At 44.1% G+C, this 71,104-nt stretch overlaps 2 protein-coding genes across 2 annotated transcripts; both read right to left on the bottom strand.

Annotated features, from left to right (window-relative positions):
• Positions 1–29,995: 29,995 nt before the first annotated feature.
• LOC141938210 (RNA polymerase II elongation factor ELL2-like) lies at positions 29,996–45,073 on the bottom strand. The gene is made up of 10 exons (XM_074856880.1): positions 45,021–45,073; positions 44,674–44,837; positions 41,790–42,049; positions 38,943–39,067; positions 38,713–38,800; positions 37,137–37,695; positions 34,762–34,828; positions 31,199–31,370; positions 30,245–30,289; positions 29,996–30,106 (listed from the first exon to the last, which is right to left on the bottom strand). Exons 1-10 carry the CDS (start codon positions 45,071–45,073, stop codon positions 29,996–29,998), a joined length of 1,644 nt encoding a protein of 547 aa, XP_074712981.1.
• An 8,575-nt stretch (positions 45,074–53,648) lies between these two features.
• Positions 53,649–68,725, bottom strand: LOC141938209 (RNA polymerase II elongation factor ELL2-like). Its single transcript, XM_074856879.1, has 10 exons — positions 68,673–68,725; positions 68,326–68,489; positions 65,442–65,701; positions 62,600–62,724; positions 62,370–62,457; positions 60,794–61,352; positions 58,419–58,485; positions 54,856–55,027; positions 53,898–53,942; positions 53,649–53,759 (listed from the first exon to the last, which is right to left on the bottom strand). Exons 1-10 carry the CDS (start codon positions 68,723–68,725, stop codon positions 53,649–53,651), a joined length of 1,644 nt encoding a protein of 547 aa, XP_074712980.1.
• Positions 68,726–71,104: the final 2,379 nt, after the last annotated feature.

Below are 71,104 nucleotides of genomic sequence, written 5' to 3'. Positions count from 1 at the left end.
TGTGTCATCTTCCATGCTTACTACAGAGGTGTGTTCTCTAAAGGCAGAATTCCCTTCAAAAAGCCGACACCCAAGAATGATGCATTTAAACTTGCCTCCTTTTAATTTGATCTGAATTTCTTGACCTGTCTCTTATAATAGATGTTCTCACAATATTGTGGAAGAACTGCAAACTCCAGAGCTCTGGTTTCTGGAGTACTCTTTCCTGCCCTGTAACGTTCTGACTCAAAACACTTGGAGAATGTGCTATTCTGCTTGTCAGGCAAAATACAAAAAAAAATAGAAAACCAAAAATGGGCTTCTGAAGTGGTCTTAGATGAATAGTTTTAAGGAAGAGTAGTGCTCTTTAAGACTGTCTCTTGAACTCAGAACTTTCCTGAGTTCAGTGTTGCAGCATGCACTTGGCAGTTTTAGTAATGCCACGGTGTGATGTCTTCAAAACAGACTCATGCTAACTCTGAGTGACATCATTTGGCCTCACAGCTGATGTCTGTCTGTCTACTGGAATGTCTTCAGCACTCTGCAAACGTGGCCTTTTAGAGAAAACATTTAAGCAACTTCTAAACCTTGCCCTTCCCTGTGCTGTTTTGTGTTGCAGTGCTAGTGTGGGGGAGTTACTTTGGTTACACCTCGGAGTGCAATGAATTCTTGGGCTGCCGTGCAGCATTGTTGTGTGGAGCTTTCAGAAAGGGGATGGAGTTCCCTGTTTCCCTGGTGAGTTCACAAAACGTGATGTTACGGTGGAGCTCGTGCACTGCCTGTCTGGGAGTCGGCTGCTTTGACTCTGTCACCAGCGGGTTGGGACCTCTCCGGGGTGTGCTGTCAGCTTGGGTCGTGTCCCCAGGCTCAGTTTGGTTCATTACCACGTTGTCTCCAGCATTGCTTTTCCTTTCCCAGTCACACGCTGAAGTGGCAAGCAGGGCCAATAAGACATTCAGGCATCGGGCGGTCTGTATAATCAGATTAATGATTGAAAGGATGTTAGATTTTATAGGCTCATCCTTTCAAAGCAATATAGGTGCTCTTTTGGAGCACAGCACTGTATGATAATAACGCACATGAACTGTTTAGCCTACTGAACTCGCTAATTCAAGGAATGATGATACAGCAGCTGGAGATGAGATCATTGGTACCTATTCTGGTGGGAGCTGAAAATCTGGAAATAGTAGCTCAGTCAGGATGTTTTGAGGCAGTGCTTTCAGTGCCAGCTGCATAGATGATTTGTTTGTCGCCAAGTGGTGTTAATTAGAACAGAGATAAAAAAATCACCTAATGGGAAAGCACATTTTTAAGTGTGAGGGAAAAATGTGTTCTTGGGAGTTCCCCTGTTTTCTGGTAGAGGCAGTCTGGCATGTTAGTAGTCATTTTCATCTCTTACTCTGCAGATCCTTCCCCCAGCAGCGTAACAGCTGGTTAGCAAGGCACCTAAGCCTAGTAAAGGCTTTTCATTGTCGTTTCACATACAGGCTTCTGATGACTTCTGCTCTGGTGAGCTTCTGTACTTTATCTGGGTGAAAATACTTCTCTAGGTAGTGCTCAGAGAGATCCTTTTGCCGTATTGTCAGAGTCAAAATGGTGGATTAAAGCAGACCATAAAATAAAGTAGGAACTTTTCTCCGTAACTGGTTTATAGCATACATATGACACGAATTATTAAAACTAGCAGATTTTCAGAATTATAGATGAACTTAAAAATGGGGTTGTTAAAGTGTTCGTTAAATGGGAAGCTGTATAAACTTCAGAGCATAACCTGAGCTGTTTGGACTTTTTCGCAGAAAGAAGGTTGTGGACACTAGTGCACTGTTGATTTAAGATTTCTAAGTCGGTATGAGGCAGCAGTCAAAGCAGCCATTGTTTAACTCGTCTGCCTCCGTTCATTCCTTGAAATACTTCTTTCCCTTGACTCTTTCAAGCATACTATTTCTTGTAGAACAGATATCAAGTTTTAGACTGTTCTCTTTCTTCTGCTCTTGACTTTAATAACCATCCAAATCTTCCTTTGCTTTTGCACGCTTTCTGGGTTAATCGAATCCTTATTTTGAATCACAGGTCAGATTGGCAAAAGCCCAGTAGCCACTTACTGGCCATCACTGGCAGCAAAACAAGTTTTGTGCTATAAGGGAATAGGAATCAACGATGTTGTTAGCTCCAGCTTTGTTGAACATTTCTGTTGGAGCTCTGCTTGGACAACTGTGAAAAGTAGCCCTGTTGAGCGTGACGTCACTGCTCAATCTGCAGATCTGGAGTTGTGGTGAGCGCGGCAGAGTGACACTGCTTCACAGCTCCTGGTAGCTGCCAAGTCTCTGCTAGGGGATGTTGCTGCCTGCGGGGAACAGGCTCCTGCTGGGAGATGCCAGTTTAGTCTGAGAGCTGTTAGACTAAGCTGGCAGCTGTTAAATTCAAAGCGAGCAAACAGAAATTTCCAGGGACTTCAGGAATAGTGCTTCAGCTTTAGTCCTTTCCTATTTAAAACAAAAAAGTTAACTTATTAGTCTACATTGTTTGACTTCACCTCTAATAAAATTTAATCACCAAAATTAATTCAATTAATTGAGGTGAAGGAAAAATAAATTTATTAAAGCCAACTGGTATCAGGTCCCCTCACAGAACTAGCTCAGCAATGTATGTAAACCCTCTTCCACAAATTCTCTGGCTTGCTAACCAAGCTGGTGGGATACTTCAAGTCCCACATACAAATATGTGCCGTGATAAGTGTTCTATACAAATAAAGCCTTTACTTCACCAAGCTATTGTCACTCTTCAGTTGATCCACCTAAATGTGTACTGATTGACTTTTAAGGGGAATTAATTTTTCTGTCAGTCTGTTACTAGATGGCTGGAGCTCTCTTCAGTGTGCGCTTCACAAGCAGATTGAAAGCAAGCATATCTCTCTCTATGTATACATGTAAGGACAGTCCATTCAGAAGGCAGATGTCAATGCTTTGCTTCCAATGGTCAATGAATTGTCATAAAATACTAAAAGAGGACCCATTCCTCTTTTTGCATCATACACCTGTTGTGCATGTTCCAGCTGACCTTGGCAGGCTTGCAGAGTTGGCGAATAAGTGCACTGGTTGCTGTCCTCATATACACAGCCTCCCTCGAGGAGAGGTGCTGCCACCTGCAATCCTCTGCAGACCTACCACAACCCTCAGCTGGGCACAGGCGTAGCAAACTCCTGCCTATCTGTGGAGCCACTGTGTGGGAGGCATCGGCCTGTCAGCCCTGCACAGCCTCTGAATCAGCAGCTAGGCTTTGATGAGAAACAGGCCTTGGGAGAAAGCTAAGGAACTGCTGAGTTGTGCCAAGGTGGCAGAGGAAAACAATGGACAGCTGCAACACTAAACTGTGGAAAAGTACTGAACTGTGAGAAGTTACCGCCGTGTGAACAGCGCGTGAACAAGAAGGTGATTGGTCTGCACAGCGTGTGTTAGAGTGGTCTTATGCTGATAGGAGAAAAGGTTGATAGCTCTCTAATTGCTGATTTGCTAATTATGAAGTAAGAACTTTGGCGAGAGCGTAAGTATGTACTATTGGAAAAATAAACTGCTTTGCTTGTTATAACTCTCATAGAGTTGTGCAGGTCCGATATCCTCCCGCAACACCACTGTTGCTTATCCTGTGCCTCTGAAATCTCAATCCACTGGTTTGTGATCTGGACCTGAAAGAACACCCTGTATGACTCCGTTCAGCAGGTGGAAACAGCTGCTTTGGGCTTCCAGAGCTGCCGCTGGCATCATCTCCCAGTTGCTTGTTGTAAGAGTCGGTCAGAAGATCAGAATTGTCTCGACATTGTCATAGGGAACATGGACAGTGAGGTACCCGACAAAGGCCTGTTTGGAACACAGTTGCCGACCCCTGGAGTGAATGTGGTGCAAAGGCTCCTGAATGCAGAACTGTGTGGCACAGCGAGTGCTGTGCTGTTCTCCTGAGTAGTGAACCATGTGGTGCAGGCAGTGCAGTGCTGTTCTTCGGTGCCTGAGCCGTGTAGTACAAAGAATGTTGTGCTATTTTTCGGTACCTGGGCCTAGCCGGAGCTTTAGAGATGACCACGTAGCCACTGTCAAAAAGATGTATCGCAACTGTTGCCATAACATCGATGAAGAAATCATGAACTTTAGACGAACTTTGCATCATTATAATATCAAAATACACCTCCTGGTCAAAGGCTACCTGCCTCCAAGACTGACCACACCTCAGACACTCCCACCTGCGCATGCGCAATGGCCTCGCTCGAGAAGGGCAGAGATATGATAATTGAATTCTGAGAAGGGCGGAGACCCCTGAGGCAGGGTGGAGCAAGGTGTGTTACTAAGCATAAAAGATGACTTCTGGACAATGAAAATGGGAAGCTTCCCCACCAAGGACCACGACGATCGATGACACAGCATCAGCTGGACCCGGGACCGTTAGGACGTCGTGAGATCAGCGGTGGTAGCTATAACCTCTCTCCCTCCTCTAACTAAACTTAACTTTACTTTTCTCCTTTCTTTCACCCATCTCTCACTATCGCGTGCCGCTTCACGGGCAACACAATAAAGTTTTACTGTTTGGTTACTGCTATCCCCTTTGGTGTTGGTCACCTTAATTTTGCACTTTTGAGATCGTAGCGAACGAACCATCACAAGTCCACCAAGTGGACCGTGACACTTGTCTGGGCCTCAGTGCTGTTTGAGCTCCTCTGACATCAGAAAGTCCCAGCACAGGCCTTTCTTGATGGGTGGCTGTATAAGACTTAGATTTTCCTTTTGAGCAGAGCTCTAGGCTTTGGTTTCAGGATATGACTTCTGTAAAAGCTTCTGTTTTCATCATTACTAGTCCAGAGGAAGCTTGCTGTTCAGTTCCCTGAGGGGGAAGATCAGGAATTAGTTTCAGCTAAATGATTTCTCAGATTTCTAAAGAAGCATTCTGTCACTTGGAAATAGAAGTATAATTTTAATTTCATTATTCAAATAATGTCTTCTGGTAGGTGCGTTTTGGTCTAAGAGAGGTTCCTGCCTGTAGGAATAATATACTGATAAATGGAGCATAAATTGTGAAATGCTCCTATTTTGTGTGAGATCACTGAGCAAAGCCACCCTGACACAGCTTGACTAGATACACAGCATCTTTTGTTTTCAGACCATTGTTCTGCAAAGGTAAGGGCTTTAATATTTAAAACTGTAGCACATTACAGGGAATGACTGCTGATACTTTAAAATACTTAGTCATAGCCGGATTGTATAAGTACAATATAAAAACCATTCTCATGGAGAGATCTTTGCATTTTAGCTTACTCAGTCAAAGTATCTCAGGTAGTTGGGTTTTCTGTTTGTGCCTCATGTAAAAGGTCAGAAGGCTTTCCTCCTCTTCAGAAGACTAACACAGTGTAAGCCGAGGCAAAGCATGGAGAGTTTCAAGGCACCCACTGTTTTTGAAAGGCTTTTCAAGGCTGTCTTCATGCATAATTTTGCTTGAGTCTCCCTATTCTGCAAAAAGTGAGTTAAAAGAATTCGCATCCCTGTGGTCAGTTCAAACTAGATTATTAGCTTGAGAGGGGAAATACCACTTTAGTTTGAGCTAATTCTGCCCTACTCGTGAAAGCAAGCTCAAAACCCCCCCAGATTTCTGTGATCCAAAATCTAGCACTGCCAGTTTCATTTCCATTTAAGTGTAAAGCACTGAGCAGCTGACAATGGTGGCTGTTGATGGATGAAGCTCCAAGAAATAGAGATGGCGGCTCTCTTCTGTCAGTCTCGAGCGATCTCAGCACAGGTGAATTGTTTTTACTTAACAGCTCTGAAAGCAATGGCGCAGAGTTTTCATGCTTTAGCCAAGTGCAGTTTTGTTGCAGGGCAAGCTGGTCAGACTTTAGAATCTGGTTTATGCAGGTGAGACTTTGCTGTGGTTTGTTTCTCTCCAAAGATCTCTTGGGTGTGCAGCCTAACAGGAGCAAAAGCAACTTAAGCTAGGTCAGGAAAGAACCTCATGCATTAGCAGACTCTCCTTTAGTGACCTCTGAGACCATTTTGCATTCAAACTATCAAAAAAATGAAAAAGATTTTGCTGCTTGTGTTTGATTCTCAAATCAAACTATAGAATTTTGGTTTTACGTCTGTAAAGGGGTTCTCTGAAGTGCTCTGTAATTACATCTTAATATACATTCTTACAAACTGACTAATGTTTTCTTCTGTATTGGTGTTGTTTTCAGAATACACAGATGATAATGCCCTGATTCCTAAGAACTTGTCAGTAATTGTTAGAAGAATCCCCGCTGGAGGAGTTGAAGCTACCAGCAAAACATGTGTTATGTAAGTACCCATGAAGCATTATATTCTTTGTGAGGGCTTTCAGTGTGTTAACTTAGTAATGGATATTAGTTTACAGAGGCATTTGGAGTGTATCTTCCTTGTTAAAGCTGCGTGGGGTAGATTTTAATAGCCCTGCTGGGACATGGGGTTCAAGCTCCCACAGTGGTGACTTTTAAGATGATTCTATTGGTTTTGTTCTTGGGGCTGATTTTTCCGAGAGCCAAGTTGTAGGTCCTGTTTCCTCTGTGGGAAGAGATTCCTTGTTATATGTATTTGTTTTTATTGCTTTTATAGTAAAGACAGATACACATTGTAGCGTAAATACATAATTTGTTCCCATCTCAGAAGAGTTTGATTCTCAGAAGAATCAGAAGAAGCTAGTATCAGTTATAAAATATCAGCAGAATGACTTGCAGAATGCATTACAGCCCAGTTATGTCACTTTTTGGTTACAATAAAAAGTTTTCAGTGAACTCTCCAATGTAGTGAAATTTCCAGTGGTAGCTGGACATTAGCAGAGAAAAGACTAGTGATAGAAAAAAGCTACCAGTAAAAGCTTGCTGATAGTTAACGTTTCTAAAAAATAACATATCAGTGGGTTTAATTTTGAAAAGACAGGTAGGACATTAAATCTTTGGAACTGATGCAATGTGGGGAGGTACTGATACAGTATACTTCATATTTACTAAATTTCATGGTCAATGATTATGTTAGGAGCTATAGTTATTGCACACCTGGGGATAATTGTAAAATTGATCAGGTGAGACATTGAAATTTATAAAGAATAGGCTTTGTTCTCCACACCCTAGAAAATAACTAGAACGTCCTGGACCATAAAGACAATGTATAGAATTGTGTTGAGAATGAGTTATTTGACAACCTGACAAAGCGATCCATCAGTTAACTTGGCAATGAAACCAACTTTTGGGTGTCCTGAAAGTGAACTGTCTTCATTATAATACTAAAAAACACACCCACCGGTCAAAAAGACCCCTGCCCGGGTTAAGACCCTTCCCCCGAGCATGCGTAGTAGTAGATGCATTAGGTAAGCTGTATTATAATTGTATGTTAATCACTAACCAATCAGTACCTAATAGGCGTGTTATGGAAAAGTACTAACTTCTGACTTTTGTGTATAAAAGGAGCATGAAAACCTACTGTTGGTGTGCTTGATTTGTGGAAAAGTCCACTGAGCACCCATGCCTGAATAAATACCATAAATACAGGCCTGAAGAAATACTTCTCGTTGTGCATTAAGGGCATAACAACCGGTAACGATTGAGTTCAGTAGTGAAAGCCCTCGAGTGTTTGGCCATGGGATTTGCCCCAAAAGCGTTCTGTTTGAAAGTACTCTAAATTAAAGCAGCCTTTTAGGGCTTCCTGCTTGCAGAGAGTATTTTGTTCAAAAAGTGCCGTTGTTTATAGGTACTGTTGCTGGGGTATTTAACAGTACAGAGATAGTAAATAGTAATAGTAATAATTCACCTTGGTTTTCAGTGGAGGTGACTATCACATTTTAAATACTGGGTTAGAGGTTGAGCATCCTGTACTTCTGATGGTTAAAACAAGAACAAACCAAAATTAGTATTGGATTTCACTTCCTGGGCATGTCAAGGCGTTCTTGGTGGACTTCAGGTGTTTTCTGCACAAGGTAAAATACGCTTTCCGATTAAGGCACTCAGATGTTTACTTCCCAGAGTCAAAGAGCACAGGTCCGTAATAGTCATGGAATGTGGTCATCTTGCGTTTTCTAAGCGTGGTCCAGGGAACTTACTTAGGGTAGAGCCTGTTTGATAAGACAGACACAAATACTGAAATTGGTCTGACTGCCTCTGGCAAAATGCAGTAGTGCAAACACTCACCACTTATTCACTACGACTTATGTCGATCTATCACATGTCAGAACCTTCTAGAATAACCATAAGGCTGCTTGTGCTTCATTTTCTTTCCTTTACTATTGATACCTGATAGTTTTCTATCATATGGGGTCTTACATGCCTGTAGGAAGTTGGATACTGTGGAAAACGTCACTTTGAAAAACAAGAGGAAAGACACCATTTTGCATATGTTTATTCTGTCAGGGAGTTTCAGATAGACCTTTTTGTTGTTTTTAATATATTGACAGCTGAAGCATGGCTTGGTCGGGGAAAAAAAAAGGTTTTCTTATGGTTTATCTTCCACACGCTGGATCAGGATCATGGCAGAGTGGCTCTTTTGGGTCTAATCCTCTTGTGTGTGCCCTTTTAAGTAGTTCAGCTGTGAGGCTTCCTCACTTAGTTTTTATTTTCCCTCTGCTGTGCCTGCCTGCCAAGGTGGGCTGCTGATCGCCACCAAGGTTTCTTGTGCCATGTAGCGATTGTTTCTTCGTTGTTTCAAAACGATGTCTTCTGGAGTAGCTGCCTTCTGAGATTTCTCTTCTAGCTCTGTAGTAGCAGAAGGAGAAGAAAACATGCCCCTTCTGATTTTTATCATTCTTCCCTTGATGAATTTCCATAGTAGTTTTATTAAAAACCTTGGGAAACATCTAACATAAATAGCATGACATTACAATGGCAGAGCCCTTTGGGCTGCTGGAAAGCACAGGGAGAAGGGGAGAGGTTTCTGCTGTGAAGTTAGTAGCGAAAGGGAGACTTGCGTTTCTGAGTTCATCCCTAGCTGTGCCGTACACTGGCAGATTGGTTGCTGATTCCCTGCAATAGAGGGTGTCTAACTCTCTGAGATCACACAGTCGATATGAAACCAAGGCCTGAAGCTACAACATCTTCAAATTTGAGTCTTCCTCACCACTCACTGCCTCCACGAGGTGTTTTAATCTCCTCTTTGGCTATTTGTCCCCTCTCCCAAGTCAACTAAACAGGAAGGTAGTATATGTGTAAATAAATCAGAAGAGATCTCATACTTCCTTTCTGATACCTTTTTAAACTCAGCCTTCTGTTTGTTAGCGTGCCTTCAACATTAGATTGAAAGTTAATTTCTGTCTTGTGTCCACTTTCCACCTCAGTGAAGGAGCTGGAATTTGGAGGTGCTCTCTGGGAGCAGCCTGAAATCTGTCACAGGGCAGGGCTGCAGCTGAGCTCTTGTGAGTGCACTCCTGCAAGTGGACCCTGACTGAGCTGTGGAAAGAATCTTGCCTTATGCCCACTTGGAACAAGAAGGGATCTGCGCTGTTGGGTTGGGTGGCTTCTTGTTGCCTTCCACATTTATCTTCTCCTAATTAATCCACAGGATCTCTTCCAGAGCTGAACAACTGGTCTTCCCATAGAGCCCTCCTCTGTCAGGAAATAACTTCCCATAGTGATGGAGTCATCTTTATAAGAGATTTTAACAAAACAGGCATCTGGAGCCTAACCGTAAGCTGTTCCAGTTAAAGATGCTCACTAACGATGAGCTAAGTGAGCACAGCTTCCCTGGAGGTGTCTGGCAACAAGGATCTCTTTCTAGTGATGCTGATGCTTTTTAGAAAGTTCTTGAAGTTTGGCAACTCCTTGAAAGGAGATTCAACCTCTTTTTCTCCCTGAAATACTTAGCACTAAGCCCAAGAGTCTGGAATTCCCTTTAACACTGAGATCATCTTTATATCAGTAAAACATCTTTTGGCAAGTGAAGCCAGGAGATGCTTGTGTGCTGTGTTTCCAGTCAGGATTTTAGCAATTTTCACAGCCTGGCTTCTCACTGCAGATACTTCAACTGTTCCCAGTGAAGCAACTGAATAATCAGGCTAGTACTGCAACAATGGAACAAAGACAATCAGAAAAGATGGTCTGCGATGAATGCTTGCAGGATATTCAGAGTATATGCCTGCTGCATACTGTGTCTGGAGACTGATTGCAGAGGGGACAGGAAGGAGAAAATTTCTAGCTGAAAGGTTGATAAATATGATAACATATTATTAGATCAAAATAATTCTAGGCAATGCCTAGCAATTAGATATCTAAAGCACCCTATTTCCCACCACCAGTGGGAGAGAGTGACCAGTATTGTGCACCCTGAGAGTTAGAAGGAGAAGCTGGCTGCCTTACTGGATGGTCCTGTCTGTCTCACAACTACAGATTCCCTTTTAACTGAGACAAGGAGAGACGGTGAATGAGGTCACAGGGAGTGAACATGTTCTCATCTAGTTCTCTTCACCTTCCTTCGTGATGATGCAGTTGGTTGTCAGGACAATTCTGAACTGCCACTTGGAGGAAATCCAAAGAATTAAAGAAGAAAAGTAACTTCTAGACCACCAAATCTACCAGCTGTGATCCTTAGGATATGTGATGTACTACTGATGGTTTGGGCCCCAAACCCCCAATGCTCTCACACTGGTGAATGCCAAAGTACTATAATGTTTGCATTCCCTGTGCAATGCATGCTGTACAAAGCAGTCTCATGGAAATGGGTGGGACCAGCCTGCAAGAACAAATGTCATTTTCAGTCCCATTTCAACAGAGATGCTCTATCATGGAAAGATGAAGGAAAGAAGAAAATAGGCCAGCAAAAGAGAGTACCCTCTTCTGTCCTCAGGACAGATTAAAAAAGCTTCAGTAACTTTCTCAAATTAATAGAACATTTCCTTTGAAATGGTCCCACCAGAGGCAGGAACAAAACAATTGTGGCTCCACTGAGAAAGACAAGATCTGATGATTGCCTGCCAATTCAACTGGCATGTGCAGAAGAGGAAGAGTAAGGTGGAGGAGAAGAAAGATGGGTGAGGAGAGGGGCAAGAAGTAATAAATCAAAGGCAGAAAGTATTTCAATGAGTTGTCATTTTAAACAGCATGATTTTGTGAATCCAACACAGAGATGTCTGCCTTTGTGGGCAGGTAGGAAAACATTTTAAGAATCCTGTCCATGTTCTTTACACTGACTATGGAAAACACGCACCTAACTTAAACAGGTTTGAGATGATGAGCTGAAATATTAAGGGCAGGAGGAGAAGTTTCTTTCTGAGTAACCTCTGAGAACTCTTATCCAAAGTATTTTTTTGTGCGGCCATAAATACACGCGTTCCTGCATTTCTGATACAAAACACGGATGTATTTGAACTGATATTGTTAATCGAGGGTGACTGAGAACAGGAGAAGAAGAATTAGTCAAAGGTTGGATGTTTTAATCATCCACAATCCCTCCTCGTTTCTTTGATTCCTCTCCTACCCATTTGCAGGTCAAATTGTGTTTCCATCACATTCATTGTTATCCCACTTAAGATTTATTTAAGCTGTTGATGCATATGACTTGTGTACTTGTGATACCTTTTGAAAATTGACTATATAAATGAGCCACAGCTTTGAATTGAAAACTGACTTGAAGTCTTGAAGACATCGAGGTAACTCAACTGTGAATCACGATGTATAATTGAACACTTTGCAGTTATTAGATATGTTTGAAAAACTCAAGTAACACTTATTCAGAATAAATCTCTGTGAAGTAATTATTGTCATTTATGAACTGCAAGATCCTACTAAGTTGAAATATTTGTGAAGAATTGTCTAAAGTGAGAAGTGACTTAGAGCTTAAACTTCATTTCTATGCAACAGGTCAAAAGCTCAGAGCCATGTTGTTAGGACAACTAGATAGCGAAAGGCACCAAATCCAGTTAAAATAAGGTACTGTGTGACAGAAGTGGGCCTAGTAACTTTTGAAATGAGATCAAGCCTCTAAATTACCAGGGCTACCAGGTGATCAGGTGCGGGGCACAGTCAGTCAGCACTGACCAGCAAACTCTTGACGTGTCACCAGCTCTTTTTATCCCCTTGCCCCTCTCTTGTCCCACTCTTGTTCCTCCCCAAATTACCTCAACCCCTCCCCTGTCCCGCCTTTGGCTCCTGCCCTAAAGATCCCATCATAAGTCCTGTGCAAACTGCTCTTCCCCTGCATCCCACAGTACGTCCCACCCCTGGGCTACAGTAACCCCTTAGCCCAAAAGGTGATTTGGAGAGCTGCTCCCAGTGACTCATCCAGATGGGTTCACAGCTGGACACTGGTGCTGACGCCTCTGCTGGGGCAGCCCTGGGAGGGGCCCAGACAAGGCAGCTGCTCCTCCTCGCTTTGGGTCCCTCACTCTCACTGTGCCCCCCTGGGCTCCTCTGGGCTCATGCATCAAGGACTGAGATGGGCTGATGGCCCTGGGATGGGCCTGGCAGTAGCCCAGCAGGGCATTATTTGGGCTCGCCCTCCTGCCACTGTCTCTCAGAGCTCTCTGGCAGGCGTGCAGAGATCAACCATGAAACCTAACACTGATCGGCTCAGCTACTGTCACATCCTTTTCTGTCCTTAAGTACAGTCTCACCCCCTTCTTTTCCACCCAGAAAACTCCTGCAAGGGTCACTGGACTGACTGCCTTCATCACAGCTATTGCTCTCCTCAAAACCTTAAAGTTTCCCCTCCTCACTTCAAACATCAAGACAAGATGGCCCGTTACCATTTAACCTTATTCCTCACGGTATTTCCACCAAGTACCAGGATGGCAGCTCCTAACTGATGGCCCGGACAGCAGCTTCCCCTGACTGCTGCTGAACATGGAAAGGAACACCGCTACCTCCTCCCCTGCTGATCTTCACGCTCGGGAGGAGCTTTCCACACACCCCTGGCAGCCCACCTGACTTCCGCAAAATGCTCTCGCTGTGCTGCTCAACACCAGGAAAACTGTCCTGCTCCTGCTGTAGTAAGATCGGTCTTTCTCATTCTGAGTAACACCGGCCGTTTCTTTGTGTTCCCACCCAGCCACAGCCATCTGGCGCCTTTTATCGTGTGAGCATTTTGGAAAAGCACCCATTTTTTGTTTTTCTCTGAATACCTGCTCTGAGGTCATGACACAGAATCACAGAATCACAGAATCATCTAGGTTGGAAAGGACCTTGAAGAACATCCAGTCCAACCATTGACCTAACACTGACAGTTCCCAACTACAGCATATCCCTAAGCGCTAAGTCAACTTTACTCTTAAACACCTCCAGGGATGGGGACTCCACCACCTCCCTGGGCAGCCCATTCCAATGCCTAACAACCCATTCTGTAAAGAAATGTTTCCTAATATCCAGTCTAAACCTCCCCCAGCACAACTTGAGGCCATTACCTCTTGTCCTGTCACTTGTCACTTGGTTAAAGAGGCTCATCCCCAGTTCTCTGCAACCTCCTTTCAGGTAGTTGTAGAGGGCGATGAGATCTCTCCTCAGCCTCCTCTTCTCCAGACTAAACAACCCCAGTTCCCTCAGCTGCTCCTCGTACGACCTGTGCTCCAGGCCCTTCACCAGCTTCGTTGCCCTTCTTTAGACACACTCAAGTGTTTCAATGTCCGTTTTGTAGTGAGGGGCCCAAAACTGAACACAGTCATCGAGGTGCGGCCTCACCAGTGCCGAGTACAGGGGCAAGATCACTTCCCTGTCCCTACTGGCCACACTATTTCTGATGCAAGCCAGGATGCCATTGGCCTTCTTGGCCACCTGGGCACACTACTGGCTCATGTTCATCCAGCTGTCAATCAACACCCCCAGGTCCCTCTCTGACTGGCAGCTCTCCAGCCATTGCTCCCCAAGCCTGTAGCGCTGTTGGGGGTTGTTGTGGCCCAAGTGCAGCACCTGGCATTGGGCCTTATTGAAACTCCTACAGCTGGCCTCAGCCCATCGCTCCAGCCTGTCCAGGTCTCTCTGCAGAGCCTCCCTACCCTCGAGCAGATCAACACTCCCACCCAACTTGGTGTCATCTGCAAACTTACTGAGGGTGCACTCGATCCCCTCGTCTAGATCATCAATAAAGATGTTAAACAGGAGTGGCCCTAAAACCGAGCCCTGGGGGACACCACTCGTGACCGGCCTCCAACTGGATTTAACTCCGTTCACCACAACTCTTTGGGCCCGGCCATCCAGCCAGTTTTTTACCCAGCGAAGCGTGTGCCCATCCAAGCCGCAAGTAGTCAGTTTTGTCAGGAGAATGCTGTGGGAAACGGTGTCAAAGGCCTTACTGAAGTCAAGGCAGACAACATCCACAGCCTTTCCCTCATCCAATACGCAGGTCACCCTTTCGTGGAAGATCAGGTTTGTCAGGCAGGACCTGCCTTTCATAAACCCATGCTGACTAGGCCTGATCCCCTGGTTGTCCATTATATGACTTTTAATGGCACCTGAGATGACCTGCTCCATGACCTTCCCTGGCACCGAGGTCAGACTGACAGGTCTATAGTTTCCTGGATCCTCCTTCCTGCCTTTCTTGTAGATGGGTGTCACATTTGCCACACTCCAGTCCAATGGAACCTCCCCAGTTAGCCATGACTTCAGGTAAATCATGGACAGCGGCTTGACGAGCACATCTGCCAACTCCCTCAGCACCCTTGGGTGTAACCCATCCGGTCCCACAGACTTGTGTGCATCCAAGTGGTGTAGCAGGTCTCTGACCACCTCCTCTTCAACTGTGCTGACGTCAATCTGCTTCCCCTCCCCATCTCCCAGCTCATGAGGCTGGGTGTCCAGGGAACAGCCAGTTCCACGGCTAAAGACTGAGGCAAAGCAGGGGTTGAGCACCTCAGCCTTTTCCTCATCCTTAGTTACCATGTTTCCCTCTGCATCCAGTAAAGGAGGGAGATTTTCTCTAATCCTCCTCTTGCTGTTAACGAATTTATAGAAAGGTTTTTTGTTATCCTTAACAGCTGCAGCCAAGTTGAGCTCTAGCTGCGCTTTGGCTCTCCTAATGTTCTCCCTGCATAACTTCACTACATCTTTATAGTCTTCATGAGAGGCCTGGCCCCTCTTCCAAAGGCGATAGATTCTCCTTTTGTTCTTGAGATCCAGCCAAAGGTCCCTGTTTAGCCAGGCCGGTCTCCTTCCCCTCCTGCTTGTTTTTCGGCAGACAGGAACAACCTGCTCCTGTGCCTTTAAGACTTCGCTCTTGAAGCATGTCCAGCCTTCCTGGACTGCCATATCCTTCAAGGCAGCCTCCCAAGGGATTTTGTTAGTCAGTCTCTTGAACAGGTTGAAGTTAGCCCTCTGGAAGTCTAAGGTGGCAGTTTTACTATCTCCTCTCTTTGTTTCTTGAAGGATCAAAAATTCGATCATCTCATGATCACTGCACCCTAGACAGCCTCCAACCTTTACCTCCCCCACAAGCTCTTCCCTGTTCACAAGAAGCAGGTCCAGGAGGGCACCTTCCCTGGTCGGTTCACTCACCAGCTGCATGAGGAAGTTATCCTCCATACATTCCAGGAACCTCCTGGATTGTTCCTTCTGCACTGTGTTATGATCCCGGCAGATATCCAGGAGGTTAAAGTCCCCCACAAGAACAACGGCAAGTGACCGCGAGATTTCTCCCAACTATTTGTAGAAAGTTTCATCCACCTCACTGCTTTGGTTGGGAGGTCTATAGCAGACTCCCACAGCAAGATCTGCTTTATTGGCCCTTAACCTGATTCACACACTCTCAACCCCGTTATCACTATACTTGATATACAATATACTTATCAATATACTTGATATTAGACACTACGGCCCTGGAGTCCATGACTATGGCTTGTAATGCCAACAGCAACACAGAATGTTTCAAGAGGTGAAAAACACCCGCTAGTTCAGCTCATCTCAATTGTTTAAGACAAGGCTTTTGGCTAGAGCATAGGAAAGAAAATCTAAACCAGAACTAACCTACAATGTCATCTGGCTTCTCACCTATTTCTTTGTCACCCGTTTGGAATTCTTCCTCTCCTTGGGAGTAAATATTGAGGTTTTCCTAATTAAAAGAAACAAGAAAGATCAGTCACAAATGTGCAGAAAACCTAACATGGACATATTTGGTGCCTCTATAGTAACATTCTCAAGGCACTCCATATACACAAAAGATTAAATTAAAGTATAAGAGGAGAGAATAGGAACATCATTCTGGCACCCAGGATTTCAGCACAAGAATTTCTGCTCTAAAATAGGGCTTAGGACATGTGATAGTTAAATACTTCTCCAGATACAAAACCAAAGCGTATCGATCATTCACAGGTTAATAATCCAAGAGTGTGGCAGAACCCCAGAGAAAGCAATTCCCAGCAAACAAAAAAAAAAATCATGCAGGCATTTCAGAGATGATATACAAAGTACTAGGGACAGTTCTGGTTTCATCAGAAAAAAAAAAAAATAAAAAATGGAATTCAGATCTGAATAAAACACTCCGAAAGCAGGCCTTGAAGATGTTTAAAAAATTAAGTGCCTGTCATTCAAAAGGACAGCAAGAACTTAATTTAATAGAGCAAAAATAAGACAGAGAAAATATGATTGTCGTGTATCATTTTAACATCAGTTTCTCTAGGGACAAAGGAGTACTTAAGCTCCCAGGCAAGGCTGGCACAAGAACAAACATAGATGAAGCAGACATCAATGAATTCATCTTTTAGTAAGATTTGAAGTGAAAAGCCAAGAACTAAACCAGCTGTTTGTAAGCAGTGTCTATTAAAAAATCATAAGGCAATTCAGAAAGCGTAGCAGAAGACATGGATTTCAGCACATCAGTGCCGCTTCATGGCTTCTCAAGAAGATATTCCCTCCACCCTTAGAGCGTATCTGTAGCATAACTATAACAGTAAGATATTAAATTATAATTACAGAGCAAAACCAAATGTTATTTTAGACTACACTACTCCTTGGAAGAAGTTATTTCAGCTAAATTAAAATTACAACTAGTTTCCCTATGTGAAATACACTGCTTATACAAAAATAGTAAATTAAATTAAATTAGTATCCTACTAAGTCTATGTTGCAGGACACCTCACGGTTCTCTGTCACTCACCATCTATCTTTCTTCCCCATATTTTTGCAAGACTCCTTCTGCAGCACAAAGATACAAAGTTGACATGCAAGAGCAAAGATAGGCAAGTACAAAAAAAAAAAAAAAACATTCAAAACAGTACACATAATGAGTATGACATTTTAATATGCTACGGACAAAGCAAGAGTCAGTGACAGCCAAGTTTTTAAGCACTACTTAAAAAATTGGGTCTAACGTTTACACTTTCACTTCTTTCACACTTGAAGTAAAAATACAGGGCTAAAATTCACTTTCCCTGGGGTAACCTGACAGATAAATCCTGCAGACACAACAGACCCTTACAGACAGCAAAACCCCACCAAGTTCAAGGTAAAAGGACAAGCACAGTCACACATCAGAACGTCTGAACAGCCCGAACTGTGAAAACAAACCTTTTTTTTTGAAACAAAATTCAGAACCATGAAAAAGTTTGGGTTTTTAAACCAAAGCTTCCCCCCTCCCCAGCGATCCTGCCACCCCCTCCAGGGAAATCAGCCCCAGCCCCCTGCACTCACCCACTGCTAGGCCGGAGCCACCACCACTGGTGTTGCTGGTGGTGCTGGTGCTGGTGCTGGTGCTGGTGCCACCTTTGCAGGAGAGGAAATCAGTCAGCCATCCAAAAAAAAGCGAGTGTTTTAAAAGGAGGAATTCCCACTTGCTGGGTGAACGAAATCTCTGCATGGAACATCCCTCAGTGGAGACCACAGAGAGCTGGAGGACCTCCTGCCTAGGCCGCCTCACTGCATACCATAGAGCCCTTGCAGACTGTCGGCAGGAAGTAGGCCCTGTGGGGGCCAGGGGGACCCCCGGGGGGGCTCCAGCACGTTGTCCCCCCCCCAGCACCTGCCCACACTCCTGCCTGTGCCGTGAGGGGGGGAATAGGGACCTGGGGGGATTATTGAGGGTGTATTATTGGGGTTCTGTGGGAGTTGTGGGGGTTATTGGAGTACTGGGGGGTGGGATTATTTGGGTCCTAGAGGGAGTGTAATGCAGTCGTGGGGGGGGGGCGGTCCTGGAGGGGTTTGGGAGGGTTATTGGGGTCCTCAGGGGGGTCTTGAGGAAGATATTGGTGTCCGATGTGGGGGGATTTGTGACATCCCGGAGGGGGTTCTGGGGGAGATATTGGGGTCCTGGGGGTGTCTTGAGGGAGGTATTGGTGTCTGGTGGAGGGTCTTGGTGCTTGGGGGGTGTTATTGGGGTCCTGTGGGAGTTGAGGGGGTTATTAGTGTCCGGGGCGGGGGGGGTGGGGTGTCTAATGGGCTCCTGCGGATGGTTTCTGGGGGAGATATTGGGGTCCTGGGGGACAGTAATGGGGTGCAAGAAGGGTCCAGTGGAGGCTACTGGGGTCCTGGGGGGGATCTTGTGGGGGATATTGTGGTCCTGGGGGGTCTCCTGGGGGGTCTCCTGGGGCTTAGGGGAGTCCTGGGGGTGGGCTGGTAGGGTCCCGGGGAGATATTTCGGGTCTTGGGGGGTAAAATGGAGAACTGGAGGGCCAATAGAATCTGTGGGGGCACTAATGAGGTTTGGGGGGGTGTTGGGGGGGGTTGAGGGTGTTTTGGAGGGACCTGGGGGTGGCAAATGGGGTTTGGGTGGGTTGCAGGGGAGATTTGGGATTCCTGGGGTTCCCAGGGGTACCTGTTCCCCCCCCAGCATGTGCTGCTGCCCCAGGGGTACCCTGAGAGCGTCAGCCCCAGGGGTACCTCCAGTACCAGTGCTGGGACGCTGTCGTGGTGGGGGACAGCGCCTCCACCATCACCAGGGCCACCCTCACCTGGGTGCTGCGGGGTGAGTTCCCTGGATCCCAAACCCCTCCTTTTCACCCCAAAATGGCCCTTGGTCCCCAGATCTGTGTTTGATCCCCAAACCCCCAGTTTACCCCAAAATTTCTCCATTTGACCCCCAAAGCCATTTTTCCACCCCCAAATCTCCCACTTTGGACCCAAGTGTTCCCACTTTGACCCCCAAATCAGCCTCAGCACCCTCAAAACACTTATATTTCATCCCCAAAATCTATCCTGAAACTCAAAATCCCACAGTTTTACTCCAAACTCTGTTCTAGCAACCCCAAAAGCCTTCCAGTTTCACCCCAAAATCTTCCTCAGACCCCAGAATCCCCCTGTTTTACCCCAAAGTGTTCTACTTTGACTGCCAAATCTCCCACACTCACCCCAAAATCTCTCTTGGATCCATAGAATCCCCCAGTTTAACCCCAGAAATTACTCCAGCACTCCCAAAACCCCCCAGTTTCATCCCCAAATCCCTCAGTTTGTCCCCAAAACATCTCTGTATGCAAAATCCCTTTTTCCCCCCCTGTACCCCAAATTCCCCCACATCACCACAAATCCCCCCATACCTGCAATTGCCCCTTTTCACCACAAACTCCACCATGGCCCAAATCCCTCAATTTCATCCCAAAACCCATGTTCCCAAAATCCCTCAATTTCACCCCAAAATTCCTGCCATACCCAAAATCCTCCGATTTCATCCCAAAACTTTTTCGTCCAAAATCCACCAATTTCTCCCAAAAACTCCCTTGTCTGTAGGCGATCAGGGAGCTCCGGAGGGGTCTGCAGCACACTTGGGGTGTCTGTTGAGATTTTGGGGTCTCCCCACGGCCCTGGTGACCGTGTCCCCCCTTTCAGTGCCCCCAGGGCAGGAGAAGGAGGGGCCCTTGCTGGAGGGGACCCCGCTGCGCCTCAAACCCTGCCGTGCCACGAGCTCTGGGTGGAGCAGCAGCTCTGCTACAAGGAGATCCCCGAGGCCTGCGTGGGCTCCTGCCAGGCCAAATGCGCCGTGAGTGTCCCCGCGGTGTCCCCAAAATCTCAGGGGGTCCCCACCCCTTTTTTGGGGACATCCTGGTGTCCCCAACTCAACACTGACCTCTTGGGTTGGTGGCCTCCCTCTCTCCTCCCACCTTCAATATCGTATTTATGGGTCCCTGTTGCCCCCCCACCATGTCCCCACCCCCCTGCCACGTCACTTGGAGTGTACCCTTGTCCCTTGGGGGACACCCCCATGTGTCCCCCCCACCAAGCTCTCCAGAGCATTGCTGCCGACCCTGGTCTCTACCAGATTTCACATTTCAGCACCTTCATCTGGGAGGGGGTGAGTCCCATGGGTGTCCCCAACACGTAGGGTGACACAGGTGTGTCCCCAAAGGTGGGGTGGCCCTTGTGACAACCCCCCCACATTTTTTGGGGTCCCCCTTTCCCCTAGGTCCATGTCAACATGGTGCAGAACAACCTGGTGCTGCTCATCTACCTCATGGGGATGGTGAAGGCTCTGATGGACAACCCCACCCTCTCCCTGGAGAAATACGTGAGTCTGGGGGACACCACCCCCCAGACTGTCCCCCCCTGGGACCCCCTGGGGCATGTCACCAGCCTGTCCTGGTCACCCAGGGCTGCTGTAAACCCCCCTGTGTCCCCCTCCGTGTCCTGCCATGTCCCGTCTCCATCCCCATCACAACATGCGTCGGGAGCCACCAGCTCTCCCAGTGTCCCAATGTGGGGCCATCGCCATGTCCTCCCCGTGTCCCACTGTGTCCCCATGTGTCATGACAGCATCATGTTTCTCTTTGGGCTTCCTGGGGAAGGACTGCAGCTGGGCAAGATCTGTTGGGGAGCTCAGTCTTCTTTGGGGATGCTCTGTGGGACAGGAGGACAATTGCTTTGAGCTGCCAATATTCCTGGAAGGATTACCCACATCTGCCTTCCATCTGGAATACTGCTTAGTGGCACCTGTTTTAAAAATAGAAATAGGGTGTGTATGAATAGCTGTGTGCTAGTATACAGTGAGTAATCTCCTCCTACATGGAGTGAATGTCTTTATAATTAAAAATCTCCATCCAATGTTACAAAAAGGGGTTCCCTTAGAGATCCAAGTGCTTGCTGATGGATTTCTGGCTGACAAAATCCCTTCCCAGCTTGCTTAAACATTAAACCCTCTTTCAAGTGCCATTCAGATTATCTAGTGTGATCTCTTCCAATTAATCATAGTAGTCTAAAGTGTGTATTGTTCTTAAAAAATAGGGTCAGAAGTTCATAGAAGCACCTGTGTCTGGTTTAAATGAGTTAAAGCTGTTGTTGTGTCAGGTGGAGGCTTTCTAATGCCGTTTTTTCCTCTCTCAGTGGGAGATGACCGTGCACATCTCGCCCTCCAGGAGTGAGGACGCTGTGTCCGGGTTCCAGCCCGTGCTGTCCTCAGAGCTCGTGTCCTCGAGGTGAGCAGGGAGGGGCGTCACCCCGCGAGGGGTTGGTGTGTTGCAGCAGTCGGTGCTGTGAGGGCTGGCAGGCGACCAGCGCTGTGAGGGCTGGGGGATGGCAGCGGGGTGGCAGTGGCTGTTGGGGTCCCTCATTTGCACAGCCCGACCCCTGTGGCTGGGGAATCTCTGGGTCCCTGGGGCAGTTTTTGAATGGTCCCTCCCAGTTGGGTCACCGGACCCAGCGCAGCCAGGAGATGCGGTTGGAGATGCTCGGCCTGGCAGAAATCCCCCGGTACTCGTGATTCAGAAGAGGCAAAATTTGAACCCGCAGGTCTCCTTAGACGACCTTCAGGAGCTGGGGCCTGCGGGGGAGACGGGCTCTCTTTCTCTGGTCCAGTGACTGGTCCCATTGCTCACAGGAAGGGGAAGAGCTTTAATAGGTGAATCTGCCATTTCCCTTCTTCTGGGGGTTACAGGAGCTGTTCTGGGAGGGAGGGAGGTGTAAATTCACCGGCTGAGCCAGACTGGGTAGAGCAGAGATGGGCTGTAATTCTTCTGACCTCAGCAGTGTGTCTGTGGTGTAGCTGTAATCGTCTCTGCCTGCACGAGGGGCCTGGGGGCCTATTTTGTTTTAAAGGAGTTATAATGAATAAAATCACTGAATCCAGTGCGCAGTCTCTCTGACCAAACACATAAGCATTTACTTTAGGGTAAGATAAACAGTTCCTTGAACTCACTGGTTATACTGACTAACTCCCTGTCCTGGTTTAGCTAGGATAGGGCTAAGTTTCCCCAGCAGTGGGGGGAAGCTCTAGCCGCGTTATTCAATATCATGCTGACATCACCTCCGGGTGCCCAAGCGCGGGAGCGCGGAAGAGTCGGTGAACGCGTGTGTTATGCGATCTCTCAGCTCTCACTGCTGTATTGGTATATATCTATCGCATTATGTGGGCAGGTATCTGGTAAGAGGTAACAGTGAACAGTAGAAGGTGGGGTTGCTGAAGACAGATTTCAGATGGATGGATTTAAACAAATGGTGGTTGAAGGGTTTTTTTAGTTGTTTGTTGGTGGGTTTTTTTTCCTTTATCTTTGAATCTCATCGATTTACTTAAGGGACATAATTCTACAGAATGTTGGTATTGGTAACCTACCCAGAAACGTGATTGCATAAACCATTCATATTTTAAGTTGATCCAGACTGTTGCTGCTGAAACACTGGGCTTGCCTTGGTGGGCGTGACTCTGGGACTGTGGTGTTGCTCTGTTCTTTCTCGGCTGGCTCGCTGCTGATGGCTCTTAGCTCCTGGTGCGGCCAGTTATAGTGGGCTCCTGGCTTCCCTGCAGTCACCTGGTAGGATTTCAACTGGCCACTGTACGCTGAGCCAGCAAAACAGTACCTCTGCTCTGCTGCTTTCCCAGGGAAGACTTGAAAGCTTGTGGCCCTTAATGGGAAATGAGTTACAGCTCATCACCAGGACACCACCACCGAAACACTAGACATAAACTTGCACTGGCTTGTGTGGCAGGTGTGGTATCATCAGGAGGGGGACAGGTTTCACTTCAAATTGAAGCTAAGGTTAATTATGGTGTTAACAGCTTCTCAAACAGGTTAGTTAATGTCAACTAACTAACTGCAGGCTTGCTGAAGCAGCACTAATCTGGCTGCTCTCAATGAAGTGTCTGCTTTGATCAGCTCATTCTCTCTGAGCAGGCTGAAAAATACTCCCAGGATACAAGTGCTTAGTCTAAAATCACGTTGATTTTGCTTTAGGTTTGTCTTTAGCTGTTGGACATCAATGAATCAAAAGGGTGTTTCAATTTACAACTAGTTATCTTATAATATCTTGGCAGTGTTATTTCTAGCTGTTCTCTACTTGCCTTACCTGAGCCCATCAGCTAAAGGACTCTGCTATTCTGCCATGTGGGAGTGGGGTACAGCCTTCAGCATCTAGGAACTAGTGAGGTGATAGCAGAGGGTGTTGAGGCCTTTGTTGCTTTTCCACTGTGTAAGCACTATGCTGCGTATTTGTTGCAGCCATGTGCAAATCACCACTGGCCTTTCCTCTTCACTTGTTTTTGCCCATATCACGATCTTCTCTGACCTTAGAAGAGGAGCCTCCTTTGATTCCACCAGCAGCCGTCAGACACAGCGACAGTATCTTGGGGACGTTCACTGCTCTGGAAGTGCAGACAGCACCTTAGATGCTTGATAGCTGAGCGCAAGCAAAGGGTCTGCGTAGCAAGGTCTGTGTGTGCTGGCGTTTGGAGAAGCAGCTGGCGTGTGGATCGCAGGTTTCCTCAATTTCTTGGGGTTTCACTCGAAGGGGAAAGCGAAGGTGGTGAGTTTGAGAGTCCCTCTGAAGTGTCGGCATCTCCTATAGACAGCCGAGATATTTTGGTTCTGTAAAGATTTGATTTGAACGCTGGTTTCTCCAGAGGTATTACACACATAAAATTCTCTGCCACTGCAGTTTACCATTAAGGTGATTCCTTTCGGGGAAGAAAGTTGAGTGGAAAGTGCACTTGTTCTAGAGAAACAATCTTGAGTTAGAAGAACAGTGATCTCTGCTAGCTAACAGCTGAAGAAGGAAAACAGCTTTTGTGGTAGGTGTTGGTTCAGAAAGTCTCTTGGGTCAGAAAGAGCTGCCAGGAGGGTATTGCCCAAAGTCAGTGGGATATGCCTCCTGTAGTAGTTATTCTTTTGTCTTTACAATACTACCTTCGTTTTATAGGTAATATTTATTTTACAGGAAGTGCTGAAGAGGTGTAACTCGTTAATGTTTAAAAAGGGTTTTCTCTGACCTGAATGGAAGTTTCTACAGATGAATGTGTTGTATCTTTGTTTATGAATAGCTGTAAATAGAGAGCAGAAACACTTGTTTTTCTCTTGATAGAGGAAGAGAATTAACCTGTTTAATCTTTGCATTGTTCTTTAGTTATATTTTGGGTGGGGGTGGGGACCCAAGCCCTTGGACAGCTGATGTTGTGTAGCACTGGTATTTGTTCTAGATGCATTATGGCTCGAACATGGCTCTGAGACTGGTTGTGGGCATTAAAGCCTGATCCTAATACCCCCGATGCACTGTCTCTTATCATGCTGAGGAGTCTTTGTCATTCATTCATTCATTCATTTCATGCAAAGATCGCATCTAGTTCTGATTGCTTGCAGGGAAGCTCTAAAGAGAGGAATGGATACCGATAATTGCTGAAACACCTCAGGTCTGTGTGAGAACTGGGAGAAATGCTCATATCCATCAGCTTTGTAGTAAGCCCTTGCTGAAGTATTTTCTCGCCTTTTTACATGATAGCATGATGTTCAACTTCATGCGGAAACTTAACATCTGTCAAAAAATAGTCACTTTGAATTGTAAACTTGAGCCCACAGCAGGGAACTCTCAGCTGGCCAGCTTCATCGAGCTGGTCTCCAGTGCTTGAGGAGGCAGAGGCTCACGCCTTCAGCTGGCAAGGCTCTGGGGAGGTTGTGTCGGTGTGCTTGTTTTTAACCCGTTCTTGACAGGGCCCATTGTTTGAAGGGAAACAAAAGATAACATTAATAATAAATAATTCTGTTAGAATGTAAAACACAAGTAAGTTATGTTGATCCTTTTAATAACTGCTCCGTTGCTGGCAGTGTGGCTAGGCAGTGCATCCAGACATGGATAACCACTGTTGTCTGGGTGGAGATGTGCTCTTGCGGAGACCTGCTGTCTCCTGGAGCTGACCAAGGACAATGCTGTTTGTTCTGCTGCTGTTTGTTCTCAGTCACTGTTTTCCCACAGTCTGTGTGTTCCCATAGTCCTTACACTGAAATGAGGAAGGAGAAATTGAAAAAATGTTCAGTTACAACTGCTGGGGGGAAGTGGAGGGAAGAATGGTGGTCTTCGTGTGCCTGTAAATTTACCCATAAGTGCGTAAGTGCCCATAAGTTGCCCATAAGTCCCCATAAGTGCAAGTATGCTTTTTGTTAAACTACTGCTTCCTTCCCTTGAGGGATGACCAGCAGGTTCTTAATGTTTCTGGGGACTGTTGCGTAATGTATAGGGATAACGACACTGAATACGCTCTACAGTCTGGACAAATACAATTTGTTGCAGTGATCCTAGAAAGCAATGGGTACTGTTAAGCAGAACTTTTTGTTCATGAATCATCTTCTTAACGCTTGACTTAGGTTTTGGTGACTGGTATACTGTATCTGTGTCACTTGAGCGTGATGCTGCTGACATGCAGATTCTTGTCTAAACTTTAGGCTCCAGAGGCTTACGCAGGGCTTTCTAGTGGGCATGAGATCTTTCTACATGTGCCATGCTGTATGAAGTGGGCTCTGCTGTGACGCTCTACGTTCTCTCACCTGACTTCTTTTGCACGTGGTCCTCCTGGCTGTGCCGTGTATTTCGAGGTCGCCTGCCTGAGCAGCACGGTAAGAGAAGAGCTCAGCTCTGAAGCGCAGGGCTGCGATCTTCTAGCAGCAAAACTGCACTGATCTTGCTGCTGTGAGAATTGTCCTCGATGTGGCGTCCGCATGTGTGTAACAGTATCTCTGAATTGTCTGCTTTTGCTTTAGGGTTTCTTTCGATGCCCACAATTTCTTGAGGCAAAAGCCAGGAAGTAAAATTAATTTTTTGAGGCATAAATAATGTGATTAGGCGTTTAGATGTTTCTGTGGTATGTGATCTGCACCCCTTGGTGGTCTGTTACTCTGCAGCTCAGCGACTTGTTGTTTATTTGTAGTCACGTAGAAGTCTTTTGTATTATTCACTAAGCAAGAGACTAACGTGTAGACTGCCCCACCTCTTTCCTGGGACTGTAACTTTATAGATGGATTCTTTTTTTAAAATTATATGAGAATTCATTCCATTTCTCCTTTTATGTACCCCATCAATGAAGCACACAGGAAGATAAAAGTATTAATTGCCTTCAACAACTTAGATGGAGAATAAATAGGTTTTCATATTGCTAGTTTCATACTGTACATACTGTACTGTAATGATCAGCCCTCGAGTGCCCCCCAGTGTGAAGTGTGGAACTTGAAAAAGATTAGAAAAGAAATCTCGGTGCTGTTCAGCCTCTACGTCCAGCTGTGCAGCTTTCCCAAAAGCATACAGTAGACTTTCAGCCTAGTGAGTATTTCTTGACTGAGAGCAGATAAAAGCCTCCAGTCTCCTGGGAGAGGACAGAGCACAGAAAATGCTGGCTGCAGAGTCACTAGTGGATTCCCTTTAATGCTGGCCTGACACCTGTGAGAATCTTTAAAGTAGCGATAGGGAGAATCTAATTCCAGTGAAGCAGAGTTCGTTCTTGGTAAAGGGATTTCCTGCAACCAGTTCACTGCAACTGTAGAAACCCCTACCTTTTCTAATCTTTGATGGAAAGGGAGAACAGACTTTTCTGAGTTCATGGTAAATCCCAGAGCTGATAGTGAATGCTGAACACATTGAACGCAGGAGGAGAGAGACTCTTTGGAACTTGTTTCCAGGAAAGCATTCTCTAAAGCAGAGTAACATCCTCACTAAGCCACTTAATAACGAAAGCGGTGGTCAGAGGAGTGCGGCGGTGAATGTCCTTGGGGGTGGGAGGAAAAAGGCTGAAGCAATGTAAGTTAAGTTCCTGAATCTTTTGTAAAGTGATTATTGTCTCTGATCACAGCCCTCTCTTAGGAAATTGGAAACAAAATCAAGTGTACTTCTTTTGCACTGCCAAAAGAAGAAAACAAAACTTTTGGTAATACTAAACAGGAGTGGAAACGGTACAGAACGACTGTTCTGTAGGCAGCTAAAACTGTGGCTAATACGACAAAGATGAAAGGCTACTTTAGAACTAGAGCTTTACTGTAAAAGACAAGTGTTGGGTGAAAGTCACTAGGAAAGCGAGCACGCTACTTAAATTTGAACAGGATTTGATACGGAGCCAGGTTCAGACTGAAGTGGTACACGTTGGCCCTGAATTAGTTCTTCAAGCTCTGCTGGAAAACTTGTTGCTCTTCTTTTTGCTTTTCCTTCCCATTTGACAACAGCTAAGATGGAGCAACAGGAAAGATTTCTTTGAAGGTGCTTTTGTTTTTTGATGTAAGGAGATCTTTGTTTATTTTGGAACGCTCCCTCCGTGGAGGGGTAACATGCAATGTGCTTCACACTGTTTGTGAAGGAATTTAGGGAGTAAAACACATTTTAACAATATCCATGTGGGCTAAGTCACCTCACACTAAAATAAATAATGGGTGATAAAGCACAAGGTGTTCAGTGTGACCATTCACAAATAGCCTATTCAATGTCGTGCTTTACAAAACACTGAGTTTCCCATTCTTCCTGTTGCTGATTTTATAGATCTTGTCACTATGAGCTAGATTCTCAGCTGGTGAAAACCTGCATATGTAATCAAACTCGCACAGTTTAATTGTAGCCACCTCAAGTACCTCTATAGCGCTGTGAAGACAGTAACTTTTTAAGTAGCAAGGCGTCTGCCAGTAGTGAATGCCACTAATGCAATGCATGAAAACTTAGTTTGCAAGCAGTATTGCTCGAGAAGGATGATTCCTCCCTCCCTGCTTCATGCAAAAGGGAAGGATGTGAGGTGAATACAGTCTCCTAAAATTTCTCAAGGAGCTGCATGGGTAGTTAGACACACAATGACTCTTTTATTTAAGACAACTTGGCTTTAATAGGAGGTATTAAGGCCTTCGATTAAGGCCTTTACAGTAGCTTGTCCGGTCTGATGGTGGTCTGCGGCGCGGGACCTCTGAAGTAGCGCTAACCTCCAGCGGCAACACGTACACGGCCTCTAAACCAGAAGATGCGCGCGATGGCAAAAGGGGACGGGGGGTAAATCAGTTAGCTGCACCGGGTCTCAGTTCTACAGTGACAGCACTGCGGGTGATCGCCAGCCGTCGAGACGGTTGTAGCAGCGCGGCTTGTCCCGTCCTGGCGGTTAACGTCAGACCCGGGCACACAGTTTAGGTAAAAAGCCAACAACTGCCAAACTGGGTCCCAACATCAGGATCTTCCCACCGTTTTAATCTGAGCAGCAGCTCTGTCTCTAGGTTGAAAGCTGGGCCCCCAGCGCGCGGGCAGCAGAACTGCAGTGAAATTAACAGCCCCTGCGTGCGCAGGCTGGGGACCGAATGCAGTTGTTAAACCCAGATGAACTCGGTTCTTAACAGGGAGCAAGACATCTGCCCTTCATTTCGCCACTTGAAATGCGGAGGGAAAACAGCTGTGCTAATCCAAGGGACCCAGAGTCAGCCTGGTCTCCCGTCGGTAACACCACTATCGCTGGCAGGCAGCAGAAAGGGATGCGCCTTCCTCGCTATGCCGTCTTCACAAACACGTATCGTCTCTGAACGCAGAAATTTAAGGCAAAAATTCCATCGCTCCCATTTACCTGAATGCATGTTTTCTGGCAGTCAGACATTTTCTGGTTTACAGTGATAATACAACAGTTTTTTCTGTCTATCAGCAATACTACCAAAACTTTGGCAAAAGGTCCAAAATCAGATTTGTAAACATAATGCTTCCCTCTTCAATTGGCAATGCGTTGAAAACACAAACACAGTAAGACACACAAAGATTTTGCTCAGTTTTGACCAAATAACCTGCGTTTTCACCTGATAAAGTAAGCAATGGCTTGCATCAAAATAAACAAAAAAACTTCATGAAATGAAAGCTTGTGCTGTTTGGTGATCACATCATTTTATAGTTAAATACATCTCCTCTTTGTTGTCTTCTTGGCACCCAGGACAAAAATCTTTAAATACCTATTTCATGCAGGCAATAGCTTCTTTGCATATCTCTCTTCAAAAAATACTTTAAGTAGTATATAAATAGGTAACCTACATGTCTAATTCCATAATCTTGCCCCCAAACTATATACCTGTTTCATTTTGGTAAAGTATCAATTTCCCCAGTATTATTAAAGCTGACAAATGACCGAAATGGAAATGCTCCCACCTTCCAGAACACAAGTAGCAATTCTGTAGGAAAAAGCCTACAGCAACACTCGTCAGTTGTTTTAACCTGAGCGTTTGGCCTACTTAGAGTAGCAGCTTGGTTTTTTTCCCCATCGCACACGCTCACACCCACACGTTCTCGCACACACGCGGTACAAGCACACGCTTCCAGACACCGATAGGCCACGTAGTGCTTCCCAGGTGCTTCGGCAAAGCGGGAAGCAGTGCAGCTCATGATTTAACTACACTAAATATACACAACCAAACACCTTAAGGCAACCAGCCACTGCAACGGGGAGTTTAAATTGCAGGGGCGAGTTTCTTTTGTCACAAAATGCCCTGTATACTGCACATCTACGTGCCTCTTTAACCCTCCAAAACAATGTGATTTTTTTGTTTTCTGCTAATTTCTAAACCTTCTACCATTTAAGGCAAAGAGTTTGCATTAACAAGAAAGGTCAGAAAACAGCCTTACATCTATCCATCAGCATTTCAGTTTGCTACAACTTTTTCTTAATATGCGCACAACGTCATAGTAAAGGTACTGGCTCCCCAGTTATCTACTGCTAAAACTAATTCAATGGACAAACAAAAATCTTGAAGAAAAGAAGGGACCAGAAAAAGCAGCTTTAAATACACATGTAAGCAACATCAACAACAATAAAAGTAGTTAATTCTGCTAATACGGAAACTTCTGTAACAAAAAAGTTCAATGCTACCTTTTAGAATCTTAGAGAAACTAATCTTAAGTTTTAAATAAATAAGCTTCTGTCCATTCACGTGTCCTGGTCGAGGCAGGAGACTAGTGCTATAACTCTTGTTGCTGTTTGTCAAATTCCCCTACTAGTTTCTTAATGTGAGACAGCTTGCTGTGGAGATACTGGCATCTACACTTCTTTTCAAAGTAGCTGGGGCTAGACTGTAAAGATAAGATAAAAAGAAAATCATGGCATGAAAACGTTTCTGCAGAGTTGAATATTTCATGTCCTTTGCTTAAAAATACCCTTGAGCCAGGCTCAGTGATTACTACCTCCCACAAATCTGGTGTTACACATACCTCTTTTAACTTTCGGTACTCTTCGAAGACTTCCTCACAAAGCATCTTCAAGGAAAAAACAAACAAACAAACAAACAAACATGAAGACAACATGAAGAACATTTCACTACTACCAGAAAATGCAAAAATAACCTCCCATCCCCCCACATCACCCCAAATCTGCAATTAAACGTGTAAATAGGCAACAAAAGGGGCATGTGTTTGACGATTCCCTTTGACAAGTCGCTCACGCTGCTGTCTGTTCGCAGACAGCTCAGACAGGTGGAGTTTGAGGGCTGAACAACTTTTTGCAGGGTTTTTTCAAGCTTCAAAAATCCGGGCTAGCCCACACAGGGTCTGAGGATGTATGCCCATTCTAAAAGGTTTCCCTTTGTCTAGTTGAGCAGTACCATAATAAAATACTCCTTCTGCTCACAAATACACTTGCAATCTGACCAAAAACTAAAAAAACGCCAGCCAAGACTCCTCAGCGTGCACACAGAATTAAAGAATTCTGGTACTGAACATGAGGAATTTGTATGTCCAAATCAGAGAAGTCTGCATGGAAGGCCAGAGTATCAGTTTTTTAACACCCTTCTCTGCTAGAATCATAGCTAGCATCAGGAAGATGGGTAACCTGTGGCTGCAGGTTTAGTTAAGTGTATAAAACCATGGGAAACAGAGGGTCGGGAAAGCTTTGGCATTACAGCTGCTGGTTTCCACGCGCTACCAATCTTCTCCCCGGTCTGTGTAACAGCACCGCAGCACCCCCACGCCTCGACAGCGAGGCATGAGCCAGTCTGGCAATTCCAGCCCTGCGACCGGTTACTCAGTCTCAGATGTTCGTTTTAAAACCACGTCCATATAATTTAACAGATATATATACTGAAAGGTCTGCCTGTGCTGAAAATGTGGGCTTTTGGAAGGGATAAGAGGGAGATGAAACACAATCCTCACAGTTTTATCCTTCTTTACCTTATATTCTTTGGAACCTGGAGAAAGCATGTGCCGTTGTGCATCAAGACTCCTGAATTTCTGGCTGATACTCTCCATCTGAGCATACAAGTTCCTGTATTCATCATACTCTGCACAGAAGTCATTCTTGTAACGCTGGCGTTGCTCGTATGAGACTATGGCTGTGTATTTTCTGGCGCAAAAATAAGCACACATGCAATTTCACACCAAGGACATAATGAATATCAAGCACAGACACCCAAGCTTTAAGTCAGTTAACTACGTGACTGACTGCTTCTACAAGTAAGCACACGTGCTCCAAGGGAAAGCGTTTAGGTAATGACAGAAATCTACCATATTTCTGTGAGAGCTGTTTGCTAATATTTTACTTCTTAGAGTGTCATTCACAAGGTGCACAAGGAAGGCGTAGCATACTTAGAAAACATAAGCAATCATTCACATATAGAAGGATCAATAAATGCATCAGCTTCAGAGAGAGAAGAGAAACTGCTAGATTATAATCTCTTTCTATGAAGGGAGAAGTTAATTAGATTATATTTACTTTTGAAAATTCATTTCCATTACATTTTTGGAAGGGACTACATTTACAGTGTTGGATGCAGTCAGATAGGCACCAATGTAGCCAAAAACCTAACAGCCAAGCATAGTTAATGATAACATTTTATTATTTTAGGGAACACCAGTTCCATTGCTGTCCATTCAACTAAGGCACTTGCAATACAGCAACACAAACAAACTGCAGAGAGGTCTGAAACAAAAAGAAAACCCATCACATCACCTCCTAAGGAGGGAAAAACCCTTAAATGCTTAAAGCCACTGAAGCGGTTGAAAGTTTCTTCATTCCCCTCTCCCTCAAATCACCAGGAGCAGATTTAACAAGGTCATTATGCAAATCCAAGATGAAGCGGGAATGCGAGTAATAGATAGGACTTCCCACCGCTGTCACACCAGTGCTTCTGGTCCTCCTAGCCTAAAGACCCTGTTCTCTTTGGGTGACGCAGGCACCTCCACACGGGGACAAATCCTTCAAACCACCTTTAGATTAATTTTAATGAGCAGTAAAACTTTAACAACTTGAAAGTCTGCACCAATGCAGATGACAACTTTGCTCAGTGATGTATCCCAGGCCAGAGGCACCTGGTTAGAGTGCTGGATGGTTTTTAAAAGAAAACTACAGGTGCCCCCCAGCATTTTGGGAAGGACCTGTGAAGCTTGTGCACAGTTACATCCCACAGCAGGAGTTGAGCACAGGAGTAGAGCCCAGCAGAGCACTCGCAATGTAGGCGTGCGCAGAGGCAAGAAATGGGGATAGAAGTGGGGAGAAAGGTGAATCTGTTTGGTTTGTCTAGCTCTTCCTTAAGCTTTGCCTAAAAAGCTTGAGTTCCTTTACTCTCAGCATCTTTCTTTAGACTAAGATGGAAAGTATCTTTATGCTAAAGCTGTGATTATACTCATGAATTATAGAGCACTTAGACAGGAAGAGAAATTGAAATAAACTACCAAAGTCCTTTAAACTGGATCAAATTGTAGGTGCTCTCAGGTTTCAATCTTTCTGTAGTGATCAGTCTGAAACAGCACACCCTAATTTTTTTCCAGGACACTGTGGCCAGTAGATTATCTGTGAGATTGCTCCAGATGTTGCTCCTTTCACAGGGAAGTCTTTGTTAAGGTTTTTAATCCCAGTCAGAACTAAACCAACTTCATGAAACCTTGCATGAAGGTTTCTTTGGGGTTTTTGGGTTTTGGTTGGTTGGTTGGTTGGTCTTTTGGTGGTGGTGGTTTTGTGTTGGTTTTTTTTTTAAACTTTTAACAGTGGCTATTGGCATCTGACTTTAATACTAGATTACATCAAATAACCTTTCTCCTCAGTATCCCTGCCCTCAGCTGAATGGGAAGCAGACAGCGGGGAGCTGGATCGCTTCATTGGCACCCAGCAGAGGCCGAGAATTAAACATCGGTTTGAGTTCTCAGCCTAACACGTGAAGCACTAAACTGCTTCCCTGCAGGGCCAGACTTATTTCAGTCTTTCCGTGGAGCATCACTTAACAGAGTAAGTGAGACGCACAGCGCTGCCATGCCGTCTGCTTCAGCACAGGCAGAAGATGCTCCGAAGTTCAAGCGCTAGGCGGAGGCCTGACCTCCCTTGCTGATGTTACTCCTCTGACAGAAGCTGCTGAACTTGGCAATTCGCAGCGTTTTAACACACTTCTCCCTCTCTCCTGCACCGCAGACACGACCATGGGCTCAGCGCCGCTGCTGCGGCTGGGCAATTGCGCTGCTAGGAAGTGTCGGGCTCGTCCTGGCTTTACCTGTCGGGGTGCTCGTTCCAACTCTGAGCACCGAAGGCCCCTCAAAACCTTCTCAAACTCATCCTTCCAACCGAGGAAAGAGCTTTAGACTGCTCCCCACTGTGCCCATCCTCCCCCAAAAAAGCGCATTTTATTAGAAATTCAGGTGGCGCTGACCACGTTATTCCACAATTATTCCGCTGCGGCCTCCTTCAACTTTCGCATTTTTAAAAAAAGGCCACCAGTAAAACAGTGGGGGAAAAGCCCAGACACTGGGCATTTGCAGAAGCTATTTCCCTGTTTTGCAACGGTAAAGACAAATCCTCCTCCTAGGAAAGTTTTGATACTGTCAAAAACTATTTAGGCAACCAAATGATTCTGGTATTAGAGGTATTTCATTTTAAAGCAAGTTCTTTAACACTTGTCACGGATGAAAAGCTTTTTTATAGAGGAGGTAAATTTCAGCTTTTTGGAAATGTCAATCTGATGTTTGACAACTTGTTCAGGAGCCAAAAGTAAACTCACCAGGAAGCCCTTCTGTAGTTTTACAGACTGCAACATGGCAGTCACTGTAGGTATGTTACCTTTCACATGCAAGTTTAATGTATTTTTATCTTGCTTTGTAGTCAAAATTAAGCAGGTAAAAGTTAAAATCTGAACTGAGGTTCTCCTGTTTTCTCTAGCTCCTTGGTCTGCATTTCTGCGGTGAAATTGGATATTTTGCTGCAGCTTCAAGTTAGCCAGTGACCATTTTACATCAAAGCTTTAGAAATAACTTTGACGGTTAACTCCCGTTAGCTCACATATAGGCTTTGTAACTCTGGACTTTAAAGTCTGCTACCTTCCCTCCCCACTTTCCACCTTAGAATGCACTAAGCAGTGAAAGTGCAGGACAGGTGTTCAAATTTATGGATTCTAGCATTCAGCTTTCCTCCTGGTTTGCCTTGCCTCTAAAAAGAAAACAGCGCAGGTTCATGTTCCTTTCTCATGGTGTTCTTGAAGAAGAATGAAATTAAATGTTTTACGTCTTCTTCTAAAGGGTATTAAAAATACTTTTTATGGCTTCTTTTCGCACCGCAATAATTAAGGGACACCCTCAGACTGTAAAACTTGCAGGTAGTTGAATGAGGCAGCTGGGTAACTTGAAGGAACTTGTCATTATTCTAAAACTACATTTTGGTCAATTCTCAATTTTGTAGCTAAACGAGAGTTTTTATAGGTGATTTTTCATCTGCTTCAATGAGTGGCAAGAAAGCTAATTGTTATTTTACTCACGTGAAGTAGTCTGGTGGTTGGCTTGCTGAAGGAGAACCTGTGGAGGCAGTGCAAGTTTCTTCAACTCCTACAGAAAAGCAGAATTTTGACACTTGCGGTAAGCAGATTTTTAATATAGCCAAACAATACCAGCTTAATGGGCTTGAAAAAGTCCTTTAGAGTTTTATTCTCACAGTAAATTACTTGGAATAAGCTCTGTAAGTTAATAATAGGGCTCACATGACCTTCTCCATAGTAGGCAGTACCGGGCTTTAGAAAGAGGGCACGGCTACTTTATTCTACAGGTTCTGCGCTACCGCAGTATTAACCCAAGGTCAGCTTTTCTTATTTGAAGACACGATGTGGCGTCTGCACAGCCGTTCAAATTATGCAGCAACAGATGTGGCTGCACAAAAGACAACAGCTTGAGATGTATCTGTATCTATGTAGATATAGCTGTATCTCAACGTCCAGGTTCCAGCAAGAAATAGAGCAGAAAGCTGAAGTTCTTTTCATGCCATGTTTTTATCCCTCCTTCCCTGCCAATTACAGATATCCAAGGTCAGATTTAATTTCAGCACTCTAAGCAGGAAAGTCAGGAGCATTGTATATAGGTTCCCGGCATTCAGGCTTCAATGACCTGCAACAAAGACTTGCTCCTCAATAACGTGGCAAAACTGGCTTTGAAAGTTATTTGCACTTGTAAATTGCTCTTTTGCTCTTTTAAACGGCATTATGAGAGCACGGTACACTTAATCTCTAGTCCCTCTTTTTAAAGGAATATTTCAGGAGCCTCCTGACTTTTTGATAAATAAGAAAAATAGCGGCCATAAGGAAAAGTTAGCTGGAACACGGAGGAACACTCAAGATCTTGGTAATCTCTCTCTGCTTTTCATCGGGGGTCTTGCAGTTAAAAAACACACAGTCCTATATATTCTTTGTTTGCTTCCACTGCCACTGCTTAAACACAGTATTTCTGCTAAAGCTCAACTGTTCTTGCAATCTCTAAGCTCTCCGAGCTTTAGGTCATGGGGAAAAAAGAACTATCATGTGATGTTCTACTCTATTCTTTTACTTTTAGTATTAAAATTATTACGCAGTACAGCAGGAGTAGAAAAAGTGGTGTAAAAATGGGAACAACATTTGAGAGAAATGCAAACAGCAATATTAACGGTCGCGGTATGTACAATACAACTTAGGTGAACAGTTTCACTGCGAGCGCTTCATTTCCAAAAATTCAGGTGTGTTTGTTGACATGGCTCAGTGTAAGCACCAACTTGAAATGCAGTGCAGATTTTTCCTTCCCTAGCTGTTCAGAATTTCGTTACTGGCATCTGCAGAAAGACCCTCACCTGTATATAAATTCATAAATATCTCAAAGCACAAATATTTGCAAAGAAATCCCAAGCCACGTGGGCACTGTGTAGTATGTCCAGGGTAAAAGTGAGAAGAGCATCTCAAAGCACCCTTGTCTACAAGCACAACAGCACTTCAGAGAGGCACCCTGCCTAGTCCAAACACGCCTCTGGGCTGTGATAGGAAAGGGCTAAACCTGACTTCTCATTTGCACGTCAAACCTCTGAAATTGGACAACACACAGACTTAACAAAGGAACTGAACTCTGCCCTACTCTCTGTGTGTGTGTGTCAAGAAATCAAGTATTCTCCGAGGGCTGCTGTTTATCTTTTCAATACCATTTTCAGTGCACACCGTTTGTACATCTTTGGAAGTAATAAATTCTGCAGATAGAGAGGAGCTCACAGCACAGTTCAGACCAAAACTCCAGCAAACCTCATGCCAGTTTATGCAGCTTTTAGGCTCTCCATGAAAAGGCAGAGGCTGATGAACCTTGCATTGTGATACGCGATGAAATACATTTAAGTCTGATCTATGTGTTTCAGTAAGCCAGCATGCCATAAACCAGTGACAGGTTTTATCTGCAGCTCGCAGACCTTAAAACTGGCTCATGGAAGAAGCAGAGTAAGTTCAGTGAACTGTCAGTTTACTGGAAATTAAGGAAAAACGAAACTCCATTCCTTGTGTTTTTCTAGTTCCTAGCTCTTCCTTTTAACCAGTTTCTGCCCTACAGCAATCCATTTCAGATTTCTTTCTAACGATTTTTGTACTACAGAGGGAGAACTCTTAAAAATGAACCAAATTCTAGATAAGCTTCCAGCAGAACAGCTTCTGCTTTTTGATGTTGTTCTGTTTGAACTAACATTTACAAGGTAATACAACAGCGGAAAACCAATATGGATTCTTCATGACCATAGAGTAGGGATAATGGCAAAGCCAAGTGAAAAAATAGACCATTTGTGTTTCCAGTCCCTCGTTTTACAGGTCTCTTTGCACCACGGTTACCCATACAGGAGTTAGGAAAAGCAGCGTATTAATACCTTCACCCGAATCCAAACAGGAGGATGTACTCAGCTCGGCAGTTTCTTCTTTTCTGAGGTTTTTCTCCTCCATGCTCACACTCACAGTGTGCTGCATCTTGCCTTCATGCTTCTCCTTACGCTCTTTTACCTTCTCGGGCAGTTGGTGAAGCTTCTTGCCTGTGGACTTAGGAGGCTTCACCTGCACCCCGGCAGGCTCTGGGATCCCCAAAGAACTCCAAGAGGTGTATTTTTGTTGCTGGTCCTCACAGGCCTTAGTGCTATTAGGACTGAAGCTGTCCATGGGCAGGTTTTGTGTCCCCTGCCCCTCAGGGGTGCTGGGGGAGGTGGAGCTGGCAGGTTTTGGCAGGTTGGAAGCGTGAAGGCGCGCCCCAGGCAGCGGGTGAGGAGCGGGAATGGAGGTGGTCGTGGGGCGGGGAGACGGCGGAGGGGCGGCAGCGGCTTTCTCCCTGAAGGCAGACAAGCGCTCTCTGAGCGGGGACGGGATTCCACTGCCCAGGCGAGAGATCCTCTTCTTTTTGTTCAGAGGACCGATGAAAGAGGAATCCAAGACCCTTTTCTGTGATAATAAAGAAAAAAACCCGTAAAAACCAGCAGAACTAAGTTTTGCTCCCGTTCTGGAAAAGGAACAGTTCTGAACTGGCAATTGTTGAAAACACATCTTTCTTCTCCAAAACTAGCTGTCAAGCGAGGAAGTACTGCAGCTACATACATGGTTTCTTTCATCCTTGGTTTCTAATTTTATGATTAACAAGTCGTTCTTCAAACCTACAGCTAAAAGGCTTTGGGAGAAAGACACTCTCTTCAGCAGCTCTAGCAAAGGCTTCACCAAAACGAGGAGGTCAGGTTGGTACCGTTTAGGCACCGATTTCCGTTCGGACACACCAGGCGAAGAGTCAGCTTTTGCTGGCACACAGCCACGCGATGTCCTAAAGCGGCCCCGAGAAGCACGCAGCGGCATGCTTCTCAGAGCGTGTGATGTGCAAAGCCGATAAGAACGGGTAAACCCCCCAGTTTTGCTGCAGTTGTTGTCCCAGCTGCTCTCCAGCTGGTTCACATCCTCTCCTCTAGCAAGCGCACGCTGCTCACGTCGATGTACAAGCGGCAGCTTGGGCCGGGAGCCCCAGGCACGGCTCTGTGCCACCCTGTTGGAATAAATCTGGGTTCTGTGGGTAGGGAGGCAGGTGGGAAGAGGTCCCTGGGACCTGCACCATTTCATGCTCTGAAAGAAAGTTAGGGAAACACAGAGGTGTGCCCTCCCTCCTCTGTGTAAATGTAAATAGCTCAGTGGTGAAAGGCTTTCTGTGCTTCCCATCTTATCTTAAGTATTTTAATAAACATTCTGAAATACAGAACACTAAATGTAGCAGCCCTTAAAGCTACGTGACTAAGTTTTTTTGCAGTCCTTGACAGTGCAACCGCCTTTAAAAGGAAGAAACGTCCAATCAAAGAGAAATGCTTCAGTTTTTCATGTGTTTAAGACAATATTAGTGCTTCACATCACAACTTTTACATCAGTGTAAAGTGTGATAAATCTTAATACACTGTAAATAATGATAAAAAAAGTACAAAATACCTGAGCATTTGATGGGCCATCTTTACTGGGAGTTACAGGAGATCCCGAATGACTGGTGCTGGGGGCATCCTCAGATGAATTTAATTTTCTGTAAGCATGACCCAACATTTCAGGTTACAAGGCAAAAAATGTCTATGTCATAGCTCTTTCATTATAGGGAAGACAGACATTCATTTCCCAGAACAAGTTTTTTAAATGGCAATTTTCCTTCCCCTAGAGACTGAACTTACCTAGAAAGTATTAACTCCAATGACTGTTTATCGATTTCATTGTATCCAGGCCAATCTTTTTGAATGTCTTTAAACAGATGATCCTTCAGACTGTAAGAATTATCCTTTGTATTCAGGCTGGCTACCTATAGGCAGACATTTAAGAAAATAAATGTTCGTGATACCTAAATGCACACTGCAGAAATAAGATTGGTACTGCAAAGTAAAATAAAAGTTGAAAACAGAATCACACACCAGTTTTCCAGGTTTTTTAGATGTGAAGATCCAAGTAGCTCTCATGTAACGAGCACCAATTTTTAAAAATGTGGTCAACTTGGGATGTAGAAATTTGAAGGTAAGAAAATCCCAAACTGCTGCAAACCTCTCTCTGCACCAGGGGTCTGTAATACAGCACTGGGAATCAAGGCAAACTATGCCAAAACTTTAAATATTCACTGCATGAAATATGCTGAGAGGCCTGTTTTGTGGGGGTTTTTGTTTGCCTTTTTTTGTTTGGGGCTTTTTGTTGTTTTGTTTTGTTTTGTTTTAAGAACTGAAGAACACTATCTCCACATACAAATTCAGATTTGTTCAACTTCAGGAGGACACCTGCTGTTCTTTGGTTGTACACAGCTATACGGCAATGGCAGAGCACAGACTGTGCTTGGAACAACGCCTGTTTTCCATCATCACATTAATGAACGCGCTGTGTCGTCATTTGTCTTGAGAAACAGAACTGCTTTTCTTTCTCAAGTGCCTGAGCCACAAGAAACTGTATCTGTCTACTGAACAGTTGTACCTGATAACCTAACTAGCGCTAGACAAGTACTTCTGGTACAAAGATGAATTCTTCATCTATCCCATTAGTTTTAAGCCATATCAAAGTTTTACCAACTGGGAAAAAAGTAACTGTACTCATGTCTAACGATATTTTAGTGCTGAAATGTTTAAGGGGAGGTGTGCAGGCCAGATGTGCTCTGCCTTCTGCAGACGCAGGGTTCAGTATTGTCACGAGAGGCTTGTGTGCACGCCTCGCTCTATACCTTTGAAAATAAAATGGGCTTATAGCTTCCTTAAGAAAAATGCAAAGTATACTCAAAAGGTTAAAATGAGCTAAAAAGCCCTTGAGATCATTGACACCTAAAGTGCTGGTTTAGACTTCATCACCTGACACCTGTTCAGAGTTTCAGGGAAAACCCCCAAAACTATCTCTCTTTGCCTGACACAAAATGTGGAATAACTACTCATCAACACACCACCACCACTTTTCAGCTCAGCCTATTTTTTTTTCCTCTAAAACATGGTAAATACTGCAAATTCATGCCTGTGTCCACGTCTGTCTGTCCCCATCTAAAAAAACAATTAAAAGTAACAAAGATACCCTTAAACAGTAATTCGCTTGTTAAAAACAACTAAAGCTGTATTCTAAGAGAAGCAAATCTGTGCATATCAGATCTTAGCAAGTTCAGGCTGCTGATTTTAGATTTGTACAAAAAAAACCCTCATTACAGAGCTAAGAAAAACATGAGCAAGGCTTCTCAGGGTGTAGCGTTGCTAACACGACCATTTCTGATGCAAACCAGTACCTTGAGGTACTGGTTCCTTGAGGTTCACACCACATACAGGAAACAGACTCCAGGAAAGTCTCCTTAAACATTGCCAAGCATAATGGGACAAGAGGAAGTTTTTGCACCTTTCACGCTCTAGGGAGCTGAGCTTTTAGAATTTTATAACCAACTTAAAATATAGATTGACTACTTCAATTTGTATGTAAGAACATGGCTGTCATTAAATTGTGTCTGTCTTCGGGGTGGAAAAAAAACAACTACCATCGCACTGGGGAAACAAAACAATAACACTTAACATATTCAAGGAATGAGGTTTTAGAATTCAGTGTAGGATCAACCAAAGCTGTATAAATGTTGAATTTTGCTCACTTTAAGAGGTTCCCAAACACTTTTTTCCTAGACAAGTAGGAAATATTCCTACTTCACACATTAATACGTGCCTAATTCAGCCACAGTCGGTGGGTACAGGGAGTGTTTGAAAAGTAAGGGAGGAGCCACTGCATCTTACGGTACTTTAAGAAGCCTTTTCTGAACTGTTTTTGTAGCAAATTAATAAGTGACGCTCTTGAACACGCAGCTTAAAAGTTTCACCTACACAACGTTATAGACTTACCAATAATTTTGAGGGATGCGATAAAGAAATACAGGTGGAACTTAAAGGAGCACTGGAAAAGCTACTGAATAAAAAAAAGTTTCAAGGAAGGTAAAGACACAGTCCACATGATAGCAAAGAAATAATACGCTCAAAATCGGACCACCACCTTTAGCATTTACGATTTCGCTGGAACACCCTTCCCTTGGTTGCAACTCCGACAGATCCCAAGGGAAGTCGAGTACCACTTACAGGCCACCAGCCACGTTCAAACGAAGTACTAACCTATGCGATTGCAGTTACCAAATTTCTCTTCACATAAACTCGTCACAAAAACCATGAAGTACTATGACAAACTATTTCACACAATTGAGAGAACGCACAGTCAACTTCTCTCAACTAAGCAGTCCAAGTAAAAGAGAGAGGGAAAAAATAAGACATTAGGAGAAACAAAGCTAGAAATAGTTAATATTGCCTGGCATTCTAGCAAAACAAAACCACTCGCCAAGAATTTTTTCATCTGTCTTTCCTTTCCTCACACTGACTTGCAGTTTGGGGCATCTGCATGAAGTTTATTGAAAAACTTCAACAAGAAGCATTAAGTTGTTTACTATTTTCTGATTTAAACACTGAAGTGACACAGCTCAAAATTATTTTGAAAAGAATAGCAGGAAGGAAAAATTTCTGGCACAAACTCTATGATCTCACCTGATGAAGGATCATTCCAAGGCAATTCTTGTCCTTTTGGTAGACACCATCTTTCCGCAAGCGAGTGAGTAACTCTGGTTTCTTGTAATTCTTCAGTGCCAACAAATGAATCACCCTATCCCTGTACGGCCGCCGACAAACCACATTCTGTGTGCAAGTCCTCCCTATTATGTTTGCAGGGTTCATGGGCGTTGATCTCTTCCTCACAGGCACAGGATCTGGAATTTTTTGTGGCGCTTTTCTGACCTGTGCTTTTCTTCCTGAAATAAGGGTAAAAAGAAAAAAAAAGAGAATGATGTGGGAGATTGGCAGAAGACAAGAAAGTTGTTTTAAAGACTTTACCAAGCCAGATAAACTCTAAAAATGACTTAAGTTAGCATTTCAAGATCTATAAGAATACAGGTAGCAAAGCTGCATCGAGCTGGGCATTAACAAAGAAATATTCAGTATTAAAACAACTGGGGAGTGATACCGGTAGGAGGGCTTTACTGATTATTTATATACATGGTGCTTTTATTATTTTTCCAGTTTATAAGCTCAAGCACTGAATACTCAAAATCGGGCATTTTTTTCAGGAGAGTACTCCCAAGTGTGATGCAAAGGTCTTCCATATAACTAAAGGATCCCCCGTTAATGCCTAGGGAGAACAAGTCTATACAATTAATCACATCACTGCTTAAAGAAACTACCAACACTTGGTGTTGATCACTTTTGAGCTACCATAACTTACACCACATTTTAAGCTGAAATGTTCCCCTCTTGTTAAATAACCCCAGGTTTGTCAGCAACAGTACACCCAAAATTTAACAGTTCTTGGGATCAAGGCCGGAGAAGTTTTAAAACATGGCCTGCACAGCATTTTGGATCAAACTCTACAAAAAGATGTGTTTCTCAACTGGAGGAACAATGCAAGTGTGCGCAAGCAACGCATCCAGAATTTAAAAACAACACTACCCGAGCTGAATCTCAGCTTTCCAGAAAAAGACCTGAGCTCCTTGCTCTGCTATCAGGCAGGAAAAAAAAAAAAAAAAAAAAAAAAATTATCAGAATGTTATAGAAAATCATTGTAGTAAAACCTGTTTGCAATCCAACAGAGGATGTGACACAAAGCAGCTATTTTTTTGAAACCAACAGCTCACGTTTGGTACATGAGGGACACTTAATGAGTATTGGTGAGAAAATCTGGAGCTTGCTCTCTCCATCAGACACACAGAGACTGAGCTGTGCTTAGGTACTGCTTGTCCTCAGGAGTAGCAGGAATTTGTTTCGGTTTTGCAGTGGAGGCCAAACCTTTATAACCTTGGCACCCTGCATGTTCCCTGGACTTTGCCCTTCTGGTTTTCAAGAAGAAACCTAATCATGCAAATGCACACAGTTCCATTTTTTGAACAGTGTGAACTTAGCAGTTTTAAATTGAATGCATTACAAACATCGGGACACGTTAATTTCTGTGTAGATACACACCCCGCCCCCCCCGGCACAGCTGATGGTGTAACCAGCATTCAAACAAAACACCCCCTAAAGTCATGTCTCTGAATCCCTTAAAAAGAATAATGGAGAACATAACCAAGCATTAACATGATTAACAACCGCAGTTCCTGATTTGTACTGCACGAAGCACGCTGCAGAGTCACCCCCGTGACCTACCAGCAACAAGACCTGTCCTACCTGAGCCTCCTCAACGCCAGTCTGAAACAAAAGTGCCCCCAAATATCCTAACTGTCCTACTGTCAATCTTCAGACCCCATTTATTTAATGTTAAATATTCGCTTAAGATCTATTTAAACCACCAACAGGAATCATGCAGATCATTCACATGTAAAATAGAACTTCCCCAAGGAGAAGTTTTGAAATACATGAAAGTGGCTCCTCTCACGCTTGGGTTAAAGAGCAGTTTAGACAATACAGGGGAAGCAGTCCCCACTCCATGTCCCTGTATCAACCCGTGCTGAGCTGCCTTAGTGTCAAGACCACACACACTTAGTGTTGTATCTCCAAAAAGCTGTGACAAAGCTGGCTTCAAATGCCCTGCTGAGGCAGAGCAAGCGTTGTACCATCGCTGCCAGGGATGTCCGTGCTGGCGGACGACTGCGGCCGCAGCCAAGTGAGAGCCTGTTTTACGTAATGAAGATGGATGTACCTGGTTCAGCTCGCTGCTGCGGGCAGGACCGCCGCTGCCCGTACCACTGAGTGCCTAGAAAGGGGATGCTCACCTTGCACCTCTCTGCAGCCAGCTCCAGGCTCCTCAGGAAAACGGTACTCAGAGCAGTTTAATAACAAACAATACCACCTAAATGCTTTCTGTTTTGTGGAAAATGATGAAATCCATGTTCCCATGCCAGCACTGCCTTACTTTAACTTTTTTTTTTTTTTTGAAAACCAACCATGGTCTTGTGGTAGCAGTTGCTTACTGATGGCCAAGACATAAATAAAATTTAATCAGCATTAGCAAGTGTGGAAAGCAAAGTTTTTCCTATAAAGCCTATGAACTTGTATATGAGACTTCCTCAATGTGAATTTTTTTAGATTACAAATTCAGGCTAATGACCTAGCACAGTATTTAGGTCCTCAAAAGTGCTGTCACAAAAACAAAACGTTACGTACTGAACCAGAGAATTTCAGGGCATGGGCTGGTAAAATCCCTCACCTCAGTGGTCAAAATTTCAACCAGTCAAGCGATATGGGAACGAGGAACGACTGGCAGGCTTTCTCGGGGGGAAAAAGGGCTAATGTCTGAATGCAGCACGAGCAGACTGTAACATGAGAGCAAGCTACCTACATCAGAGATCTCTGAACACACCGACTTTCCCAAGAATCCTGAAAAAATGAATTACTGAGTTTAAAAACATACAGGCATCTAGTAAAAAATGAAACACCGCCATACCTAAAAATGGCCCATCAGGTTTAATAACCTTTGCACTTCCATTGCGCAGCTCCTCTTCTGGCTGGGTCATGCACGCTTTGGTCGTCAGATAGGAATCACTTGTGGCACGTACTGTAATTTTATTCTGTATAAGTCCCAGGCAACTGAGTTGAGAGGCTCCAGAACTATAAAAACATTGGAAAAGGTTGAGCCCAAGCGCTAGTTCACGTTTAGAAGCATGGTTGTATCAGGAACTTTTAAACCTGTCTTAACAGGTGAAGAAAAATCTTTTTTCCGGTCCTGACAGCTAGCTAGGGCGTAAATCTATTCCAAATTGTCTCTGCATGTCCAAATGGTATCAGTTTTACCTGTCGGTGTGCTGTGCTTGAGAGGCAGGCTGCCCGCAGCGTTGGTGGCTCATTGTTGTAATGACTGTTGCCAGGACAACTCGGGCAGTTACACCGGCCCTGTGACGTCAGGTAGGCCCCGCCCCAGAGGCCTTCCACCAGCCGCCCGGCTCTCAGGTGGGCACATCTCTCCTCCCCTCCACCTGAGATCGTTTAAACTGGCCTAACTGTCACTGCTCTTAACGAGTACACTGTGTGGCACCCGCCATTGCAATGGCTCTGAACAGAGAGAGGATACTGGCTTTAGCTCACCCGAAAACACTTTAGCCACCCTCAAACTCCCCATCAAGCCTCCAAGAAGGGTCAAGAATCTCGTGTCTCAATTTACCACGTCATTTCTGAAAGTCGAAGCTGGACCAAGGCCCTGACCAACATTTCAAGATGATCCAGCTACAGTTTTGTCCATAGCCTAGAGCTAGGTATTGATCCCTTGTTCCGAAATCCCTGCATTTGCAACAGAAATAAAGGTCCTTCTTGCCATCTAAAGCACAGCTTTTATCCGTTGCCTCTTTCCTTTCACCACAGGAACAGTCGAGCACTGACTGAGATGATGTGTAATCCCTCTCCTCAGGCTGGGCATTTTCAAAATCCAAGACAGTTTTGAAGCCAGACCTGACTGGAGCACAAAATTAGACTAGACACCCTGCAGAGGTCCTTTCTGGTTTTATTTTCTTTTAAATGACTCTGTGTGTAACACCACACAAGTCTTGCATTAACTTTGCAGGCACTTTGCACAAACTGAGAGCTGGCTACAATGGACCTCACGAACGCTAGTCTGAATTAGATTTTGAAGAAGATTCTTAAACCCACATTAAAACTACCTAGACATGCTATCTGGAATTATTCAGAGCTAAAGCAGCTTAAATTTAATCTTACTTAAAAAACACAGTTTAATTTAACTGAAGGTGCTCCTTCCTAAAGGAGAGAGTGTCATCAGAGATGCTGGGGAGGGGCAAGCCAGGAGCGGAGGCAGGACCTCTCAGCCCTGGCATGCACTCCTGCCGCTTGCTTTCTGCCAGCTGTGGCAGCTGTCTGGCCCCTTTCAGATACAGTTTAACAAAAAAAAAAAAAAACCACAAAAAAACCAAAAGCCCACACTGCCCCAGGCTTGCCCAGGTCTGCCACTAAACCATCCGGCTTTTTGCCAATCCCATCAGTTAAATGAGTTCACTGAAAGGTTGTATTGTAGTAGAAGAGACCTAGCGCAAGGGGACAAAGAGGAGGATGGGGATGGTGAGAGGTCTCCTGTTAGGCAAAGAGCTATTAAATCAGCTCATTCGCTTATTGCTCCCAAAACCCACTATCTAGAGAAATCTCTGTTCTGAAATTGAGGGCAGAAGCCCGCCTGTGACTGAGAACCTGAACAGCGTCCACGTGCCTGTTTGCTATCAGCTTCCCAGATCAGTGCATAAACTCTGCCTGTGATAGCCCAGTTAATCAAATGGGAGAAATAGTTATTCAACACCACTGGACCACATTGATACGACGCTGAACGTAATCTTCTAGAAGCTGAAGCAAACTTAATGCAAAAGCAGGGCATTTTCTTGCCTTTTCGGGAGATGTTAACACTGTTCACTTTGACTCAGAGAACCAGGACAAGGTGCTGCTGTATTACATTTGGGTTCTGAAACACCATGGTCACGCAGTTATGGATAAGGTCACCGATTTATGTTCTCTTCTAATATCTTGGCAGTGTTATTTCTAGCTGTTCTCTACTTGCCTTACCTGAGCCCATCAGCTAAAGGACTCTGCTATTCTGCCATGTGGGAGTGGGGTACAGCCTTCAGCGTCTAGGAACTAGTGAGGTGATAGCAGAGGGTGTTGAGGCCTTTGTTGCTTTTCCACTGTGTAAGCACTATGCTGCGTATTTGTTGCAGCCATGTGCAAATCACCACTGGCCTTTCCTCTTCACTTGTTTTTGCCCATATCACGATCTTCTCTGACCTTAGAAGAGGAGCCTCCTTTGATTCCACCAGCAGCCGTCAGACACAGCGACAGTATCTTGGGGACGTTCACTGCTCTGGAAGTGCAGACAGCACCTTAGATGCTTGATAGCTGAGCGCAAGCAAAGGGTCTGCGTAGCAAGGTCTGTGTGTGCTGGCGTTTGGAGAAGCAGCTGGCGTATGGATCGCAGGTTTCCTCAATTTCTTGGGGTTTCACTCGAAGGGGAAAGCGAAGGTGGTGAGTTTGAGAGTCCCTCTGAAGTGTCGGCATCTCCTATAGACAGCCGAGATATTTTGGTTCTGTAAAGATTTGATTTGAACGCTGGTTTCTCCAGAGGTATTACACACATAAAATTCTCTGCCACTGCAGTTTACCATTAAGGTGATTCCTTTCGGGGAAGAAAGTTGAGTGGAAAGTGCACTTGTTCTAGAGAAACAATCTTGAGTTAGAAGAACAGTGATCTCTGCTAGCTAACAGCTGAAGAAGGAAAACAGCTTCTGTGGTAGGTGTTGGTTCAGAAAGTCTCTTGGGTCAGAAAGAGCTGCCAGGAGGGTATTGCCCAAAGTCAGTGGGATATGCCTCCTGAAGTAGTTCTTTTTTTGTCTTTACAATACTACCTTCGTTTTATAGGTAATATTTATTTTACAGGAAGTGCTGAAGAGGTGTAACTTGTTAATGTTTAAAAAGGGTTTTCTCTGACCTGAATGGAAGTTTCTACAGATGAATGTGTTGTATCTTTGTTTATGAATAGCTGTAAATAGAGAGCAGAAACACTTGTTTTTCTCTTGATAGAGGAAGAGAATTAACCTGTTTAATCTTTGCATTGTTCTTTAGTTATATTTTGGGTGGGGGTGGGGACCCAAGCCCTTGGACAGCTGATGTTGTGTAGCACTGGTATTTGTTCTAGATGCATTATGGCTCGAACATGGCTCTGAGACTGGTTGTGGGCATTAAAGCCTGATCCTAATACCCCCGATGCACTGTCTCTTATCATGCTGAGGAGTCTTTGTCATTCATTCATTCATTCATTTCATGCAAAGATCGCATCTAGTTCTGATTGCTTGCAGGGAAGCTCTAAAGAGAGGAATGGATACCGATAATTGCTGAAACACCTCAGGTCTGTGTGAGAACTGGGAGAAATGCTCATATCCATCAGCTTTGTAGTAAGCCCTTGCTGAAGTATTTTCTCGCCTTTTTACATGATAGCATGATGTTCAACTTCATGCGGAAACTTAACATCTGTCAAAAAATAGTCACTTTGAATTGTAAACTTGAGCCCACAGCAGGGAACTCTCAGCTGGCCAGCTTCATCGAGCTGGTCTCCAGTGCTTGAGGAGGCAGAGGCTCACGCCTTCAGCTGGCAAGGCTCTGGGGAGGTTGTGTCGGTGTGCTTGTTTTTAACCCGTTCTTGACAGGGCCCATTGTTTGAAGGGAAACAAAAGATAACATTAATAATAAATAATTCTGTTAGAATGTAAAACACAAGTAAGTTATGTTGATCCTTTTAATAATTGCTCCGTTGCTGGCAGTGTGGCTAGGCAGTGCATCCAGACATGGATAACCACTGTTGTCTGGGTGGAGATGTGCTCTTGCGGAGACCTGCTGTCTCCTGGAGCTGACCAAGGACAATGCTGTTTGTTCTGCTGCTGTTTGTTCTCAGTCACTGTTTTCCCACAGTCTGTGTGTTCCCATAGTCCTTACACTGAAATGAGGAAGGAGAAATTGAAAAAATGTTCAGTTACAACTGCTGGGGGGAAGTGGAGGGAAGAATGGTGGTCTTCGTGTGCCTGTAAATTTACCCATAAGTGCGTAAGTGCCCATAAGTTGCCCATAAGTCCCCATAAGTGCAAGTATGCTTTTTGTTAAACTACTGCTTCCTTCCCTTGAGGGATGACCAGCAGGTTCTTAATGTTTCTGGGGACTGTTGCGTAATGTATAGGGATAACGACACTGAATACGCTCTACAGTCTGGACAAATACAATTTGTTGCAGTGATCCTAGAAAGCAATGGGTACTGTTAAGCAGAACTTTTTGTTCATGAATCATCTTCTTAACGCTTGACTTAGGTTTTGGTGATTGGTATACTGTATCTGTGTCACTTGAGCGTGATGCTGCTGAAATGCAGATTCTTGTCTAAACTTTAGGCTCCAGAGGCTTACGCAGGGCTTTCTAGTGGGCATGAGATCTTTCTACATGTGCCATGCTGTATGAAGTGGGCTCTGCTGTGACGCTCTACGTTCTCTCACCTGACTTCTTTTGCACGTGGTCCTCCTGGCTGTGCCGTGTATTTCGAGGTCGCCTGCCTGAGCAGCACGGTAAGAGAAGAGCTCAGCTCTGAAGCGCAGGGCTGCGATCTTCTAGCAGCAAAACTGCACTGATCTTGCTGCTGTGAGAATTGTCCTCGATGTGGCGTCCGCATGTGTGTAACAGTATCTCTGAATTGTCTGCTTTTGCTTTAGGGTTTCTTTCGATGCCCACAATTTCTTGAGGCAAAAGCCAGGAAGTAAAATTAATTTTTTGAGGCATAAATAATGTGATTAGGCGTTTAGATGTTTCTGTGGTATGTGATCTGCACCCCTTGGTGGTCTGTTACTCTGCAGCTCAGCGACTTGTTGTTTATTTGTAGTCACGTAGAACTCTTTTGTATTATTCACTAAGCAAGAGACTAACGTGTAGACTGCCCCACCTCTTTCCTGGGACTGTAACTTTATAGATGGATTCTTTTTTTAAAATTATATGAGAATTCATTCCATTTCTCCTTTTATGTACCCCATCAATGAAGCACACAGGAAGATAAAAGTATTAATTGCCTTCAACAACTTAGATGGAGAATAAATAGGTTTTCATATTGCTAGTTTCATACTGTACATACTGTACTGTAATGATCAGCCCTCGAGTGCCCCCCAGTGTGAAGTGTGGAACTTGAAAAAGATTAGAAAAGAAATCTCGGTGCTGTTCAGCCTCTACGTCCAGCTGTGCAGCTTTCCCAAAAGCATACAGTAGACTTTCAGCCTAGTGAGTATTTCTTGACTGAGAGCAGATAAAAGCCTCCAGTCTCCTGGGAGAGGACAGAGCACAGAAAATGCTGGCTGCAGAGTCACTAGTGGATTCCCTTTAATGCTGGCCTGACACCTGTGAGAATCTTTAAAGTAGCGATAGGGAGAATCTAATTCCAGTGAAGCAGAGTTCGTTCTTGGTAAAGGGATTTCCTGCAACCAGTTCACTGCAACTGTAGAAACCCCTACCTTTTCTAATCTTTGATGGAAAGGGAGAACAGACTTTTCTGAGTTCATGGTAAATCCCAGAGCTGATAGTGAATGCTGAACACATTGAACGCAGGAGGAGAGAGACTCTTTGGAACTTGTTTCCAGGAAAGCATTCTCTAAAGCAGAGTAACATCCTCACTAAGCCACTTAATAACGAAAGCGGTGGTCAGAGGAGTGCGGCGGTGAATGTCCTTGGGGGTGGGAGGAAAAAGGCTGAAGCAATGTAAGTTAAGTTCCTGAATCTTTTGTAAAGTGATTATTGTCTCTGATCACAGCCCTCTCTTAGGAAATTGGAAACAAAATCAAGTGTACTTCTTTTGCACTGCCAAAAGAAGAAAACAAAACTTTTGGTAATACTAAACAGGAGTGGAAACGGTACAGAACGACTGTTCTGTAGGCAGCTAAAACTGTGGCTAATACGACAAAGATGAAAGGCTACTTTAGAACTAGAGCTTTACTGTAAAAGACAAGTGTTGGGTGAAAGTCACTAGGAAAGCGAGCACGCTACTTAAATTTGAACAGGATTTGATACGGAGCCAGGTTCAGACTGAAGTGGTACACGTTGGCCCTGAACTAGTTCTTCAAGCTCTGCTGGAAAACTTGTTGCTCTTCTTTTTGCTTTTCCTTCCCATTTGACAACAGCTAAGATGGAGCAACAGGAAAGATTTCTTTGAAGGTGCTTTTGTTTTTTGATGTAAGGAGATCTTTGTTTATTTTGGAACGCTCCCTCCGTGGAGGGGTAACATGCAATGTGCTTCACACTGTTTGTGAAGGAATTTAGGGAGTAAAACACATTTTAACAATATCCATGTGGGCTAAGTCACCTCACACTAAAATAAATAATGGGTGATAAAGCACAAGGTGTTCAGTGTGACCATTCACAAATAGCCTATTCAATGTCGTGCTTTACAAAACACTGAGTTTCCCATTCTTCCTGTTGCTGATTTTATAGATCTTGTCACTATGAGCTAGATTCTCAGCTGGTGAAAACCTGCATATGTAATCAAACTCGCACAGTTTAATTGTAGCCACCTCAAGTACCTCTATAGCGCTGTGAAGACAGTAACTTTTTAAGTAGCAAGGCGTCTGCCAGTAGTGAATGCCACTAATGCAATGCATGAAAACTTAGTTTGCAAGCAGTATTGCTCGAGAAGGATGATTCCTCCCTCCCTGCTTCATGCAAAAGGGAAGGATGTGAGGTGAATACAGTCTCCTAAAATTTCTCAAGGAGCTGCATGGGTAGTTAGACACACAATGACTCTTTTATTTAAGACAACTTGGCTTTAATAGGAGGTATTAAGGCCTTCGATTAAGGCCTTTACAGTAGCTTGTCCGGTCTGATGGTGGTCTGCAGCGCGGGACCTCTGAAGTAGCGCTAACCTCCAGCGGCAACACGTACACGGCCTCTAAACCAGAAGATGCGCGCGATGGCAAAAGGGGACGGGGGGGAAATCAGTTAGCTGCACCGGGTCTCAGTTCTACAGTGACAGCACTGCGGGTGATCGCCAGCCGTCGAGACGGTTGTAGCAGCGCGGCTTGTCCCGTCCTGGCGGTTAACGTCAGACCCGGGAACACAGTTTAGGTAAAAAGCCAACAACTGCCAAACTGGGTCCCAACATCAGGATCTTCCCACCGTTTTAATCTGAGCAGCAGCTCTGTCTCTAGGTTGAAAGCTGGGCCCCCAGCGCGCGGGCAGCAGAACTGCAGTGAAATTAACAGCCCCTGCGTGCGCAGGCTGGGGACCGAATGCAGTTGTTAAACCCAGATGAACTCGGTTCTTAACAGGGAGCAAGACATCTGCCCTTCATTTCGCCACTTGAAATGCGGAGGGAAAACAGCTGTGCTAATCCAAGGGACCCAGAGTCAGCCTGGTCTCCCGTCGGTAGCACCACTATCGCTGGCAGGCAGCAGAAAGGGATGCGCCTTCCTCGCTATGCCGTCTTCACAAACACGTATCGTCTCTGAACGCAGAAATTTAAGGCAAAAATTCCATCGCTCCCATTTACCTGAACGCATGTTTTCTGGCAGTCAGACATTTTCTGGTTTACAGTGATAATACAACAGTTTTTTCTGTCTATCAGCAATACTACCAAAACTTTGGCAAAAGGTCCAAAATCAGATTTGTAAACATAATGCTTCCCTCTTCAATTGGCAATGCGTTGAAAACACAAACACAGTAAGACACACAAAGATTTTGCTCAGTTTTGACCAAATAACCTGCGTTTTCACCTGATAAAGTAAGCAATGGCTTGCATCAAAATAAACAAAAAAACTTCATGAAATGAAAGCTTGTGCTGTTTGGTGATCACATCATTTTATAGTTAAATACATCTCCTCTTTGTTGTCTTCTTGGCACCCAGGACAAAAATCTTTAAATACCTATTTCATGCAGGCAATAGCTTCTTTGCATATCTCTCTTCAAAAAATACTTTAAGTAGTATATAAATAGGTAACCTACATGTCTAATTCCATAATCTTGCCCCCAAACTATATACCTGTTTCATTTTGGTAAAGTATCAATTTCCCCAGTATTATTAAAGCTGACAAATGACCGAAATGGAAATGCTCCCACCTTCCAGAACACGAGTAGCAATTCTGTAGGAAAAAGCCTACAGCAACACTCGTCAGTTGTTTTAACCTGAGCGTTTGGCCTACTTAGAGTAGCAGCTTGGTTTTTTTCCCCATCGCACACGCTCACACCCACACGTTCTCGCACACACGCGGTACAAGCACACGCTTCCAGACACCGATAGGCCACGTAGTGCTTCCCAGGTGCTTCGGCAAAGCGGGAAGCAGTGCAGCTCATGATTTAACTACACTAAATATACACAACCAAACACCTTAAGGCAACCAGCCACTGCAACGGGGAGTTTAAATTGCAGGGGCGAGTTTCTTTTGTCACAAAATGCCCTGTATACTGCACATCTACGTGCCTCTTTAACCCTCCAAAACAATGTGATTTTTTTGTTTTCTGCTAATTTCTAAACCTTCTACCATTTAAGGCAAAGAGTTTGCATTAACAAGAAAGGTCAGAAAACAGCCTTACATCTATCCATCAGCATTTCAGTTTGCTACAACTTTTTCTTAATATGCGCACAACGTCATAGTAAAGGTACTGGCTCCCCAGTTATCTACTGCTAAAACTAATTCAATGGACAAACAAAAATCTTGAAGAAAAGAAGGGACCAGAAAAAGCAGCTTTAAATACACATGTAAGCAACATCAACAACAATAAAAGTAGTTAACTCTGCTAATACGGAAACTTCTGTAACAAAAAAGTTCAATGCTACCTTTTAGAATCTTAGAGAAACTAATCTTAAGTTTTAAATAAATAAGCTTCTGTCCATTCACGTGTCCTGGTCGAAGCAGGAGACTAGTGCTATAACTCTTGTTGCTGTTTGTCAAATTCCCCTACTAGTTTCTTAATGTGAGACAGCTTGCTGTGGAGATACTGGCATCTACACTTCTTTTCAAAGTAGCTGGGGCTAGACTGTAAAGATAAGATAAAAAGAAAATCATGGCATGAAAACGTTTCTGCAGAGTTGAATATTTCATGTCCTTTGCTTAAAAATACCCTTGAGCCAGGCTCAGTGATTACTACCTCCCACAAATCTGGTGTCACACATACCTCTTTTAACTTTCGGTACTCTTCAAAGACTTCCTCGCAAAGCATCTTCAAGGAAAAAACAAACAAACAAACAAACAAACATGAAGACAACATGAAGAACATTTCACTACTACCAGAAAATGCAAAAATAACCTCCCATCCCCCCACATCACCCCAAATCTGCAATTAAACGTGTAAATAGGCAACAAAAGGGGCATGTGTTTGACGATTCCCTTTGACAAGTCGCTCACGCTGCTGTCTGTTCGCAGACAGCTCAGACAGGTGGAGTTTGAGGGCTGAACAACTTTTTGCAGGGTTTTTTCAAGCTTCAAAAATCCGGGCTAGCCCACACAGGGTCTGAGGATGTATGCCCATTCTAAAAGGTTTCCCTTTGTCTAGTTGAGCAGTACCAGGGATTTTAAAATACTCCTTCTGCTCACAAATACACTTGCAATCTGACCAAAAACTAAAAAAACGCCAGCCAAGACTCCTCAGCGTGCACACAGAATTAAAGAATTCTGGTACTGAACATGAGGAATTTGTATGTCCAAATCAGAGAAGTCTGCATGGAAGGCCAGAGTATCAGTTTTTTAACACCCTTCTCTGCTAGAATCATAGCTAGCATCAGGAAGATGGGTAACCTGTGGCTGCAGGTTTAGTTAAGTGTATAAAACCATGGGAAACAGAGGGTCGGGAAAGCTTTGGCATTACAGCTGCTGGTTTCCACGCGCTACCAATCTTCTCCCCGGTCTGTGTAACAGCACCGCAGCACCCCCACGCCTCGACAGCGAGGCATGAGCCAGTCTGGCAATTCCAGCCCTGCGACCGGTTACTCAGTCTCAGATGTTCGTTTTAAAACCACGTCCATATAATTTAACAGATATATATACTGAAAGGTCTGCCTGTGCTGAAAATGTGGGCTTTTGGAAGGGATAAGAGGGAGATGAAACACAATCCTCACAGTTTTATCCTTCTTTACCTTATATTCTTTGGAACCTGGAGAAAGCATGTGCCGTTGTGCATCAAGACTCCTGAATTTCTGGCTGATACTCTCCATCTGAGCATACAAGTTCCTGTATTCATCATACTCTGCACAGAAGTCATTCTTGTAACGCTGGCGTTGCTCGTATGAGACTATGGCTGTGTATTTTCTGGTGCAAAAATAAGCACACATGCAATTTCACACCAAGGACATAATGAATATCAAGCACAGACACCCAAGCTTTAAGTCAGTTAACTACGTGACTGACTGCTTCTACAAGTAAGCACACGTGCTCCAAGGGAAAGCGTTTAGGTAATGACAGAAATCTACCATATTTCTGTGAGAGCTGTTTGCTAATATTTTACTTCTTAGAGTGTCATTCACAAGGTGCACAAGGAAGGCGTAGCATACTTAGAAAACATAAGCAATCATTCAAATATAGAAGGATCAATAAATGCATCAGCTTCAGAGAGAGAAGAGAAACTGCTAGATTATAATCTCTTTCTATGAAGGGAGAAGTTAATTAGATTATATTTACTTTTGAAAATTCACTTCCATTACATTTTTGGAAGGGACTACATTTACAGTGTTGGATGCAGTCAGATAGGCACCAATGTAGCCAAAAACCTAACAGCCAAGCATAGTTAATGATAACATTTTATTATTTTAGGGAACACCAGTTCCATTGCTGTCCATTCAACTAAGGCACTTGCAATACAGCAACACAAACAAACTGCAGAGAGGTCTGAAACAAAAAGAAAACCCATCACATCACCTCCTAAGGAGGGAAAAACCCTTAAATGCTTAAAGCCACTGAAGCGGTTGAAAGTTTCTTCATTCCCCTCTCCCTCAAATCACCAGGAGCAGATTTAACAAGGTCATTATGCAAATCCAAGATGAAGCGGGAATGCGAGTAATAGATAGGACTTCCCACCGCTGTCACACCAGTGCTTCTGGTCCTCCTAGCCTAAAGACCCTGTTCTCTTTGGGTGACGCAGGCACCTCCACACGGGGACAAATCCTTCAAACCACCTTTAGATTAATTTTAATGAGCAGTAAAACTTTAACAACTTGAAAGTCTGCACCAATGCAGATGACAACTTTGCTCAGTGATGTATCCCAGGCCAGAGGCACCTGGTTAGAGTGCTGGATGGTTTTTAAAAGAAAACTACAGGTGCCCCCCAGCATTTTGGGAAGGACCTGTGAAGCTTGTGCACAGTTACATCCCACAGCAGGAGTTGAGCACAGGAGTAGAGCCCAGCAGAGCACTCGCAATGTAGGCGTGCGCAGAGGCAAGAAATGGGGATAGAAGTGGGGAGAAAGGTGAATCTGTTTGGTTTGTCTAGCTCTTCCTTAAGCTTTGCCTAAAAAGCTTGAGTTCCTTTACTCTCAGCATCTTTCTTTAGACTAAGATGGAAAGTATCTTTATGCTAAAGCTGTGATTATACTCATGAATTATAGAGCACTTAGACAGGAAGAGAAATTGAAATAAACTACCAAAGTCCTTTAAACTGGATCAAATTGTAGGTGCTCTCAGGTTTCAATCTTTCTGTAGTGATCAGTCTGAAACAGCACACCCTAATTTTTTTCCAGGACACTGTGGCCAGTAGATTATCTGTGAGATTGCTCCAGATGTTGCTCCTTTCACAGGGAAGTCTTTGTTAAGGTTTTTAATCCCAGTCAGAACTAAACCAACTTCATGAAACCTTGCATGAAGGTTTCTTTGGGGTTTTTGGGTTTTGGTTGGTTGGTTGGTTGGTCTTTTGGTGGTGGTGGTTTTGTGTTGGTTTTTTTTTTAAACTTTTAACAGTGGCTATTGGCATCTGACTTTAATACTAGATTACATCAAATAACCTTTCTCCTCAGTATCCCTGCCCTCAGCTGAATGGGAAGCAGACAGCGGGGAGCTGGATCGCTTCATTGGCACCCAGCAGAGGCCGAGAATTAAACATCGGTTTGAGTTCTCAGCCTAACACGTGAAGCACTAAACTGCTTCCCTGCAGGGCCAGACTTATTTCAGTCTTTCCGTGGAGCATCACTTAACAGAGTAAGTGAGACGCACAGCGCTGCCATGCCGTCTGCTTCAGCACAGGCAGAAGATGCTCCGAAGTTCAAGCGCTAGGCGGAGGCCTGACCTCCCTTGCTGATGTTACTCCTCTGACAGAAGCTGCTGAACTTGGCAATTCGCAGCGTTTTAACACACTTCTCCCTCTCTCCTGCACCGCAGACACGACCATGGGCTCAGCGCCGCTGCTGCGGCTGGGCAATTGCGCTGCTAGGAAGTGTCGGGCTCGTCCTGGCTTTACCTGTCGGGGTGCTCGTTCCAACTCTGAGCACCGAAGGCCCCTCAAAACCTTCTCAAACTCATCCTTCCAACCGAGGAAAGAGCTTTAGACTGCTCCCCACTGTGCCCATCCTCCCCCAAAAAAGCGCATTTTATTAGAAATTCAGGTGGCGCTGACCACGTTATTCCACAATTATTCCGCTGCGGCCTCCTTCAACTTTCGCATTTTTAAAAAAAGGCCACCAGTAAAACAGTGGGGGAAAAGCCCAGACACTGGGCATTTGCAGAAGCTATTTCCCTGTTTTGCAACGGTAAAGACAAATCCTCCTCCTAGGAAAGTTTTGATACTGTCAAAAACTATTTAGGCAACCAAATGATTCTGGTATTAGAGGTATTTCATTTTAAAGCAAGTTCTTTAACACTTGTCACGGATGAAAAGCTTTTTTATAGAGGAGGTAAATTTCAGCTTTTTGGAAATGTCAATCTGATGTTTGACAACTTGTTCAGGAGCCAAAAGTAAACTCACCAGGAAGCCCTTCTGTAGTTTTACAGACTGCAACATGGCAGTCACTGTAGGTATGTTACCTTTCACATGCAAGTTTAATGTATTTTTATCTTGCTTTGTAGTCAAAATTAAGCAGGTAAAAGTTAAAATCTGAACTGAGGTTCTCCTGTTTTCTCTAGCTCCTTGGTCTGCATTTCTGCGGTGAAACTGGATATTTTGCTGCAGCTTCAAGTTAGCCAGTGACCATTTTACATCAAAGCTTTAGAAATAACTTTGACGGTTAACTCCCGTTAGCTCACATATAGGCTTTGTAACTCTGGACTTTAAAGTCTGCTACCTTCCCTCCCCACTTTCCACCTTAGAATGCACTAAGCAGTGAAAGTGCAGGACAGGTGTTCAAATTTATGGATTCTAGCATTCAGCTTTCCTCCTGGTTTGCCTTGCCTCTAAAAAGAAAACAGCGCAGGTTCATGTTCCTTTCTCATGGTGTTCTTGAAGAAGAATGAAATTAAATGTTTTACGTCTTCTTCTAAAGGGTATTAAAAATACTTTTTATGGCTTCTTTTCGCACCGCAATAATTAAGGGACACCCTCAGACTGTAAAACTTGCAGGTAGTTGAATGAGGCAGCTGGGTAACTTGAAGGAACTTGTCATTATTCTAAAACTACATTTTGGTCAATTCTCAATTTTGTAGCTAAACGAGAGTTTTTATAGGTGATTTTTCATCTGCTTCAATGAGTGGCAAGAAAGCTAATTGTTATTTTACTCACGTGAAGTAGTCTGGTGGTTGGCTTGCTGAAGGAGAACCTGTGGAGGCAGTGCAAGTTTCTTCAACTCCTACAGAAAAGCAGAATTTTGACACTTGCGGTAAGCAGATTTTTAATATAGCCAAACAATACCAGCTTAATGGGCTTGAAAAAGTCCTTTAGAGTTTTATTCTCACAGTAAATTACTTGGAATAAGCTCTGTAAGTTAATAATAGGGCTCACATGACCTTCTCCATAGTAGGCAGTACCGGGCTTTAGAAAGAGGGCACGGCTACTTTATTCTACAGGTTCTGCGCTACCGCAGTATTAACCCAAGGTCAGCTTTTCTTATTTGAAGACACGATGTGGCGTCTGCACAGCCGTTCAAATTATGCAGCAACAGATGTGGCTGCACAAAAGACAACAGCTTGAGATGTATCTGTATCTATGTAGATATAGCTGTATCTCAACGTCCAGGTTCCAGCAAGAAATAGAGCAGAAAGCTGAAGTTCTTTTCATGCCATGTTTTTATCCCTCCTTCCCTGCCAATTACAGATATCCAAGGTCAGATTTAATTTCAGCACTCTAAGCAGGAAAGTCAGGAGCATTGTATATAGGTTCCCGGCATTCAGGCTTCAATGACCTGCAACAAAGACTTGCTCCTCAATAACGTGGCAAAACTGGCTTTGAAAGTTATTTGCACTTGTAAATTGCTCTTTTGCTCTTTTAAACGGCATTATGAGAGCACGGTACACTTAATCTCTAGTCCCTCTTTTTAAAGGAATATTTCAGGAGCCTCCTGACTTTTTGATAAATAAGAAAAATAGCGGCCATAAGGAAAAGTTAGCTGGAACACGGAGGAACACTCAAGATCTTGGTAATCTCTCTCTGCTTTTCATCGGGGGTCTTGCAGTTAAAAAACACACAGTCCTATATATTCTTTGTTTGCTTCCACTGCCACTGCTTAAACACAGTATTTCTGCTAAAGCTCAACTGTTCTTGCAATCTCTAAGCTCTCCGAGCTTTAGGTCATGGGGAAAAAAGAACTATCATGTGATGTTCTACTCTATTCTTTTACTTTTAGTATTAAAATTATTACGCAGTACAGCAGGAGTAGAAAAAGTGGTGTAAAAATGGGAACAACATTTGAGAGAAATGCAAACAGCAATATTAACGGTCGCGGTATGTACAATACAACTTAGGTGAACAGTTTCACTGCGAGCGCTTCATTTCCAAAAATTCAGGTGTGTTTGTTGACATGGCTCAGTGTAAGCACCAACTTGAAATGCAGTGCAGATTTTTCCTTCCCTAGCTGTTCAGAATTTCGTTACTGGCATCTGCAGAAAGACCCTCACCTGTATATAAATTCATAAATATCTCAAAGCACAAATATTTGCAAAGAAATCCCAAGCCACGTGGGCACTGTGTAGTATGTCCAGGGTAAAAGTGAGAAGAGCATCTCAAAGCACCCTTGTCTACAAGCACAACAGCACTTCAGAGAGGCACCCTGCCTAGTCCAAACACGCCTCTGGGCTGTGATAGGAAAGGGCTAAACCTGACTTCTCATTTGCACGTCAAACCTCTGAAATTGGACAACACACAGACTTAACAAAGGAACTGAACTCTGCCCTACTCTCTGTGTGTGTGTGTCAAGAAATCAAGTATTCTCCGAGGGCTGCTGTTTATCTTTTCAATACCATTTTCAGTGCACACCGTTTGTACATCTTTGGAAGTAATAAATTCTGCAGATAGAGAGGAGCTCACAGCACAGTTCAGACCAAAACTCCAGCAAACCTCATGCCAGTTTATGCAGCTTTTAGGCTCTCCATGAAAAGGCAGAGGCTGATGAACCTTGCATTGTGATACGCGATGAAATACATTTAAGTCTGATCTATGTGTTTCAGTAAGCCAGCATGCCATAAACCAGTGACAGGTTTTATCTGCAGCTCGCAGACCTTAAAACTGGCTCATGGAAGAAGCAGAGTAAGTTCAGTGAACTGTCAGTTTACTGGAAATTAAGGAAAAACGAAACTCCATTCCTTGTGTTTTTCTAGTTCCTAGCTCTTCCTTTTAACCAGTTTCTGCCCTACAGCAATCCATTTCAGATTTCTTTCTAACGATTTTTGTACTACAGAGGGAGAACTCTTAAAAATGAACCAAATTCTAGATAAGCTTCCAGCAGAACAGCTTCTGCTTTTTGATGTTGTTCTGTTTGAACTAACATTTACAAGGTAATACAACAGCGGAAAACCAATATGGATTCTTCATGACCATAGAGTAGGGATAATGGCAAAGCCAAGTGAAAAAATAGACCATTTGTGTTTCCAGTCCCTCGTTTTACAGGTCTCTTTGCACCACGGTTACCCATACAGGAGTTAGGAAAAGCAGCGTATTAATACCTTCACCCGAATCCAAACAGGAGGATGTACTCAGCTCGGCAGTTTCTTCTTTTCTGAGGTTTTTCTCCTCCATGCTCACACTCACAGTGTGCTGCATCTTGCCTTCATGCTTCTCCTTACGCTCTTTTACCTTCTCGGGCAGTTGGTGAAGCTTCTTGCCTGTGGACTTAGGAGGCTTCACCTGCACCCCGGCAGGCTCTGGGATCCCCAAAGAACTCCAAGAGGTGTATTTTTGTTGCTGGTCCTCACAGGCCTTAGTGCTATTAGGACTGAAGCTGTCCATGGGCAGGTTTTGTGTCCCCTGCCCCTCAGGGGTGCTGGGGGAGGTGGAGCTGGCAGGTTTTGGCAGGTTGGAAGCGTGAAGGCGCGCCCCAGGCAGCGGGTGAGGAGCGGGAATGGAGGTGGTCGTGGGGCGGGGAGACGGCGGAGGGGCGGCAGCGGCTTTCTCCCTGAAGGCAGACAAGCGCTCTCTGAGCGGGGACGGGATTCCACTGCCCAGGCGAGAGATCCTCTTCTTTTTGTTCAGAGGACCGATGAAAGAGGAATCCAAGACCCTTTTCTGTGATAATAAAGAAAAAAACCCGTAAAAACCAGCAGAACTAAGTTTTGCTCCCGTTCTGGAAAAGGAACAGTTCTGAACTGGCAATTGTTGAAAACACATCTTTCTTCTCCAAAACTAGCTGTCAAGCGAGGAAGTACTGCAGCTACATACATGGTTTCTTTCATCCTTGGTTTCTAATTTTATGATTAACAAGTCGTTCTTCAAACCTACAGCTAAAAGGCTTTGGGAGAAAGACACTCTCTTCAGCAGCTCTAGCAAAGGCTTCACCAAAACGAGGAGGTCAGGTTGGTACCGTTTAGGCACCGATTTCCGTTCGGACACACCAGGTGAAGAGTCAGCTTTTGCTGGCACACAGCCACGCGATGTCCTAAAGCGGCCCCGAGAAGCACGCAGCGGCATGCTTCTCAGAGCGTGTGATGTGCAAAGCCGATAAGAACGGGTAAACCCCCCAGTTTTGCTGCAGTTGTTGTCCCAGCTGCTCTCCAGCTGGTTCACATCCTCTCCTCTAGCAAGCGCACGCTGCTCACGTCGATGTACAAGCGGCAGCTTGGGCCGGGAGCCCCAGGCACGGCTCTGTGCCACCCTGTTGGAATAAATCTGGGTTCTGTGGGTAGGGAGGCAGGTGGGAAGAGGTCCCTGGGACCTGCACCATTTCATGCTCTGAAAGAAAGTTAGGGAAACACAGAGGTGTGCCCTCCCTCCTCTGTGTAAATGTAAATAGCTCAGTGGTGAAAGGCTTTCTGTGCTTCCCATCTTATCTTAAGTATTTTAATAAACATTCTGAAATACAGAACACTAAATGTAGCAGCCCTTAAAGCTACGTGACTAAGTTTTTTTGCAGTCCTTGACAGTGCAACCGCCTTTAAAAGGAAGAAACGTCCAATCAAAGAGAAATGCTTCAGTTTTTCATGTGTTTAAGACAATATTAGTGCTTCACATCACAACTTTTACATCAGTGTAAAGTGTGATAAATCTTAATACACTGTAAATAATGATAAAAAAAGTACAAAATACCTGAGCATTTGATGGGCCATCTTTACTGGGAGTTACAGGAGATCCCGAATGACTGGTGCTGGGGGCATCCTCAGATGAATTTAATTTTCTGTAAGCATGACCCAACATTTCAGGTTACAAGGCAAAAAATGTCTATGTCATAGCTCTTTCATTATAGGGAAGACAGACATTCATTTCCCAGAACAAGTTTTTTAAATGGCAATTTTCCTTCCCCTAGAGACTGAACTTACCTAGAAAGTATTAACTCCAATGACTGTTTATCGATTTCATTGTATCCAGGCCAATCTTTTTGAATGTCTTTAAACAGATGATCCTTCAGACTGTAAGAATTATCCTTTGTATTCAGGCTGGCTACCTATAGGCAGACATTTAAGAAAATAAATGTTCGTGATACCTAAATGCACACTGCAGAAATAAGATTGGTACTGCAAAGTAAAATAAAAGTTGAAAACAGAATCACACACCAGTTTTCCAGGTTTTTTAGATGTGAAGATCCAAGTAGCTCTCATGTAACGAGCACCAATTTTTAAAAATGTGGTCAACTTGGGATGTAGAAATTTGAAGGTAAGAAAATCCCAAACTGCTGCAAACCTCTCTCTGCACCAGGGGTCTGTAATACAGCACTGGGAATCAAGGCAAACTATGCCAAAACTTTAAATATTCACTGCATGAAATATGCTGAGAGGCCTGTTTTGTGGGGGTTTTTGTTTGCCTTTTTTTGTTTGGGGCTTTTTGTTGTTTTGTTTTGTTTTAAGAACTGAAGAACACTATCTCCACATACAAATTCAGATTTGTTCAACTTCAGGAGGACACCTGCTGTTCTTTGGTTGTACACAGCTATACGGCAATGGCAGAGCACAGACTGTGCTTGGAACAACGCCTGTTTTCCATCATCACAGTAATGAACGCACTGTGTCGTCATTTGTCTTGAGAAACAGAACTGCTTTTCTTTCTCAAGTGCCTGAGCCACAAGAAACTGTATCTGTCTACTGAACAGTTGTACCTGATAACCTAACTAGCGCTAGACAAGTACTTCTGGTACAAAGATGAATTCTTCATCTATCCCATTAGTTTTAAGCCATATCAAAGTTTTACCAACTGGGAAAAAAGTAACTGTACTCATGTCTAACGATATTTTAGTGCTGAAATGTTTAAGGGGAGGTGTGCAGGCCAGATGTGCTCTGCCTTCTGCAGACGCAGGGTTCAGTATTGTCACGAGAGGCTTGTGTGCACGCCTCGCTCTATACCTTTGAAAATAAAATGGGCTTATAGCTTCCTTAAGAAAAATGCAAAGTATACTCAAAAGGTTAAAATGAGCTAAAAAGCCCTTGAGATCATTGACACCTAAAGTGCTGGTTTAGACTTCATCACCTGACACCTGTTCAGAGTTTCAGGGAAAACCCCCAAAACTATCTCTCTTTGCCTGACACAAAATGTGGAATAACTACTCATCAACACACCACCACCACTTTTCAGCTCAGCCTATTTTTTTTTCCTCTAAAACATGGTAAATACTGCAAATTCATGCCTGTGTCCACGTCTGTCTGTCCCCATCTAAAAAAACAATTAGAAGTAACAAAGATACCCTTAAACAGTAATTCACTTGTTAAAAACAACTAAAGCTGTATTCTAAGAGAAGCAAATCTGTGCATATCAGATCTTAGCAAGTTCAGGCTGCTGATTTTAGATTTGTACAAAAAAAACCCTCATTACAGAGCTAAGAAAAACATGAGCAAGGCTTCTCAGGGTGTAGCGTTGCTAACACGACCATTTCTGATGCAAACCAGTACCTTGAGGTACTGGTTCCTTGAGGTTCACACCACATACAGGAAACAGACTCCAGGAAAGTCTCCTTAAACATTGCCAAGCATAATGGGACAAGAGGAAGTTTTTGCACCTTTCACGCTCTAGGGAGCTGAGCTTTTAGAATTTTATAACCAACTTAAAATATAGATTGACTACTTCAATTTGTATGTAAGAACATGGCTGTCATTAAATTGTGTCTGTCTTCGGGGTGGAAAAAAAACAACTACCATCGCACTGGGGAAACAAAACAATAACACTTAACATATTCAAGGAATGAGGTTTTAGAATTCAGTGTAGGATCAACCAAAGCTGTATAAATGTTGAATTTTGCTCACTTTAAGAGGTTCCCAAACACTTTTTTCCTAGACAAGTAGGAAATATTCCTACTTCACACATTAATACGTGCCTAATTCAGCCACAGTCGGTGGGTACAGGGAGTGTTTGAAAAGTAAGGGAGGAGCCACTGCATCTTACGGTACTTTAAGAAGCCTTTTCTGAACTGTTTTTGTAGCAAATTAATAAGTGACGCTCTTGAACACGCAGCTTAAAAGTTTCACCTACACAACGTTATAGACTTACCAATAATTTTGAGGGATGCGATAAAGAAATACAGGTGGAACTTAAAGGAGCACTGGAAAAGCTACTGAATAAAAAAAAGTTTCAAGGAAGGTAAAGACACAGTCCACATGATAGCAAAGAAATAATACGCTCAAAATCGGACCACCACCTTTAGCATTTACGATTTCGCTGGAACACCCTTCCCTTGGTTGCAACTCCGACAGATCCCAAGGGAAGTCGAGTACCACTTACAGGCCACCAGCCACGTTCAAATGAAGTACTAACCTATGCGATTGCAGTTACCAAATTTCTCTTCACATAAACTCGTCACAAAAACCATGAAGTACTATGACAAACTATTTCACACAATTGAGAGAACGCACAGTCAACTTCTCTCAACTAAGCAGTCCAAGTAAAAGAGAGAGGGAAAAAATAAGACATTAGGAGAAACAAAGCTAGAAATAGTTAATATTGCCTGGCATTCTAGCAAAACAAAACCACTCGCCAAGAATTTTTTCATCTGTCTTTCCTTTCCTCACACTGACTTGCAGTTTGGGGCATCTGCATGAAGTTTATCGAAAAACTTCAACAAGAAGCATTAAGTTGTTTACTATTTTCTGATTTAAACACTGAAGTGACACAGCTCAAAATTATTTTGAAAAGAATAGCAGGAAGGAAAAATTTCTGGCACAAACTCTATGATCTCACCTGATGAAGGATCATTCCAAGGCAATTCTTGTCCTTTTGGTAGACACCATCTTTCCGCAAGCGAGTGAGTAACTCTGGTTTCTTGTAATTCTTCAGTGCCAACAAATGAATCACCCTATCCCTGTACGGCCGCCGACAAACCACATTCTGTGTGCAAGTCCTCCCTATTATGTTTGCAGGGTTCATGGGCGTTGATCTCTTCCTCACAGGCACAGGATCTGGAATTTTTTGTGGCGCTTTTCTGACCTGTGCTTTTCTTCCTGAAATAAGGGTAAAAAGAAAAAAAAAGAGAATGATGTGGGAGATTGGCAGAAGACAAGAAAGTTGTTTTAAAGACTTTACCAAGCCAGATAAACTCTAAAAATGACTTAAGTTAGCATTTCAAGATCTATAAGAATACAGGTAGCAAAGCTGCATCGAGCTGGGCATTAACAAAGAAATATTCAGTATTAAAACAACTGGGGAGTGATACCGGTAGGAGGGCTTTACTGATTATTTATATACATGGTGCTTTTATTATTTTTCCAGTTTATAAGCTCAAGCACTGAATACTCAAAATCGGGCATTTTTTTCAGGAGAGTACTCCCAAGTGTGATGCAAAGGTCTTCCATATAACTAAAGGATCCCCCGTTAATGCCTAGGGAGAACAAGTCTATACAATTAATCACATCACTGCTTAAAGAAACTACCAACACTTGGTGTTGATCACTTTTGAGCTACCATAACTTACACCACATTTTAAGCTGAAATGTTCCCCTCTTGTTAAATAACCCCAGGTTTGTCAGCAACAGTACACCCAAAATTTAACAGTTCTTGGGATCAAGGCCGGAGAAGTTTTAAAACATGGCCTGCACAGCATTTTGGATCAAACTCTACAAAAAGATGTGTTTCTCAACTGGAGGAACAATGCAAGTGTGCGCAAGCAACGCATCCAGAATTTAAAAACAACACTACCCGAGCTGAATCTCAGCTTTCCAGAAAAAGACCTGAGCTCCTTGCTCTGCTATCAGGCAGGAAAAAAAAAAAAAAAAAAAAAAAAATTATCAGAATGTTATAGAAAATCATTGTAGTAAAACCTGTTTGCAATCCAACAGAGGATGTGACACAAAGCAGCTATTTTTTTGAAACCAACAGCTCACGTTTGGTACATGAGGGACACTTAATGAGTATTGGTGAGAAAATCTGGAGCTTGCTCTCTCCATCAGACACACAGAGACTGAGCTGTGCTTAGGTACTGCTTGTCCTCAGGAGTAGCAGGAATTTGTTTCGGTTTTGCAGTGGAGGCCAAACCTTTATAACCTTGGCACCCTGCATGTTCCCTGGACTTTGCCCTTCTGGTTTTCAAGAAGAAACCTAATCATGCAAATGCACACAGTTCCATTTTTTGAACAGTGTGAACTTAGCAGTTTTAAATTGAATGCATTACAAACATCGGGACACGTTAATTTCTGTGTAGATACACACCCCGCCCCCCCCGGCACAGCTGATGGTGTAACCAGCATTCAAACAAAACACCCCCTAAAGTCATGTCTCTGAATCCCTTAAAAAGAATAATGGAGAACATAACCAAGCATTAACATGATTAACAACCGCAGTTCCTGATTTGTACTGCACGAAGCACGCTGCAGAGTCACCCCCGTGACCTACCAGCAACAAGACCTGTCCTACCTGAGCCTCCTCAACGCCAGTCTGAAACAAAAGTGCCCCCAAATATCCTAACTGTCCTACTGTCAATCTTCAGACCCCATTTATTTAATGTTAAATATTCGCTTAAGATCTATTTAAACCACCAACAGGAATCATGCAGATCATTCACATGTAAAATAGAACTTCCCCAAGGAGAAGTTTTGAAATACATGAAAGTGGCTCCTCTCACGCTTGGGTTAAAGAGCAGTTTAGACAATACAGGGGAAGCAGTCCCCACTCCATGTCCCTGTATCAACCCGTGCTGAGCTGCCTTAGTGTCAAGACCACACACACTTAGTGTTGTATCTCCAAAAAGCTGTGACAAAGCTGGCTTCAAATGCCCTGCTGAGGCAGAGCAAGCGTTGTACCATCGCTGCCAGGGATGTCCGTGCTGGCGGACGACTGCGGCCGCAGCCAAGTGAGAGCCTGTTTTACGTAATGAAGATGGATGTACCTGGTTCAGCTCGCTGCTGCGGGCAGGACCGCCGCTGCCCGTACCACTGAGTGCCTAGAAAGGGGATGCTCACCTTGCACCTCTCTGCAGCCAGCTCCAGGCTCCTCAGGAAAACGGTACTCAGAGCAGTTTAATAACAAACAATACCACCTAAATGCTTTCTGTTTTGTGGAAAATGATGAAATCCATGTTCCCATGCCAGCACTGCCTTACTTTAACTTTTTTTTTTTTTTTGAAAACCAACCATGGTCTTGTGGTAGCAGTTGCTTACTGATGGCCAAGACATAAATAAAATTTAATCAGCATTAGCAAGTGTGGAAAGCAAAGTTTTTCCTATAAAGCCTATGAACTTGTATATGAGACTTCCTCAATGTGAATTTTTTTAGATTACAAATTCAGGCTAATGACCTAGCACAGTATTTAGGTCCTCAAAAGTGCTGTCACAAAAACAAAACGTTACGTACTGAACCAGAGAATTTCAGGGCATGGGCTGGTAAAATCCCTCACCTCAGTGGTCAAAATTTCAACCAGTCAAGCGATATGGGAACGAGGAACGACTGGCAGGCTTTCTCGGGGGGAAAAAGGGCTAATGTCTGAATGCAGCACGAGCAGACTGTAACATGAGAGCAAGCTACCTACATCAGAGATCTCTGAACACACCGACTTTCCCAAGAATCCTGAAAAAATGAATTACTGAGTTTAAAAACATACAGGCATCTAGTAAAAAATGAAACACCGCCATACCTAAAAATGGCCCATCAGGTTTAATAACCTTTGCACTTCCATTGCGCAGCTCCTCTTCTGGCTGGGTCATGCACGCTTTGGTCGTCAGATAGGAATCACTTGTGGCACGTACTGTAATTTTATTCTGTATAAGTCCCAGGCAACTGAGTTGAGAGGCTCCAGAACTATAAAAACATTGGAAAAGGTTGAGCCCAAGCGCTAGTTCACGTTTAGAAGCATGGTTGTATCAGGAACTTTTAAACCTGTCTTAACAGGTGAAGAAAAATCTTTTTTCCGGTCCTGACAGCTAGCTAGGGCGTAAATCTATTCCAAATTGTCTCTGCATGTCCAAATGGTATCAGTTTTACCTGTCGGTGTGCTGTGCTTGAGAGGCAGGCTGCCCGCAGCGTTGGTGGCTCATTGTTGTAATGACTGTTGCCAGGACAACTCGGGCAGTTACACCGGCCCTGTGACGTCAGGTAGGCCCCGCCCCAGAGGCCTTCCACCAGCCGCCCGGCTCTCAGGTGGGCACATCTCTCCTCCCCTCCACCTGAGATCGTTTAAACTGGCCTAACTGTCACTGCTCTTAACGAGTACACTGTGTGGCACCCGCCATTGCAATGGCTCTGAACAGAGAGAGGATACTGGCTTTAGCTCACCCGAAAACACTTTAGCCACCCTCAAACTCCCCATCAAGCCTCCAAGAAGGGTCAAGAATCTCGTGTCTCAATTTACCACGTCATTTCTGAAAGTCGAAGCTGGACCAAGGCCCTGACCAACATTTCAAGATGATCCAGCTACAGTTTTGTCCATAGCCTAGAGCTAGGTATTGATCCCTTGTTCCGAAATCCCTGCATTTGCAACAGAAATAAAGGTCCTTCTTGCCATCTAAAGCACAGCTTTTATCCGTTGCCTCTTTCCTTTCACCACAGGAACAGTCGAGCACTGACTGAGATGATGTGTAATCCCTCTCCTCAGGCTGGGCATTTTCAAAATCCAAGACAGTTTTGAAGCCAGACCTGACTGGAGCACAAAATTAGACTAGACACCCTGCAGAGGTCCTTTCTGGTTTTATTTTCTTTTAAATGACTCTGTGTGTAACACCACACAAGTCTTGCATTAACTTTGCAGGCACTTTGCACAAACTGAGAGCTGGCTACAATGGACCTCACGAACGCTAGTCTGAATTAGATTTTGAAGAAGATTCTTAAACCCACATTAAAACTACCTAGACATGCTATCTGGAATTATTCAGAGCTAAAGCAGCTTAAATTTAATCTTACTTAAAAAACACAGTTTAATTTAACTGAAGGTGCTCCTTCCTAAAGGAGAGAGTGTCATCAGAGATGCTGGGGAGGGGCAAGCCAGGAGCGGAGGCAGGACCTCTCAGCCCTGGCATGCACTCCTGCCGCTTGCTTTCTGCCAGCTGTGGCAGCTGTCTGGCCCCTTTCAGATACAGTTTAACAAAAAAAAAAAAAAACCACAAAAAAACCAAAAGCCCACACTGCCCCAGGCTTGCCCAGGTCTGCCACTAAACCATCCGGCTTTTTGCCAATCCCATCAGTTAAATGAGTTCACTGAAAGGTTGTATTGTAGTAGAAGAGACCTAGCGCAAGGGGACAAAGAGGAGGATGGGGATGGTGAGAGGTCTCCTGTTAGGCAAAGAGCTATTAAATCAGCTCATTCGCTTATTGCTCCCAAAACCCACTATCTAGAGAAATCTCTGTTCTGAAATTGAGGGCAGAAGCCCGCCTGTGACTGAGAACCTGAACAGCGTCCACGTGCCTGTTTGCTATCAGCTTCCCAGATCAGTGCATAAACTCTGCCTGTGATAGCCCAGTTAATCAAATGGGAGAAATAGTTATTCAACACCACTGGACCACATTGATACGACGCTGAACGTAATCTTCTAGAAGCTGAAGCAAACTTAATGCAAAAGCAGGGCATTTTCTTGCCTTTTCGGGAGATGTTAACACTGTTCACTTTGACTCAGAGAACCAGGACAAGGTGCTGCTGTATTACATTTGGGTTCTGAAACACCATGGTCACGCAGTTATGGATAAGGTCACCGATTTATGTTCTCTTCTAATATCTTGGCAGTGTTATTTCTAGCTGTTCTCTACTTGCCTTACCTGAGCCCATCAGCTAAAGGACTCTGCTATTCTGCCATGTGGGAGTGGGGTACAGCCTTCAGCGTCTAGGAACTAGTGAGGTGATAGCAGAGGGTGTTGAGGCCTTTGTTGCTTTTCCACTGTGTAAGCACTATGCTGCGTATTTGTTGCAGCCATGTGCAAATCACCACTGGCCTTTCCTCTTCACTTGTTTTTGCCCATATCACGATCTTCTCTGACCTTAGAAGAGGAGCCTCCTTTGATTCCACCAGCAGCCGTCAGACACAGCGACAGTATCTTGGGGACGTTCACTGCTCTGGAAGTGCAGACAGCACCTTAGATGCTTGATAGCTGAGCGCAAGCAAAGGGTCTGCGTAGCAAGGTCTGTGTGTGCTGGCGTTTGGAGAAGCAGCTGGCGTATGGATCGCAGGTTTCCTCAATTTCTTGGGGTTTCACTCGAAGGGGAAAGCGAAGGTGGTGAGTTTGAGAGTCCCTCTGAAGTGTCGGCATCTCCTATAGACAGCCGAGATATTTTGGTTCTGTAAAGATTTGATTTGAACGCTGGTTTCTCCAGAGGTATTACACACATAAAATTCTCTGCCACTGCAGTTTACCATTAAGGTGATTCCTTTCGGGGAAGAAAGTTGAGTGGAAAGTGCACTTGTTCTAGAGAAACAATCTTGAGTTAG

This window comes from Strix uralensis, chromosome Z (genome assembly GCF_047716275.1).
Source record: "Strix uralensis isolate ZFMK-TIS-50842 chromosome Z, bStrUra1, whole genome shotgun sequence".
NCBI lineage: Eukaryota > Metazoa > Chordata > Aves > Strigiformes > Strigidae > Strix > Strix uralensis.
This window is presented reverse-complemented; position numbering and strand designations above follow the sequence as displayed.

What these genes read in the sequence shown, in the direction of transcription:
- LOC141938210 (XM_074856880.1), bottom strand. Translation starts at nt 45,073, where the DNA reads ATGAGCCACCAACGCTGCGGGCAGCCTGCCTCTCAAGCACAGCACACC. An exon ending in ACCTGATGGGCCATTTTTAG is followed by an intron (nt 42,050 to 44,673) that starts GTATGGCGGTGT and finishes CCCTTATTTCAG; the next exon opens with GAAGAAAAGCACAGGTCAGA. An exon ending in AGTACCGAAAGTTAAAAGAG is followed by an intron (nt 30,107 to 30,244) that starts GTATGTGTAACA and finishes TTATCTTTACAG; the next exon opens with TCTAGCCCCAGCTACTTTGA.
- LOC141938209 (XM_074856879.1), bottom strand. Translation starts at nt 68,725, where the DNA reads ATGAGCCACCAACGCTGCGGGCAGCCTGCCTCTCAAGCACAGCACACC. An exon ending in ATGGCCCATCAAATGCTCAG is followed by an intron (nt 61,353 to 62,369) that starts GTATTTTGTACT and finishes TTATTATCACAG; the next exon opens with AAAAGGGTCTTGGATTCCTC. An exon ending in CTGTTTGGATTCGGGTGAAG is followed by an intron (nt 58,486 to 60,793) that starts GTATTAATACGC and finishes GCTTTTCTGTAG; the next exon opens with GAGTTGAAGAAACTTGCACT.